Here is a 72,089-nt window from a genome sequence, read left to right as displayed (position 1 = left end):
TCTTTGAGTTATTTGGTAGATTTACCACATCGGTGTCGTCCAAGCACTCGACACATACAGTATAGCCTTTTGTCTTCTCTCCGGACAATGAACCTCGACCTGGTAGGTCGGTGATTGTAGCGATAAGTACTCCCTTGATCTTGACATGTTCCTTTTTGTACTCGTCCCAAACATCCGGCACACCCTTTTCAAACATCTCCACTAGTTCATCGATCACTGGTTCCAGAAACACATCGATGTCATTCTCAGGTTGTCTTGGCCCTTGGATCAGTAGTGGCATCTGGATGTATGACCGCTTTATATAGACCCAAGGTAGAAGGTTGTATATATAGAGCATCACTGGCCAGGTGCTATGATTGCTTCTAACCTGGTCGAAAGGATTCATTCCATCTATGCTCAAAGCAAACCAAAGGTGCCTTACCTCTTCACCGATGTCCTTATAGAACATAGTATTGACAGTCCTCTAGTCATGCCCATTGGTGCGGTGCCTTATCATTGTATCTTTCTTACACTCTTCGCCATGGCCAGCGCCACAGCTTGGCTGACCTTGCACATACAAATAGCCTATGCACCCGGGGAGCTACAGGGAAATACCAAACGACCTTTATGGGACCTCCTCTAGTCTTGGTACCCTCATCTGACTGGTCCTTCCTTGTATCGTGGAGCTTCACACTCAGGTCACTTGTCCAAGTCTTTGTATTTTTCTCCATGGTACAATATGCAATCATTGGAACACGCGTGGATTTTTTCAACCTCAAGGCCAATGGGGCAGATTATTTGCTTGGCCAAGTATGTCTTTTCTGGCAACTCATTTTTTTTCTAGGAGCATTTTCCTTATTATACCTAACAACTGATCGAAGCCTTTATCGCTTAATCTGTTTGTCGATTTGAACTCTTATAGCATGATGTCGGCTTCTAGTTTGCTCATTGGACAATTCCTATACAATGGTGTTTTGTCATCTTGTCTCATTTTCTTTAGCTTTCTCAGCTGTTTTTCACTAAGACATCTAGTCTCTACATTACGTAGCAGCTAAGAAATAACATCGTTATCCTCAGTGTCGTCAGCTAGCGTGTTCCTAAACATATTATAACTATGGCCATAGGTTCCATGTTGACACCGGGTTCCTCGTCAGCATCATGGATGGCTACGTCAGGCATATCCACATCATCATCGTTTCCCTGCAGAACATTCACACCAACCTCGCCATGTATAGTCCATATCGTATAGTTTGGCATGAACCCCCTGGTAATAAAGTGTGATCATATAGACTCAATTTGACGAAAGTTCCTATGATTCTTGTAATCTTTGCATGGGCAGAAGACAGGGTTCTCATTCCCAGCATGGGCTTTAGCATCGGTGATAAACTGGCTGACGCCATGTATGTACCGTTTGTCCGTTTAGGACAGATGCATCCACTCTCGATCCACCTCTGCACAAAAAAACAATGAGACAGTAATTACAAAGAATTAATAAGAAATCGAGCTTCATGAACAACAATTATAGCTCGAAAGTAACATTTTTGGAAAACATTATTGTACACTAATTATTTAAAAATTAAAATTGGTAGCCCCGGTCCCTGTAAATTGAAAATCATAGTAAAAAACAATTATTGCACAATATTGAAGAACAACTATTCTACTCTACTTCTAAGAACTAATTATAGCATCACATACTAACAATGATGATCTTGACCACCATGGAATAAATAGCTTGGAATTTAAATGTGTTCATAGACACCAACCTTTTGGATGATGGATTCACCACAATTTGAGTCTTGCACAAATGTCCAATTGAAAAAGTGCTCTATAGAATGAAGAAAGAACTAGAATGAGAATCAAGCAATGTAGCCATCAAAACGAAGCTAATTAAGCAACAAAATCAAAGGAGTGAATGTTTGTTACTAACCTTAATGCAAAAAGATCAAGCCATTCTTCAAAATCCGAGCACTAGCTTCATGGTGAAGAGCAGCCACAACAATAGAGGGAAGGGTCCAAACGCACGCCTCTGTTCTCGGGATGGACGGGAGGAGGAAGGAGAGGACGACTACAACCTTTTTGTGTTATAGGCTTATCACCGTCGGTTCTTGGCTAGAACCGACAGTGATAGTGCTCAATCACTGTCGGCTCTTGGCTTAAATCGGCAATGATGAGTGCCCGCCAAAATACTGCCGGTTCAAGCAAAAAACCAGCTATGATGTGGTCCTTCATTGTCGGTTTTAGCCCAGCACCAATCATTTTTTTATTTTTCAAGCTCATAACCGGCAGTGAAGGTACATCACTGCTGGTTCTCACAAATCCGACAGTGATGAGGCCGGTAGTGATGTGCAAATCTGGCGTAGTGTGCAAATGTTTTTTAGAGCACGTGCACATAAAATTTATCATATTTTCATAAATTTTTGAGCAGTTCAAATCTCAACTTTTGTGACAATAATGTGCATTAACTATGAATAAGTTTAGAGTTATTTTCAAAACATCAAAGTACTCTATGATGATGTCACGTTCTCAACTTTTGTGCTATTTATCGGATATGCACCCTACAATAAAACCATGCCTGTCTATTCTCCAGGTCATCTTTTTGTCTCTTTTACATTTTATTAGGGAAAGCGTTCACTCGTTGGTTTTGAAAGACACCCCATCAATATAAATATACTACCTCCATCTTGATTTTATGTTTAGTTCAAGTCAAACCATCTTAAATTTGACTGAATTTGTATAAAAAGATGTTAACATTTATGACTCTGATATACTATGAAAAATATATTTTTAAATAGATTTATATAAATTTAAAATTATTTGACTTAACTAGCAGTATATATGTATGGTAATCCTTATCACGTGCAGATTCCACGTTTCCTCAGTGCTCCAGTCTACTGTACATATAGGGGCATCGTAGCATCTTGAAGAGTTCATCATATTTTTCTCTCCAAAACTTTATGTTTTCCAACTCCCAAAAGGGTATTGGGAGAAAAAAAGAAGATCATGTCGAATAGTACTCCATATTTCACTTCAAAAAATCGAAATCTTGCTCCCACACACATTTTCCTGCATGGTTTTTTTTCCGTCGCGAGTTGGCGAACCCCGTCGCATCTAGGTCGCCGCCGCTTCCCTTCGTCGTGCGAGGACTCCGCAGAGGAGCTCGTCGTCCGGGAGAACGACCTGCCGACTGCCGCGGCTTCCCGTGAAGTGTTTCCGTGAAGGAGCAAGTCACGACAACTTCCCGTGAAGTGTTTGAACGTGGATGCCATCTCCGACGGCAGCGATCTTCACCGCGTCCCCTCCTCCGGTGTTGCCTCCTCACTAGGGATGAAAATGGATCGGATACGGACGGATATCATCGATATTACATTTGTTTTCATATTTCTGTCCGGATTCGGATTCGAATACAGATAGTGTCAATTATGTCGGATATGATACGATTGGATATCAACATCATAAATATGCGATTTGAGTATTCGGATACGGATACGGTATCGGATGTTGGATATCCGGACTCGGATACGGACATATCTCAACCCCTCTAAACGGATTCGGTTTCGAATACGGTCGAAAAATATCCGTACCGTTTTCATCCCTGCTCCTCACGGTCCCTCCTCTAGTCGAGCTCGCACACGTGAGTGCCACCAGCGGTGACCAAGGTCCGGGCCTGCACGGCTGCCTCGCCCAGTGGCAGCGTCTGCGCCTACACTTGCCCGGTGCGGAGGGCTCGCTCATCGCCAATGTTCGTGGCTGCCGAGGCCGAGCTCGCACGGGCTGGGTGGCCGCTGCCGCAAGCGGCATCGTCGAGGGAGGAGACAATGGACGAGGACATCCCGGTGCCGGTGGACGGCAGGCTGTCGCTATGTCCAGGGTCCGGGTGGATGGCCAAGCCACCCATACACGTGCTTACGATGGCCGGCGAGGTGTCCGACAGGGGCGGGCGCACAGGCATCGCGGTGGCATCACGGTTAAGGCGGGGAGGAGGCCGGATCCCTGCAACTTGGATGCGCGTTTTTTTACATACTGAGCAGGCCGGTTTGCCAACTGTCAAAAATAGAGAAGAGATATGGGACACTCTTGAAGATGAGTTTTTCTTGTTTTTTTTCCAAAAAAATATAGATGGAGAAGGGATATGGGCAACTCTTGAGCATCTCTAAGAGTACCCAATATATTTTTCTCCAAAACATGATTTTTTCCAACTCTTAAAATGATATTGGGAGAAATAAATAAGATCATTTCCAATAGTTTTCTATAATTTGAAACGACCCCGATTTCCGCGAAGGGAAATCCACAGCGTCAAAGTGTAATAAGACCGTTGTAGATCATATTACCCAACTTCCAGTCGAATATCACATCCATACAATGATAATATCAGAGTACAAATAGTGCGGAATTACATAAATTATTACATCGCCGCATTAGCGGAATCATAAGTAGCATTCATTCAGAACAGCTTGAAGATAAGATCGTCAAACTTGAGCGTAGGAACGAACCCCTCAACCGTCAAACTCCTCGGAGCTATACTCCTCAGCAAAACCTGTGTGCCAAAATTTATCAGTATGATTTGTACTGGCCACTCCCACCCTATGAGCATTGCTTTATGGAAATTGGATGCATGTTGGATATAATCAAAAGGAACCTATGAGGCTGGGGTTTCCTATGCAGTAGCATATCAAGTATATAATAATAGTTGGTCAAGTTTTTAACACCATCCCCACACACAATCCACCCCATTCCCTTCCCAGAGCCAGGTTTCGATCCTAGGACTGATATACCACCATCACCACCATCACCATATCCATACCATCGCTCAGTCGACAGGCCAACTCCCTCTCGGCACTGTCTCAAGGCCCGTAGCCCCTGGCTACGTCCGAACACTCACTTCCAGGGGAGAAGAGGACTCATCTCTCTATCTAGTTTAAGCGAAACACAGGAAAGGTCCATAGCCGACAAGTCGGCACATGTATCGATCGATCAACCATACACTCTGCAGAGGTTTTACATAACCACAAGATCCTCCTTCCTCGCTGACCGTCGTCAACTGGGCTGATTCCGGCCACTTGCTAGCCTAGGATAACGCCACTCTACCATTCAGCCCTGGTACACCCTAAGTCTAGTCTGGAGTGGCGGAAACTGTGAGTCATGAGCCGGGTCCACAAGGTCTCCATGAAGTCTCGGAAGGGTGTGGGGGAAATCCTCCACGCCCCGTACCTCCTTACACTTTCTGCTATCAACCTAGCAGTAGTGGCAATATCCTACCAAGTAGTTCGGCCGTCCTGCACCATATAGGGCGAGTGGTACGTAAGGCTTCCCGGTGAATCTAAGTACTAGTAAGTCCTTAGGGTTGACCAAGCCAGAATGTCTCCATCAGGGTTTCCATTTATCGTGCCACCACAGCACCTCCATCCCGGGCTCCTCCCATCACAGGTTCACACCCAGCACCATCCCATAAACCATTTACCCACCACATGTATCTATTTCCAGGGGTGCCCAGGTAGCACCCCATGGCAAGACTTTCCCTAGGCTCGTCATATACTCTAACTTGGTCGACACAACCCTCACCCTCCACACACCCAAGTCACACACACAGCACTCTCCCCATAGTCCAGATAACACCAGTTTCCACCACGCATGTAGTATAAGCGTAGTAGAAGTATAAGTAATGAAATATATATAGCAGTAAGCATGTGTCTAGCCTAATAGCAGGGTATGTAGGGCTAAGGTTGCGTCAAGGTAAGGCCTTCAAGTAAGCATACTACCATGCAATTCCTATCATAATATGAATGTAGCAGTAAAGTAAGGCAATAGCAGTTCTATATTAGCCATGCGTAATAGGTGCTACGAGGTTGGGTGGGATGTGGCACCTTCAGTGTAGTTGTCTCTATACTGCTCACGGTACTCACGATCCTTGTCCGTCCGGTTCTCCTCCGAGTCTGCAAACGATCGCATTATAGTCGCGTTAGCGACGTCTATAGAATAGCACAAAGAAGCAATGAAAATTCAAAAGATCCAAATGCACTCAAACATGGGTTCATTGCATAGACCTTGATTTTAGATGAATTTTGGTCCTAGTTTCGTATTTTTCTGAGGTCATATGAATTAGTTATGAATTTCTGAAGTTTAAATCATTTCTGAAAATGGAAAAAGGCTGAATTAATCCTGGGCTGACACGTGTCACGCTATGACTGGTCCACGTGGCATGCCGATGTCAGCATGATGTCAGCGTCTCGGTTCTGAGCTGACAGGTGGGGTCCAGCTGACGTCAGCAACGTCATCAGTTCTGACAGGTGGGATTAGGGGCTCTTGGGTCACTGACATGTGGGTCCGGTCAAAGTCAACATCAGTCAACGGTGAGTCAACGGTCAACAGTCAGGGTCAATGACGTGTGGGGCCAGGGCTGCTGATGTCAGCAGCTGATGTCATCATGATGTTAGCATGACGTCACACCGGGTGTGTTGGCTTCTAACGTGTGGGTCCCGCGTGATGTCAGCATGACATCAGCATCTGACATGTGGGTCCAGAGTGTCCGTGGTACTGACATGTGGGGCCAGGTCAACGGTCAATGTTGATCGGTCAATGGTCAACATGGGCCGAGTCTCAAATGGGCTTTGGTGGGCTCGGGTTAGGGCCGGTCTGGGCTGGGCTGACCCGGACACGTGGCATGCTGTGACGTAGCCACGTCACAACCTTGGGCCCCCATTGGGCTATGGTCTTCGGCTGTGGGCATGAGCGTGGCTCACGGTGGACCAAGACGCGTCAGTCCATGGACCGCAGATAGGTCTACGGTGGACCGAGTCCGCCATCTTTTCCCCTCGGCTCGGCTCACATGCACCGAGTGCAGGGCTGCGCTGCTCAACTCGCCCCTTCTCCTCTGTTTCTTCCATGGCGGCTTACACGCCGGCGGCGAGCTCGCTGGTGAGCCTCCGTGGCGGCGCTGGTGTCTAATTGGGTAGGGGAAAAGCTTCCCCAGGCCACGGCGATCATGATGCTGGGGTCTAAGTGGTGGCCGGGGCCTTCCAGGGCGTTGGCCACGGTGGCTAGCGGTGCTCACCGGTGGCGAAGGTCAGCGCATGCAGGCTCTTCGGTGGCTCGGCTGGGCAGATAAGGGCTTCTGCGAATCCGTGGGTGCACGGCAAAGGCGTCTAGGGCTCAAGGCAGGGGCTTAGGGTTCCCATGTGGCCGGTAGGGGCTTCCCCGGCGGCCACGGCGATCATGAAGACGACGGCGAGGCACGCGGGTGCACTACGGGGCTCCGATGGGGTGGTCACGGCATGGTCGCGCATGTGCAGCGTGGGTGCATGTGTTCCCAGAGGTCCGGAGACGGCCCTGGCCTACGCGCTCCCGGTGTGGAGCGCCATGGCCGACAAGGTGACGTCCGGCGGCGGGCAGGGAGAGACCGGGAGGGGGCTCACCGTGGGTGTCGAAGGCGATAGGGTTACGATGTAGTGGTGGTTCGAGGCCAGTGTAGCTCCAGAAGCCATGCAGTGCCGACCCGTGACCGTGATGATGACGATGGCATCGCCCTCGGCTCCGGCGACTCCGGCAGCACGTGGGGACTCTGATTCTCCTCTCACGATCTCCTTCTTGGCCCTCTACACTCGGTGCGGTGCGGCTGCTGGGCCACCAAGCGGAGGCGGTGGCTGAGGGAGAGGCTAAGGCGCTGGGCGTGGCTTTATAGCCGAGCACCATGCCTCCAATGGCGTCTGGTATCGTGCGGTGGAGAGGCGTTGGGCGCATCCGACGGTGGCGCGGGGTTGTGTGACCGCGGCGCATGGGGGAGTAAGGCCATGCCCTGGGCGTGACCCCCTGGCCCGCCCCTGCCACCGCTGTCTGCCCTTGGTCGTGCGGGAGGTTGAGCATGGTGTGGAGAAGATGAACATGGGAAAGCTGACGGGTGGGGCTCGGCAGGCAGCGACAGCAGGCAAAGCGAAGGGCGCGTGGGCGTGCGCGGCATGTGGGCTGGCTGCTAGGCCTACGCGAGTTCATGGGCCGGCCTACTGCTGCGCGCTGCTGGGGCTGGCCGGTTGCTGGCTGGGCCGTGAAGCCGAGCAGGCCTGGGCCAAAGCGAGGCTTCCTCCCTTTTCTTCCTTTCCTATTTTTCTTTTCTTCTCCTTTGTTTGAATTCAAATTTGGTTTTGGAATTTGAATTCAAAATTGGTGCACCAAATTCATTGGAGTTTTAGATATGAGGCCCACAACATTCTTATATAAATATTAGGAATTTATTTAGCTATTTTGTATAACAAAAATTAGGTGTGGTTTTGTTATACAAAAATAGAATTAGTTTTTCTCTTTAAACCTTTATTCTTTGGTTTGAGTATTAATTATTTTATGGTTTATTACTTTATTGGAGTAGTTAAGCATATCATAACTCAAATGGAAATCCAAATCACATTTTGAATTAACAATGTATGCAATACTTTATTTTTAGAATTTAAATAAACACAATTAACTATTGACATGCCATGCTTATGTGTGGACTTGGGTTGGGGTTAGACCTAATACATCTCTTAGGTTGGGTTACTATACATGCCACTCATCATCACATGGGAGTTTTAAGAAAAATTTTGTAGTTGGTATTTTTGGTGTGTGGATTTTTGGGTTGTTACAGTCCTACCCCCTTAATAGAATCTCGTCCCTGAGATTAAAGCGTAACGTACTCTTCAAAAAGATAAGGATAGTGTAGCCAGAGGTCAGACTCTTTCTCCCATATTGCTTCACTCTCTGTGTGATTGCTCCATTGGATCTTGCACATAGGAATAGTCTTGCTTCGAGTCTCTTTGGTATCTCTACCTAGAATTCTGATAGGATGTTCTTTATACTCGAGTGTATCTTGAATGTCAAGTGTATCAGTTGGAACTACTTCCTCAGGCACTCTCAAACACTTGCGTAGTTGTGAGACATGAAACACGGGATGTACACCTGCCAATTCCTCGGGTAGCTCAAGTTTGTAGGCGAGCTTTCCAATCCTCTTGTAAATCTTGTATGGGCCAACAAATCTAGGGGCAAGCTTTCCTTTCACATGGAATCTGACAGTTCCACGTAGCGGGTATACCTTGAGATAGACGAAATCTCCCACATTGAACTCTAGTTCTCTTCTCCTTTTGTCAGCATAACTCTTGTATCGACTTTGAGCAATTCTCAAATTCTCTCTTACTTGAGCAACTCCTTCAGCATCTTGAATCTTAGCGGAGTCGAAGAACGACCTTTCTCCTAGTTGAGACCACATCAAAGGTGTTCTACAAGATCTGCCATACAGAGCTTCAAACGGCGACATCTTGATGCTGGCTTGGTAGCTGTTGTTGTAAGAGAACTCTGCATAGGGTAAGCATTTCTCCCAATCAGAGCCATAATTCAGTACACTAGCGCGAAGCATGTCTTATAAGATCTGATTTACTCATTCAGTCTATCCATCTGTCTATGGGTGATAAGCGGTACTGAAATCAAGTTTGGTTCCGATGGACTTGTGCAAAGCTTCCTAGAATCGGGACACAAACTGAGGACCACGATCAGATACAATACTAGAGGGAGCTCCATGTAGTCTGAGGATATGCTCAACATATAGATTTGCTAATTTTTCGACATTGGTCTTGGTCTTTACGGGTACAAAGTGAGCAACTTTGGTCAAACGATCAACAATCACCCAGATGGAATCGTTGCCTTTCTGCGAACGGGGCAATCCAACTATGAAATCCATGGATATTCTCTCCCATTTCCACTTAGGAATGTCAAGAGGCTTTAGCAAACCTATAGGCCTTTGATGTTCAGCCTTGACTCTATTGCAGGTGTCACAACATGCCACATGTCCTGCAATGTCTGTCTTCATGCCTTTCCACCAAAAGTGTTTCTTCAAGTCACTACTATAGGAATCAATTTGCGCAGCGTGGCCAAAATGGGCTCCATGGCGGGCACCTCTTTTGCCCACCATGGTTAACCGGTGGCCGGCCAGTGAGGCCAGCCACCGAGGCGCCCACTGCGGGAAAATGGTTTACCGCGGCGGGCCACCTTATTTGCCCGCCATAGGAAATTGTTATTTACCGCGGCGGGCAGTATGAATCACCCGCCGCGGTTAATACGATGTACCGTAGCGGGCTCTTTAAACTGCCCGCCGTGGTAAAGAGTTCATTTCCTGCGGCGGGCGCTTTATATTGCCCGCCACGGTAAAGCCTGTACAAATAATCACCACCGCCCCTTCATCTTCTCCACGGGTCTTCCTCTCTCTCAAACTCATGGGGGAGGTTTTGCCCTAAAATTTGAAGAAACTTTTGATTTGAGTTGAAGGGCTTGGATTTGAGGGAGGAGGACATCATAAGAGGTTCATAAAGGCTCCCCTCCTCTCCTTCCATCCTCTCTCTCTATTTCCATCACCTAGAGTTCTCTCTAGATCTATATCTAGATCTAGATCAATTTTAATGGAAAAAATGATGTCATGTATTTCTTTAACCTTAGATTCATCATAGATGCATGCTTCATCTTTCAGATCGTTATTTCCTCTCTTTTTCATGATTTTGGACGTAAAAATCATCAATTTCTCCTCATTCTTCTTTATTTGTTGATTGTGATGGATAATGTTCGCAGGTATGATGGATAGGTCAGAATGGATGTACCGGATCGATAGAGTGAATGATCCATGGTACCTCTTTGAATTAAGGAAGTTTATTGCTACTGGTAAAGCTCACCGTGAGAGACTGAAGCGGATGACAACCATATGTCCATGTTCTTATTGCAAGAACCTGAAAGCCCACCGAGACAGCGAGGTGCAAACTCATTTGATCATGTATGGTTTCATCGAGGGCTACACAGTCTGGACATTTCACGGCAAAAGAGTTGGTGCGAGTGGCGGTGCATCTGGAGTGAGCTCTTCGACGCCGACGACGATAGCACCATCGATGAATAAAGATCCTTTAGGAGCACCCGGCTCCTCATCATCTTCAGCAGCAGCTACGCCAGCCAACAGTGACAACAGTTGTCGTGATTACATCATGGTGGATGATCTAATGCAAGACATGGCCGATGAAGCCGGCGATGGTGGGGATGGTCAGGATATTGTGAGCCAACCCGAGGATGTGCAGCTTGTTGAAGATCTAGTCAAACATTTCGATGAAGACGACGTTGTGTTGGGTTGCCCAAAGTGGTTGGAGAATTTCAGAGAGTTGAAGCAGGCGGCAGTTGATCCTCTCTATAAGGACGGCGGCGATTGTCTGAAGGAGTGCACGGCGCTCCGTTTTAACCTCTATATGTTGATGTTGAAGGCTCATCATGGTTGGTCTGACACTAGCTTGAATGAGTTGTTAAGCTACCTTGCCACCACGTACCCAACGACTAACAAGGTGCCTGCCAATACTTATCGGGCCAAGAAGCTAATCCGGCCAATGGCGATGAAGCTTAGAAAGTTTGATGCATGCCCTAACCACTTCATCCTGTATCGGGGCAATGAGTATGAGAATTTGACGAGTTGTCCGCACTGCGGCTTTAGTCGGTACAAGAAAAATGCTGGTTGTCGCGTGGATGCAGAAGACGAGGGAGGCTTGCGGGGTGGTCGAAAGAAGAACAAGAAGGGGGCAAAGAAGAGCAGTGTGGCCAAACAGATCTTGGCTCAGCAGGACGATGAAGAAGAGGGTTACACGCATAGGAAAAGTCCAGCACTGTCGGTGTGGTACCTGCCCATGACCGATCGCCTGTGTGCAATATTCGGGAACTCGGACGATGCCAAGCTCATGTCCTGGCATGCATCAACTAACCGCCTGAACGATGATGGCAAGCTACGGCACCCATCCGATGGCAAGCAGTGGAAGGATTTCGATGAGGCCTACCCGGAGTTTGGCAAGGAGCCCAGGCATGTTAGGTTCGCGCTAAATACCGATGGGATGAACCTGTTCGGTGAGCTTAGCAGCTCGCACAACACTTGGCATGTCGTGCTCACCATGTACAACCTACCTCCCCATCTATGTCAGAAGCGTAGGTACCTTATGCTGACCATGCTTATCTCCGGACCAAAGCAGCCTGGCAACGATATAGATGTGTTCCTAGAGCCGTTCATGGAGGAAATGAAGATACTATTTGATGTTGGGGTCTAGATGGTGGATGCATCCTGCAAGGAGAAGTTCACACTAAAAGCAATCATCTTTGTCACCATCACCGATTACCCCGGTCTCTTCTCACTGTCGGGGCAGATCAAAGGGAAGACCGGCTACGTAATTTGCATCAACGGGACCTGTTACACTTACCTTAAGGGATCCAATAAGATGGTGTACACGAGGCACAGACGGTTCCTCGCAAAAAATCACAGGTATAGAAGAAGTATTATGAACAAATACTTTGACAATCAGGACGAGCCGCATCATGATCAACTGACGCAGACTAGTTGGGGGACAAAGGTGTATGAGATGGTCAAGGACATGGATCAGGTGGAGTTTGGAAAGAAGAAGAAGCCGCCTGAAGAGGGGAGCAAGCAAACAAGGAAGTGAAAGCGGGACTAGATGGAGGAAGTCCCCGCCGCCAGTTCCTTTCAAGAAGTCAATTTTCTTCAAGTACCTGTCGTATTGGAAAACACTGAATACACCCCATGCCATCGACTGCATGCACCTGGAGAAAAATGTCTTTGAAAGCACGATCAGTGTCCTACTGGACGTCAAGGGTAAGACAAAGGATGGTATCAAGTCATGGACGGATCTTGTCAATCTGGGCATCAGGCCGAACCTTCACTCGGGACCGCCTTAGAACGGTAAAGTCGATATCTTGGGTGCGGCCTGCAACCTAACGCAAGATGAGAGGACGACTTTTCTTAAGTTGCTTAGGGGTATCAAGGTGTCGACTGGTTTCTCTTCCAACATCAAGAGCCTGGTCTCCATGAAAGACCTCATAATGACCGGCTACAACTCACACGACTGCCACATCATGCTGACGGTGTTCCTACCAATTGCGATTAGGGCTATCTATCCAGAGTACGTGAAGGTGGTCATCACATGGATGTCATACTTCTTTAATCGCATCACCCAGAAGGTCATTGATAAGGCTGAGCTGCCTGCCCTGAAGGAGTTCATCGTGGAGACCCTTTGCCAGCTCAAGATGTGCTTTCCACCATCTTACTTTGATATTATGCCGCACCTAATGATGCATATGGTCGATCAGATCCATCAACTAGGCCCCATGTACCTACACCAGATGTGGACGTACGAGCGGTTCATGTCCACCCTCAACAGATACGTCCATAACCACGCTTACCTAGAGGGCTCTATGATCGAGGCATACACAACGGAGGAGGCCGTGAACTGATGTATGAGGTACATAAGAGATGGGAGGGTGATTGGGCTACCTGTCCATCACCACGAAGGCAAAACCTCAGGGATGGGGTGCATAGGCCAAAAAGTGCACACTGATGTGGCAAACCGAATGGTGCAAGAAGCTCATTACAGCATCCTTCATCAGTTAGTGAGCATGGAGAAATATATTGAAAAGAACCTGGAAGAGATCTGCACCGCTAATGATGGACAACGCATGGAGGCATGGGTCCAGAACCATCACAAGAGCAATTTCATAGAGTGGCTCAAAGAGCAACACATACCCCTTGAAGGATGCCCTGATGAAGATACGGAGACTGTTAAGAGGCTTGTGTTAGGCCCATCCAGCTAAATCACCACATGGCAAGGGTATGACGTCCAGGGCTACAGGTTCCACATGAAAGACAAGGACAAGAAGAGCTTGTCACAGAACTGCGGTGTTCGATACGAGGGCAAAGAAGAGTACACGGGCCAAAGGAGGCAATACTATGGGCAAGTCGAAGAAATATGGGAACTTGACTACAGCCAGAACCTACGCTTAACCGTCTTCCGTTGCCAGTGGGTCAAACCGAATGCGGTTGCAGTGGACAGTTATGGGCTAACCACCGTGGACCTCAAAAGTATCGGCTACAAAGATGACCCGTGGGTACTAGCAACCAATGTCGCACAAGTGGCCTACTATATATATGCAGATGACCCAAAAAGGCATGTGGTTGTGTCCGGAAAGCAGCGGATTGTGGGAGCTAATGGGGTGCAGAGTCCCGAACAATACAACAACTATGCAGAACTCGAGCTTTTTACCGATCATCCAAAGAAGATCAAGGCCGTCGAGGACTGATTCAACAAGTCCAGGATGATGCCATGGGCCCGCCCCGACGGTGAGAAGAGGACGGTGAAAGCACCTGCACCAAAATGATATATGTATCCCAGAGACATATATGTAATAATATAGCTCGATCTATTGAAGACAAGTTTTGTAACTTATTATTAATATCATGGAACCATACTACTCTACTAGTACTACTGAATCTACTACTACTACTATACAATACTACTCTACTAGTACTACTCAACCTACTACTACTATAGAATACTACTACTATCTATTGTACTAATACTACTCTCTACTACTCACATGTACTCTACTACTACACAGCACTACTCTACTACTACTACACAGTACTACTCTACTACTACACAACACTACTCTCTACTTACACACTACTACTCTCTACTAATAATAAATATCAGTGCCCATAAATTTTAGATTAACAAGTTTTAGATTGATAATAAATATCAGTGAGCAAATGCAAAAATATTAACCGTGGCGGGCACGTAACAGCGCCCGCCGCGGTTAATCGATTAACCGTGGCGGACAGTTTAAGTGCCCGCTACAGTAAACATTTACCACGGCGGGCGGATTATATTGCCCGCCGCGGTTAATCCGTGGCTATATATGTGCCGCTGCTCGCACAAATTTTCTTATTCCTTCGTGCCCTCGAATTCGACCCGAAGGGCTGCCGAAATATAGCGCCGCTGCCGAGCTCCTCCGTGGTGACCCCCGCCCCCATCCTCCTCCCCCGTGCCCGTGCCCCGCCCCCGTCCTCCTCTCCCTTGCCCACGCCCCGTCCCCATGCTCCTCCAGCGCCCCGTCCCCGGAACCCTAGCTCTAGTGCGTCGCCGGCTCCGACCCGTCCGCCGCCACCAAATTCCTCGATGGCCTTCTCCACCCTTCTCTAGTTTAGGCAGCACTACACAACGCGCAAGGAAATAACGCCACCAGCGGTATGTAACCTAACCTCTGCATGTCCTGCGCCTAAAACCATGCCCTTCTCCTACTCTCCTAGTAGCAGCTTTCTATGGTCTTCACGCCGTGTTTGTTTATTAGTGTCGATTTTATCGTGCTATGTCCTGGGGGAAATTCGTGGAGCAAGCTATTGGTATTCTTGTGCTGGTTGGTTTCTGGGGCATATCGTCGAGCATCTGGTGTGCGGTTCTGGGGAGGAACCTATGAGTATTTGTCCGGCCTTTTTGGGTAAACTAGGTTCAGTACTCCACTTCGCCTTTGACTAAAGTAGCTAGCGCTGAACTTTGGTTTCCTGAACTCCTTGTGCTGCAAGTTTACAGGAAGCAAAGGTTTTTTTTCTCGCCATTTTGAATTGGAGAAGGTTGCTGCCTGGCGTGCATGATATACATTGATTTGTAACCCACGTCTGCTTATAGAATTACGAATTGGTGGATTACCATAAAGATGCCTTTCATCTGTATATCCGGTATCGCCGACCAGGACCAAATTTAAATCTCGTATCTGCAGTTTTTCAAATAGACATTCTGTGAATGCATATCCCTTTGCCCCGAGGCCCTAGCATACTGCTCATAGTATATTTGTACTCATTGGGTAGCATGTTCATCGATATATGGTGCAGTTAGGTGCTTACATGTTCCTTTTCCCTAGTCTAGAACAGAATGGGCGGTTCTTGTTCATATTTTCTTTATCAAACAGTCATTTGAGTGAACATATGTACACTAGCCCCATGAATGATAGAATACTATATTTTCTGGTATTTGTATGGCACATTTTGTCCTGGATCAGAAAGGTGATTGGATATCAGACTGTCAATTGGTTATATGTTGTGAGATTTTTTTTCAATTTTAGTGTTCAGCAGATGGACGCTGAACAATAAATCAATGCATAAGTTCATGTATGTTAATCCTACTGGACTGCTCAGGCTATAAACTAATTCACACCTATCGATATTTTGTTAGGGTTAGATTAGCATATCCTTAATTTGCAAATGAAAGGAATGTTGTGGTCTTATTTAAACCATTCGATTGAGCTAGTCTTTTTTCCCAGTACTCAGGTGCCTGATTTCTTTCCCTTCTTTCTCTAATTTCCCTCTCAACTCCTAATCTTATCCCTGATCTAGGGTGTGGAGACATTGAGAAAAATCATTGAGGAGTAGGGCATGAGCTGTTAGGCTTTCATGCCATATATACTAATTTTTTCCTTGCTGGATTGTCTCAACCCCTGAAATGTACAATTCTAAATTTTGAGCTATACAGCTCTTACTCTACTAAACCTCAGTAGGCAGCGGCGATGATGATCGAGTGCCCCCGCTAAACTAGGATGGCTTGTATACCAGATACAAGCAACCAGTTTAAAAGCGATGTGAAGACAATGGGGCAAATCTGAGCCAACTACTACTACTTTACTACTCTAGTACTACTCTACTCTACTCTACTCTCACCTCCTCTAGTCTTCTACTCTATCTTGATGGCCGAAGGCCACCCTTTGGGGCCGAATTTTGAAACTATCTTGATGGCTTTTGTTTGGTATTTGCAATGATGATCCTTTTCACACTTCTAAGCTGAGGCAGTGGCATATGCAATGATGTGAACCCTTTTATGCTAAGGCAGCGGCGATGATGATCGAGTGCCCCCGCTAAACTAGGATGGCTTATATACCAGATACAAGCAACCAGTTTAAAAGCGATGTGATGACAATGGGGCAAATCTGAGCCAACTACTACTACTTTACTACTCTAGTACTACTCTACTTTATTACTCTAGTACTACTCTACTTTACTACTCTATAACTGTGTCTATATAACTGAAATATGTATTCATTGTAGCTTTCCAATGTCGGAGGAACCGATAAGCGAATGGCGCGACCCTACCCCTAGTGCATCATCATCATCTAGCCTCGAGAGCCAAGTGTCCGTGACCCCGAGGCCAACAAAGAAACATCGTACAGAGGACAAAGATGATCCGACCTACCAACCAAGGGACGACGAAGTTGAAAGTGCGCGGTCTCCAAACCCTGAACAGATGCCGATGGTGCCTCGAGAATTGAATTTCGAGGAGGAACAAGTCAGTGACAAAGAACCCCCCGCTCCATCTCCAACCACTTCAGGCAAGTCTAGTGGTCAGAGGACAAAGCTGAGAAGGGGGGAACACGGGAGGCACCGGAGGGAAATCCACGGCGAAGTCCATGTGATCCATGAGGTGGGACTAGAGGGAAACCCGTTGTCGCCACCCACGGTCCTTGCCAAGTTCAGCAACCAGGTGGCATGTATAGTCAAGGACAAGGTGGAGATCACTTGGGAGGAGTGGAACAATGTCCCAGTCAACTACAAGACACATATCTAGGGTGAGATGACGAGGAGCTTCCATTATCCTGAGGACGTCGATCTGAACAAGTGCAGGGAGTGGATCATGCATGTGGCAGGAAGAGCCTTTAGAAACTTCAAGTCCATGCTGACTAGGTACTACCTGAAGCTAGGCAAGTCACCCTATGTCAAATACACTATGGTGAAGGAACATCACTGGGAAGAGTTCTGCAAACAAAGAACAACAGAAGAAGCAAAGGCAAAGAGCGCCAAGTTCAGCGCACTCGCGAAGAAGAACCTGCACCCCCACCACTTGGGCATGATTGGGTTTGCTGGTAAGAGGCCCCAGTGGCGGGAGGAAGAAAGGGCTAGAGCTGCTGCAGGGCTTCCCGATCCGTACGACGGTGTAGACTTGAGGGCTAAGGACTTCATCTATGCCCGCAAGCTAAAGAAGCTTAAGGAGGGCGCGAGCAAGTTCAATGAGCCCAAGTTCGAGGAGGTGGAGAGGGCTCTCATCGAGGCTGCTAAATCCAAGGACAACTTCGAGGTTCGTAGGGGCCAAGACTTGCTAACCCTGGCGCTGGGAACCCCGAGCACCGTGGCCATGTCCGTGGCATGTCGTCGAAGATGAGCTAGAACTCAGTGGAGTCATGGCAATCCAATGCTGCCACATACCGGTCAAGGTAGAGGTACAAGGAGGGCATATTTCAGAAGGGCTATGATCAAGGCGTGGCCGAAATGATCAGTCGGTCCATAAAAGAAGCCTTCATGAGCAATGACCCAAATATGGTGTCGATGAGGTCATAGATGCTTCGCTAGGCTGGCATGGCCATGCCTCAAGTTCCACAAGGGCAGACACAAGGGCAGCCACTGCCGATGATCGAAGATCGCCCAAGGCACCCCGTCGACGACATCTGGCAACCCATGCACGTCCACCTCAACATCCCGTTCGGCAGGGCAAAAAAGTTGACCGTGGGTGAGGTTTACATGCACCCGAAAGAAGATATCAAAGATTTCAACCAAGACTAGATCCCTGCTAACTATGCTGCCATGATACTTACATGGTATGCGACCCAATACGAAGAATTTGAAATGGAATATCCAACTGCACAAGGGGTAACGATCCTTGGAGCTGCCATTGGTTCCAAAGTCCTGTGGAACAAGGACGACATAGAGATCATTCTCTCGACGCTGACTTCTACGCCAATGGTGACACCAGCATCACAACCATCCGTTGCCGGATCTTGTCCCCCCGATGATCTGGATCACGGCGACGGCGATGACGAAGGCAATGGCGGGGATGACAAGGGAAGGAAGTCACCCCTGAGGCACAAGCCCTCACCCTCGTTCTCCTCCTCCAACAACAAGTCCACCTCCACCTCCCGACAGTCCGTCTAAGGGCACAAGCAAAGGACTGGGAGGCACGGAGGAACCGAGGGCAAAGACACCGCCTGCTGCCATTATGAGCACAAGCCACTGTCCTGCACAGCCGGTGAAGACTAAAGGCGACCAAGGGCATCTCACATACTCACTTGAGTTCGAAAGGTATGGTAGCGGTGATCATAATTTGCTAATAACTTTTCTTTGCCATAATATGGTACTAACATTTCTATCCTAGGCCGAGATCACCTTTCCATCTATTTCCTAAATCGGATGACTGCCCCGGCCATTACAAGCATGGGAAGTTCATGATAACCAAGGCCTAGCTCATCGACGAGGAAAGGTGGGAGACAAGGAGGTTTCATCTCTGGTACATGGAAGCGGCAAAAGCTGGCCTGCATGGTTTTCTAGTCAAGGTTGTGGCGGAGTACTTCCACTTGCCCGGCAACGATGTAGAACTCCCCGTGGACTTCCACGACATGTATAGACTACTACAGGAACAAGACCTTGACATTGCCCAAGTCACCTTGTTCTCTATGTAAGTGATGAATTGCGAGTTTCACATATCACCTGCCTTTGAATCGGTCAAGACTACTTATATATGCCACGATGGCTTGTCCTTGCAGGTTAATGGCCTATATATCCAAGGAACTAAAACTTGATGTTATCTATCTATCTCCAATGCATATTGCTCAAAGAGTCATCATTGGTTACCACCTAGATGACAATCATCCAACCATGAAAGACTTGACCAAGTGACAGAGAGAGGCGCACAGGAAGAAACTGATGGACAATGAGAAGTTGAACATTTCAAGGTACATACTAGGAGCAATGAAGAAGATCAGGAGAAATGGGTGTATTGTAGCTGCCTACCACTTTGGGTAAGTCAAAGACATGCCTGTAGAGATAAGTGGGTAGCTAGCTAGTATTATTATTTCTCGTCGTAACCTGTATTTTGTTTCAATGGCACAGCCAAGGCCTCAAGGGTCACTAGGTTGAATTTATCATCTACCCTTAGGATGGCAGGGCCTGCATATTTGATTCATTGAGAATGCCAAACTTAAAAGGGTACAAGGCCTTTGAAGATTGCCTTAGAGTGTAAGTGACTGAACTGTCTTCTTATATGCGTTCTAATGCCCTGCCTAATACTAGTACATTTCGTATAGCACTTATAAGGAGTACGTGAAGGATCCTGAATGCTATGATCGAAGAACAGGGAATTTTAAGGCTAAGCATAAGAACCACATCAAAATCAGACGCAACTTTTCGGTAAGTATTTGAAAGGTTTAATTGTGCTTTCTGTTCATAAGCGTTCTAATGCCTATATTCTAATGCTTGTGTATCGATCATGCAGTGTGCCAAACAACCGGTAGGATCACAAACCTGTGGCTTCTACGTCTGTGAGTACCTGAGGGAGTGCAAGCAGTACAGCAGCAGTTGGAGGGTGCTCAAGAATGGATTGAACTGGTGGAGAGACGTGCAGAGCACCCAACACTCCTTCAAGCAGACAAAGGCAGACATATGTAAGTTTGTCTTAGACAAATGCGTGCTTGAAGGGAGCACGTTCTTCAATGAGAACAGCCAGCTAGCGATTTTACCGGAGTACGAGAGGCTGAGGAAATGGCCCACGATGATGCGTCCGCAGGATTACTCATTAGGGCATGTATAACGACTTTAATATGTAAATGTAATGAACTAATGATGACAAGAATGACTAAGTGAATGTATATATATGTATATTATCTCATGTGTAATGCCTGCATACTTTTTAAGTTTAATTTGTGAAATCTGGATGTGATTTGAATTTGAATTTGAATTTGAATTTATATGCCTACTGTATTTTTTTTAATTTAGGAAATAATTTACCGAGGCGGGCAAATAATAATGCCCGCCACGGCTAACGAACATAACCGCGGTGGGCCACGAAAGGTGTTCGCCGCAGTAAAATAATTTACCGCGGCGGGCGGTGCAACGTGACCGCCGTGGTAAAAGTATATTTACCGCGGCGGGCACGTTACACCGCTCGCCACGGTAAATTGGTTAACCGCGGCGGGCAAAGCCGCCCGCCGCGGTTAAGCCACGATTTACCATGGCCTCTAGGCCACGGCGGACGGCTTTGCCCGCCGCGGAAAATCAAAAACGCCCGCCTCCAGTAAAGTTTATGTAGTAGTGAGTCTTGATACATTTTTGAACCTCCAGGGTGAATTTAGTACTTGGAATCGTGAGCTTCTGACAGAATTTCCTCTCGTAGTACCGAGTCAGATGGAACACAGATTCTATTCTTGAACTAGACGGTTCCTTGTTCATCTTCCTGGTGGTTGGTCTTGTAGCCTAGTTTCATCAGACCACAGAGATATTCGATCTCTTCACAATTTTTTCTGAGCTTGACGGATGCGATCTATGAGATCATACTATATGCGGAGCTCATTCAACAAGCCATGCGGTAGTATCTCAAGTTGGAAATCATCAATCTCCTCCTTGAGTTCAGGTGGTATGGATTCTATGATCAAAGTGTGACAGTAACTCTTGTGACTGAGAGTATCTACGACTACATTAGCTTTTCCCGAATGATAGTGAATTTCTAGGTCATAGTCCTTGATCAATTCTAGCCATCGGCGTTGCCTCATATTTAGATCTTCTTGAGTGAAAAAGTACTTCAAGCTCTTGTGATCCGTATAGATATCGCACTTGTTGCCTATCAAGTAGTGTCTCCATATCTTCAAGGCATGCACAACTGCTGCTAACTCAAGATCATGGGTTGGGTAATGGTTCTCGTGTTCTTTCAACTATCGAGACGCATATGCTATCACTCTTCCATCTTGCATCAGTACACAACCAAGTCCTTGACGGGATGCATCACAATAGACTATGAAATCTTTGCTGATATCAGGCAATGCTAGCACAGGAGTTGTGGTAAGCTTCTGTTTCAATTCCTGGAAGCTTTGTTCGCACTCGGGCATCCATTCAAACTCCTTAGTCTTCTTCAGAAGGTTGGTCATTGGACAGGCTATCTTGGAGAAGTTCTTAATGAATTGGCGATAATATCTAGCCAATCCCAAGAAGCTTCTGACTTCTATCACATTACGGGGCTAATCCCACTCTTTCACAGCTTCAATCTTGGCTGGGTCAACTGCGATACCCTCAGTTGATAGTACATGGCCTAAGAAGGCAACTTCCTATAGCCAAAATTCGCACTTGCTGAACTTTGCGTAGAGCTGATGTTGGGCTAGTTTCTCAAGCACAGTTCTCACATGATGTTTGTGTTCCTCCGCGGTGGATGAATAGACAAGGATGTCATCAATGAATACTACCACGAACTTATCTAGTTCATTCATGAAAACCTTATTCATCATGTTCATGAAGTATGTGGGAGCATTCGTGAGCCCAAAGGACACCACAGTGAACTCAAACTGACCATACCTAGTCACAAAAGCTGTCTTCGGGATGTCACTCTCTTGAATCTTTATCTGATGATAGCCGGATCTAAGATCAATCTTGGAGAAATACTTAGCACCTCAAAGCTGATCAAGCAGATCATTGATTCTTGGTAGAGGGTACTTGTTCTTGATGGTGACTACGTTCAAGTTCCGGTAATCAATGCACATTCTCATCGAGCCATCCTTCTTCTTAACAAATAGAACAGGGGATCCCCAGGGTGAAGCACTGGGTCTGATATATCCCTTCAAGATGAGCTCATCAAGCTGTTTCTTGAGCTCAGCCAGTTCATCAACTGACATGCGATAGGGTCTCTTGGCAATGGGTCCTATTCCTAGCAAAAGATCAATGATGAACTCTACATCACGGTCTGGTGGCATACCCGGTAATTCTTTAGGGAATACATCGGGATAGTCTCTGACCATAGGCACATCATGAACTGTCTTCTCCTCTTTTTGTGATTCTGAACTTGCTTTAAGGGCACATAGGATAGAGGTGGACTTTCCAGACTGGGGTTCACATCTAACAACTTGGCCTGATGGGTGGGTCACTTGGACATATCTAGGTGAACATGATATGATACCTCGGTGAATGGTTAACCAATCCATACCTAAGATGACATCTAGGTTTGTGGAAGGTAACAGGGTTAGGTTGGCTTTAAAGATAAGACCTTCAATGGTAAGACTCACTCCCTTATAGATGTGGGTGCATTTTAGGTCTCCTAAAGGTGAACTGGTGATGATAGGCTTTCCATGTGGGGTTACAGACAGGTCATGCTCTCGTGCAAACTTGGATGATATGTAAGAACAAGTTGCTCCAGAGTCAAATAGAACTGATGCAGTATTGCCATTAACTAAAAACATACCATACACAACATCAGGGGCATCCTGTGCTTCCTCGATGTCCAGATGGTTGAGACGTCCACGAGTAGCAGATCCCTTGAACTGAGACTTCCGAGTAGCTGAGTTCTGTGGGCATTCAGCGGCTTTGTGACCTGGTTGGCCACAAGCAAAGCAGGTGAAAGGCGTACCGCCTGTAGGGGTTGGTGTGGGTGCCTTCCAGTTTCTAGTGCTTGGTGCGGAGCGGTTCTATGCTTGGCATTCATTCGCTGAGCGAGGACGGTTGAAACGGTCCTGAGTGTAATGATCCTGAGCAGGGCAGGAGTATTTGGCGGTGTAGCCTCCACTACCCCTACTCGATCTAGGGTTATCAACCCTGTTGTGGCGAGAGTGTTCCCTGGATGGTGCATCTCTGTGGAACCTCTTGCGATCATGACCACAGAGAGACTCCTCAGGCTTACGCTTCCTCTCCCTGTACTCTTCTCTAGCTTCAGCATGGTCCTTCTCAATCTAGATGCAGCGATCCACTAGAGCATGCAATGTGTTACTCTTAATACCGCCAAACTTTAGCTTGATGTGCGGGTTAAGTCCCTTGCGGTAATAGTACAGCTTCTCCTTCTCAGAGTTCACAACATAGGAAGGTGCATAGCGTAGAAGGTTGGTGAAACAAGTAGTGTACTCAGTCACCCTGTCTTTTCCCATCTTGATGTTGCAGAACTCCTCAGATTTGGCCTCCATGACACCCTTGGGAATGTGATACTCAGTGAATGCTTTGGTGAACTCATCCCACAAGATGTTGGCAGGGTCCTCTTGGGAATCACTGAAACTATCCCACCAGGCACGTGCTGCACCTATGAGCTAGTGTGTGGCTGCTCCAACACACTCATCGTCGGTGAAAGTAGTGAGGTCAAGCTTCTTCTCCATCTCCTTGAGCCAGTCATCAGTTACAAGCGGGTCAGGGTCGGTGCCATCATAGGTAGGTGGCCTTAGCTTCAGAAATCCCTCTAGCTTCCTTTGGAAGTCATTCTGTTGACCTCCCTGGTGATGGTTTGCTCCTTCAACAAGAGCTGCAAGAAGCTAGGTCTGTTGTGCCATCACTTCTGCCAGGTTCGGTGGTGGTGGTGGTGGAATGTTCTCCTCAGGTGGTGGGGTATTCTCCAGGTGGAAGGGTATCCCTCCACGTCCACGGCCACGACCACGGCCATGGTTGTTGCCACCACGTCCCCCATTTGGTTCAACTGGTTCAGGGGTGGGCGCACGTCCATGATTCATTAGGCGATTAGATCGGCGGTTCAGAATCTACAACACGAATCATAGAGAATTTAGTGTTTGTGCCATAAGTGCTTATAATTCAATATGATTACATGATTTTGACGATTTAAAGAAAAACATTTATACTATCCAATACTCATTACAAAGAAGCAATAAGATTCATAAGATGCAATAAGATCCGAAACATTCATTACATGGGTTTTATTACATAGCATCATCTCCAGTAGCTACACTTGAAGACGTGTGAGAATCGTACTACGCATAACGTCTCATAATACATCTCATAAGGGGTACACCATGGGGTACAACTTACGGAAGCCACTGCCATGACTCATGACCACACAGGGTCATCTACTCTAACTCATACACTGCAGCTGGGATACGACTGTTCTCGATCTCGATCTCCTCGTCAGACTTGTGAAGTTGGGACACGTACTTCAAGGCCTCGGTGAGCTCCTCAGTAGGCTTGGCTCTAGGTAGGGTAGGGCAGGTGTCTAGGTTGAGGCAAGTCAGGGCTAACTCAAACTCCTTTATCCTAGGCTTCGTCTTGCTGCGAATCTCCTTGGGTAGCTGATCCCACATACCATTCATCTCCCTAAGGCGCTTCCTGTCAGACTTCTACCAAGCCTGCCATATCCTCTCACACTTGTCCTATAGGTACTCGGTCTGCCTGAGTGCCTCGATCAGGTGACCCTGGTTGTGAATGGCCTTCTTCCTGAACTCCTCCAGCTCTTGAGTCATGGTCTTGTTCCGAGATTGAATCTTCAGCATATCAATCCCCTTGGACCTCTCTCTGTCCCCACTATGGTTGAACTCGGCCTTCTTGTCGTCCAACTCTCTATGACCTCGGTTCTATGGACTTCTTCACGATGGTTGAGCTCGTCCTATAGCTTGGCGACTGTCTCTAGTAGACTAGCTCGCTCCTGAGCTCCCTGTGAGTCTTGCTCCTAGTGCTCCCATAGAAGGGCCTAGTCCTGATGTCTCCTCTGCTCTAGCTGGGTCACATACCTGTCCTGCTCTAGTAGGTGGATAGCTGAGATGCAAAGACATCTGTCCTCCTCGGCAAGGATAACTCTGCCAGCTGCGAAACTCTGCTCACTAGGGGTAAGGCTGAGGTCAAGGGCCTAGGGAAGTAGATGGAACTCTGTCATCTTTAGGTGCTCGTAGTGGTCCCTTATCACTCTACGAAGTGCCTTGTGTGAGATAGCTTGCAGTCCTCTCCTCGACTGTGTCCTCTATAGTCAACTCGGTGAAAGCTAGGACAGAACGTAAGGTAGTGCTAGCTGGGAACTCGACTGAGGCGACAATCGGTCCTTCAATTCCTCCTTCCTGAGCTGGCTTCCCGATGCAAGTGACCCTAACAAGCTCGTCAGGGACACCTAACGTGATGAGAACTCGGCAGAGGGTTTGTGCAAAACCCCCGAGCTCACGTAGGTCAAAGGTAAGCTTGGTGTGGTCCAGAGGTAGCAGTCCTAGAGGCGGTCAGTCGACATTCGTTGCCATCTGCATGTTTTAAAGAATAGGTGTTAGCAGGTCAATAATAGATAAGCCTTGCATAAAAGTAAATGCAGGGTCGGTATAATAACTGAAAGAAGGGACATTCTTGTCCTATTCTATCATCCATTTCTAAGGGTTTCGTCCTATGGTCAAGTATGACTCTGATACAAACTGAAACGACCCCAATTTTCGTGAAGGGAAATCCACAGCGTCAAAGTGTAATAAGACCGTTGTAGATCATATTACCCAACTTACAGTCGAATATCACATCCATACAATGATAATATCAGAGTACAAATAGTGCAGAATTACATAAATTATTACATCGCCGCATTGGCGGAATCATAAGTAGCATTCATTCAGAATAGCTTGAAGATAAGATCGCCAAACTTGAGCATAGGAACGAACCCCTCAACCGTCAAACTCCTCGGAGCTATACTCCTCAGCAGAACCTGTGTGCCAAAATTTATCAGTACAATTTGTACTGGCCACTCCCACCCTATGAGCATTGCTTTGTGGAAATTGGATGCATGTTGGATATAATCAAAAGGAACCTATGAGGCTGGGGTTTCCTATACAGTAGCATATCAAGTATATAATAATAGTTGGTCAAGTTTTTAACACCATCCCCACACACAATCCACCCCATTCCCTTCCCAGAGCTAGGTTTCAATCCTGGGACTAATATACCACCATCACCACACCATCACCATATACCACCATCACCACACCATCACCATATCCATACCATTGCTCAGTCGATAGTCCAACTCCCTCTCGGCACTGTCTCAAGGCCCGTAGCCCCTGCCTACGTCCGAACACTCATTCCAGGGGAGAAGAGAAGGACTCATCTCTCTATCTAGTTTAAGCGAAACCCAGGAAAGGTCCATAGCCGACAAGTCGGCACATGTATCGATCGATCAACCATACACTCTGCAGAGGTTTTACATAACCATAAGATCCGCCTTCCTCGCTGACCGTCGTCAACTGGGCTGATTCCGGCCACTTGCTAGCCTAGGATAATGCCACTCTACCATTCAGCCCTGGTACACCCCAAGTCTAGTCTGGGGTGGCTGAAACTGTGAGTCATGAGCCAGGTCCACAAGGTCTCCATGAAGTCTTGGAAGGGTGTGGGGTAAATCCTCCACGCCCCGTACCTCCTTACACTTTCCGCTATCAACCTAGCAGTAGTGGCAATATCCTACCAAGTAGTTCGGCCGTCCCGCACCATATAGGGCGAGTGGTACGTAAGGCTTCCTGGTGAATCTGAGTACTAGTAAGTCCTTAGGGTTGACCAAGCCAGAATGTCTCCATCAGGGTTTCCATTTACCATGCCACCACAGCACCTCCATTCCGGGCTCCTCCCGTCACAGGTTCACACCTAGGACCATCCCATATACCATTTACCCACCACAGGTATCCATTTCCAGGGGTGCCCAGGTAGCACCCCATGGCAAGACTTGCCCCAGGCTCGTCGTATACTCTAACTTGGTCGACACAACCCTCACCGTCCACACACCCAAGTCACACACGCAGCACTCTCTCTATAGTACAGATAACACCTGTTTCCACCACGCATGTAGTATAAGCGTAGTAGAAGTATAAGTAATAAAATATATATAGCAGTAAGCGTGTGTCTAGCCTAATAGCAGGGTATGCAGGGGTCAGGTTGCATCAAGGTAAGGCCTTCAAGTAAGCATACTACCATGCAATTCCTATCATAATATGAATGTAGCAGTAAAGTAAGGCAATAGCGGTTCTATATTAGCCATGCGTAATAGGTGCTACGAGGTTGGGTGGGATGTGGCACCTTTAGTGTAGTCGTCTCCGTACTCCTCACGGTACTCACGATCCTCGTTCATCCGGTTCTCCTCTGAGTCAGCAAACGATCGCATTATAGTCACGTTAGCGACATCTATAGAATAGCACAAAGAAGCAATGAAAATTCAAAAGAGCCAAATACACTCAAACATGGGTTCATTGCATAGAGCTTGATTTTAGATGAATTTTGGTCCTGGTTTCGTATTTTTCTGAGGTCATATGAATTAGTTATGAATTTCCAAAGATTAAATCATTTCTGAAAATGGAAAAAGGCTTAATTAATCCAGGGCTGACACGTGTCACGCTGTGACTGGTCCGTGTGGCATGCTGACGTCAGTGTCTCGGTTCTGAGCTGACAGGTGGGGTCCAGCTGACATCAGCAACGTCATTAGTTCTGACAGGTGGGTCCAGGGGCTCTTGGGTCACTAACATGTGGGTCCGGTCAAAGTCAACGTCAGTCAACGGTGAAGTCAACGGTCAATGGTCTACGGTCAACGGTCAGGGTCACTGACGTGTGGGGCTAGGGCTGCTGATGTCAGCAGCTGATGTCATCGTGACGTCAGCATGACGTCACCCCCGCTGTGTTGGCTTCTGACGTGTGGGTCCCGTGTGATGTCAGCATGATGTCAGCATCTGACATGTGGGTCTAGAGTGTCCGTGATACTGACATGTGGGGCCAGGTTAACGGTCAATGTTGACCGGTCAACGGTCAACATGGGCCGGGTCTCAAATGGGCTTTGGTGGGCTCGGATTGGGCCGGTCTGGGCTGGGCTGACTCGGACATGTGGCATGCTGTGACGCAGCCACGTCACAACCTTGGGCCCCCACTGGCCTGTGGTCTTCGGTTGTGGGCATGAGCGTGGCTCACGGTGGACCAAGACGCGTCGGTCCATGGACCGCAGACAGGTCTACGGTGGACCGAGTCCACCGTCTTTTCCCCTCGGCTCAGCTCACATGCACCGAGTGTAGGGCTGCGCTGCTCAACTCGCCCCTTCACTGTTTCTTCCACGGCGGCTTTCACGCCGGCGGCGAGCTCGCTGGTGAGCCTCCGTGGCGGCGCAGGTGTCCAATTAGGGAGGGGAAAAGCTTCCCCAGGCCACGGCGATCATGATGCTGGGGTCTAAGTGGTGGCTGGGGCCTTTCAAGGCGTTGGCCACGGCGGCTGGCGGCTCGGCGGTGCTCGCCGGTGGCGAGGTCGCGCATGCCGGCTCTCCGGTGGCTCAGCTGGACAGATAAGGGCTTCTGCGAATCCGTGGGTTCACGACGAAGGCGTCCACGGCTCAAGGTGGGGCTTCGGGTTCCCATGTGGCCGGTAGGAGCTCCCCGGCGGCCATGACGATCATGAAGACAACGGCGAGGCACGCGGGTGTGCTACGGGGCTCTGGTGGGGTGGTCACGGCGTGGTCGCGGGTGTGCGCGTGGGTGCGTGTGTTCCTAGAGGCTAGAGACGGCCCTGGCCTACGCGCTCCCGGTGTGGAGCGCCATGGCCGACAAGGTGAGGTCCGGCGGCGGGCAGGGAGAGACCGGGAGGGGGCTCACCGTGGGTGTCGAAGGCGATAGGGTGGCGATGCAGTGGTGGTTCGAGGCCGTGTAGCTCCGGAAGTCGTGCAGTGCCGACCCACGACCGTGAAAATGACGACGGCATCGCCCTCGGCTCCGGCGACTTCAGCAGCACGCGGGGGCTCCGATTCTCCTCTCACGATCTCCTTCTCGGCCCTCTACTCTCGGTGCGGTGCGATTGCTGGGCCACCAAGCAGTGGCAGTGGCTGAGGGAGAGGCTAAGGCGCCGTGTATGGCTTTATAGCCGAGCACCATGCCTCCAATGGCGTCTGGTATCGTGCGGTGGAGAGGCGTTGGGCGCATCCGACGGTGGTGCGGGATTGCGTGACCACGGCGCATGGGGGAGCAAGGCCATGCCCCGGGCGTGACCCCCTGGCCCACCCCTGCCACCGCTGTCGGCCCTTGGTCGTGCGGGCAGTTGAGCGTGGCGTGGAGAAGATGAACAGGGGAAAGCTGACGGTTGGGGCTCGGTAGGCAGCGACAGCAGGCGAAGCGGAGGGCGCGCGGGCGTGCGCGGCGTGCGGGCTGGCTGCTGGGCCTGCGCGAGTTCGTGGGCCGGCCTGCTGCTGCACGCTAGCAGGGCTGGTCGGTTGCTGGCTGGGCCGTGAAGCCGAGCAGGCCTGGGCCACGGCGAGGCTTCCTCCCTTTTCTTCCTTTTCTGTTTTTCTTTTCTTCTCCTTTGTTTGAATTCAAATTTGGTTTTAGAATTTGAATTCAAAATTGGTGCACCAAATTCATTGGAGTTTTAGATATGAGGCCCACAACATTCTTATATAAATATTAGGAATTTATTTAGCTATTTTGTATAACAAAAATTAGGTGTGGTTTTGTTATACAAAAATAGAATTAGTTTTTCTCTTTAAACCTTTATTCTTTGGTTTGAGTATTAATTATTTTATGGTTTATTACTTTATTGGAGTTGTTAAGCATATCATAACTCAAATAGAAATCCAAATCACATTTTGAATTAACAATGTATGCAATACTTTATTTGTTAGAATTTAAATAAACACAATTAACTAATGACATGTCATGCTTATGTGTGGACTTGGGTTGGGGTTAGACCTAATGCATCTCTTAGGTTGGGTTACTATATATGATACTCATCATCACATGGGAGTTTTAAGAAAAATTTTGCAGTTGGTATTTTTGGTGTGTGGATTTTTGGGTTCCTACATGATTAGGTTCCAAGATCATAAAACTTTGGTCCCACAGACTCTCCGTGGCCTGGGCGGGGCTCTTCGAGCGCTACCGCCATGGTACGCCGCCGCCGGCGGGCTCGGCTGCTTCGTCCGTTCGTCGTGGCTGACACAGAACATCAACGTGGGCACGTTCGACTACCTGTACTGGCTGCTCGCGGTGCTCAGCACCATCAACCTGCTCGTCTTCGTTCGAGACGCAGACCACAGTTGCTATTCGCGGCGGCCTGCGCGACTACGACGCGGCCGAGCACCAGCACGAGTAGGCACGGGCGCCCGGGAAGAGCAGGCACGGGCGACTTTGGATTCAATCGCTGTCCGAGAAGATGCGGCCCGGCGAGTCCCCAGAGGCCGCCGTGGCGCGCGCCATCCGGGAGGAGCTTGGCGCTCGGGCCCGCGTCCGTATCCTCGGCGGGGACGGCGCGCGTGTGGACGAGCAGGAGTCCGCGTCCAACCCAGGCCTCGCCGCCCGGTACGTGGTCCACGCGTTTGACGCCGAGGTGGTCAACGGCCTGCCCGAAGACGGGAGTTCGAGACCGAGGAGACCGGCGAGGACGACGGGGACGCTGGCGCCATCACCGTGAAGCGCCACTACTAGGATTGGATCGACGACGATGGTGACAGTGAGCGCAAGGAGGTTGGGCTGCTCTGCTCCGTCGCCGAGAATTGCTGGATGAACTGCACAGCGGTCGAGCTGGAGATGTTGCGCGGGAACGAGTCGCGGGAAGGAGAAGGCACGTGGGAAGGAGAAGGCGGCGCAGGAAAACTTCGGATGCGCGCTCGCAGGCCGCGCCTATATTTGCGCGTAAGTGACGGTGATTTTTCAAATGCCAAAAGATGAGGAAAGGATACGGGGCACTGTTGGAGATGAATTTTTCTTATATTTCCAAAAAAAATATGGATGGGAAAGGGATATAAGGCACTCTTGAAGATGCTCATCCTTTCTACAATTGAGGGAGTGTATTAGCTAGCCACATTACCCAACATGTCAACAATATATGGTTTAAGGTAGATATATGTGCATCCAAATACGGTCTTAAGGGAATACTAGCTAGCCACATCACTCATCAACATGCCATGTCCCAAATCGATATGGATATATAGCTACATCACCCAACAACATATATGTAATTATATATCCTAAACGATGAAGATGTACGTCCAAATCAAAATAAATATGTAGCTACAACACCCAACAACCTGTCATTACTCTGACAAAGAAAATATTGTACATTACACCAGCAATACGGATCGAAGTCTCCGTCCTGAGATGCAATTTACTCACCCTAATAATGGTGAAAAAAATGTTGTCTTGATCACACACTCTACTCACTAACTAATATTCTCTTTGTTCTAAATTATTTACGTACAGTTCATGTTGACTTTGTTTTTAAGTTAGCCAAACTTTTCTAGCTTAAACCATTTTTTTAGAAAATATATTAATATCTACAAATGAGTTATCATAAAATATTTTATGGAGAATTTTATATAACTAATTTGATGTTATAGATGTTGGTCTATTTTTTATAATTTTTTATCAAAGTTAAAGAAATTAGACTTAGAACAAAACTAAAGTAACTATAATTTGGATTGGAATGAGCAGTATACAATATACACCTTGCAAAATATTACAAGACTAACTAGCAATCAGACAATTTTTAATGTATTTTTTCACAAAACATCAATCAAAATACTTAAAATGATATTGATAGGAAAAGGCCAAATGTGTCGATTACTTCATGCAACTCTAGTAACGACGATACTACGTACTCTTTTGTGACCTGAGGGGTACATGTTTATAATAGCAATAGCTAACGTTTTGTGTTGTCTGCTCGATCAGCTGACACGGTTCCAGGGTGACGGAGGCTTCGCCGTGGGCGTGAGCTGCAGCCTGATGCTGTCCGGTCCCTTGTCCCTGGCGAGGTTCCTCGCGTCGTGGGCGCGCACGCCCGCCCGGATGAAGGCTCAGAACGACGTCGCCACCCACCCGCTGATGCAGTACGCGAGCTACTTCCAGCGCCCGGGCGCCAGGGCCGTGCGCGCGCTCACCAAGTCCATCCCCCTCCACTACTAAAAAAACATTTCTAGGGATGGCTGGTAACTCTTTGTAGGGCGGTTTACCCAGCCGCCCCTACACAAGGGTTTCTACAAATCATGCATTTGTAGAGGCGTTTCCTAGGCCGCCCCTACAAATCGATTTGTAGGGGCGGCTCGTATTACCAGCAGGGGCGGTCGTAATACCAGCCGCCCCTACAAACAGGTATTTATAGGGGCGGTTCAATCTAGAACCGCCCCTACAGTACGTTTTTCCATAAAAAAATTCAAATTTACAATTCAAAATCACGGTGCCGAACGTCCCACGAACGACGTTCCGAACCGCGTTCGCGTTGCCGAACGCCCCGCGACCAACGTTCCAAACTGCGTTCGCGTTGCCGAACGCCCCGCGACCAGCGTTCGCGTTGCCGAACGCCCCGCGACCGCGACTACAAGCACAAGAGTATTCTATAAATTACAATTACAAGTCTAATTCATAAGAATATATACAATCCATCATTAAATATACAAATTCCATACATATTGTTATCAACGTCCTAAAGCTAGCCTTTCAGTCTCACGAAGGTATTGGTACTGAGGATTTGTATCCTAACTCAGACTCTCGGTCATGGTAGGCGCCTCTGACGTGTACAATCTGGTCCAATATGAAGTTGCAAAGGTCGCCGACGAGCTCTAAGAGTTGGTCATCCTTGTATGGGTCTCTTTTCATTCCTTTCTCTTCTCTCCACTATAAGAGAACAAGTTTCGGTTTAGTATTTCATACCATATACGAAGTTTTTATACTATGGGTGAAGAGGTTCAAACTTACCCTTAAGGGGTGTCTCCTGTGGGCACCGGTGTTACTCATCATAGAATATATATAGTATCCACAATGTACACTCCCAGGCCTCTGCTTGGGGCACTGTGTATTTTGTGTATGAAAATATTAAGTAATGCTTTTGACAGCCATGTAACGGAGTACTGAAGAAGTAAGTTACACTTATCGCACATAGTGTTTTTATAGCCAGTTTTTCCTTCCTTGCTGGATCATGCCTTCCATGATGATTAGTGACATAGAACCTAAATGCACTGTTTGAATTATTTTAGCAAATACAATTTGTTAGTATTCCTAAAGTGAACGTTACATGTATGTATACAAACATATAAGCTAATGAGGATTGTTGATATGTATACGTCTTGAGAATCGATATGAAGTCTTTGTATGTCGCCGGGTCCTTATCTAATGAATCAAAGACCTATGCAATGCTCCTCCCGACATCGACGACTATACAAATCCAGTGGTTGCTGCATGGATTTAATCATAGAACTAGATAAGCTCTTTTGCATCGAATAAAATATATCGAACAAAGCTTTAAGTATAGAGTTGAACTTACTCGAAGTTGTATGGTAGCCATATAGTAGAGTGTTGTTGTAGATTTTTGAAAGCCAGGGCAATGTATGCCGCAACCTTAAGTGACTCTTCTCTTAGTTTCACCGTACGGATGCGCTCTTTCTCCCGAAGAGTCTTTGCAGCAGCTAGCTCTTTGGCATCTAGTGTCCATCGTTTAGGGTAATTAAAATTTGTTTGGCCTATAGCTTGAGGGTCTACATACCCGGCTTTCACACTTGGCATTTGTTTGACAATGTGCACTTGTATTCTACAAATCACGGCATGGGTTAGTTACAACAAAATTCAAAGATTACATTCATATCATATCGGGAGGACAAGGACTTACAGGCACCACGTGCGAATTAGATTCATCTCCATTTCTCCCAGGTGAAAGCATGTGTGCATGTCATTGAAGTCAAAGACAATTTTCCCGGCTGGGCTTTCAAATGTCCTGGTGGGGAAGCATGCTTGTATGATATCTATGCTCGTTGGGAGAACACACAAGTACCAATCATGGAACCTTCTCATTCCAAGTGGTAGGCGATGGATGTCGCGGTTTGGTAGGAATGGCTTGCCTCTTTCATATGTTTTCGGGCAATCCTTTGACCATTTGATGTCATCAATATTTGGATACTGCTTTGCAATTTGGTGGAGTTTGCTAGTTACGGCCTCCTCAGAACCCCGTGATGGGACTTTTTTAACTTGGTTCTCAGGCTTGAACTGGTCATGGGAATACCACTTGGACACCGACGAGACGTCTTTAATCAGAACATAAATTGGCCTTATGTTGATTGGAATCTTCTTTCGAAGTTCCAATTCAGGCATGTCCTCGTCTCCTTGTGCATCACCTTTAGGAGGCACTCGTTGTTCATGTATCAGCTATGCATGTTGAGAAGATTGTGGCGTCTCATCATGCACTTGCTCGGTATGAGCTAGAGAAGGTTGTGGCATCTCATCAGGCACATGCTCACTAGGAGGCGGGGAAGAATGTGGCATCTCAGAAATGTGGGGGTCGCGAGACGGTGAAAATATCTCCCCGACCTCAACAACTCGCTCCAAATTTGGGAGAGGGGGAGGCAGTGAAGAAGCAGTCAATATCATGTCCTGTTTGTGCCAGAGGATGAACTGCCCCATAATGTCTCCGAGTAACATGAGCCCCTCAGGAGTTGCGTAGTCTATCCTCCACTGCTTGAACTCGGGCTTCACTGTATGCACCTCGACCCTAGTGTAGTCTAGCGGTATCTTATTATTGTGGTGTAAGCCACCGGGAGGATGTGCCACACCCGTTGCCACCTCCATCACAGTGTTCTACCGGCCACTGAGAAACACCAAGGTGCAACTAGTTGGTTCCCTTATGTGATCGACTGGGGTTGTGGCTGCAGTGGGACCTTGGCTGCTAGGAACTTTTGGAGGGCTACCAACTAATGCCAGTTCTCCCGACGGCGTCACTAATATCTGTGGCTCCATAGACAGTCCTTGCTCCTCCAGCGCCTTCGCAACTAGAGCCTTCACTTGGAGCTCAAGACTAGTCTCCCGGTCTCAGCCATGTTTCTTGTACATGTGCCTGTCCTCTTCGAATCCTTGCTTCCACGTCGTCCTTTTCCCTAGCCCCCTGATGCGGCCTGTGTGCTCCTTGTTTCCCAAGCCAAGGCTGAGCTTGTCCCTCTCTCTGGAAGGATTGAATGAGCCCTTCTCCTTGTCTTCAGCATATTTTAGTATCCTTGGTACCGCCTCTTGGGTCTCCGGCTTATCAAACTTAAGATTAATGCCGGATGATTCTATACTCCTCGCATATATCTAGTTCCTTGAGCGTAACTTCAAATTCATCTCATCGATATTCCCAGCAGCTGCGGCCTCTTCGTCCATCTTCCTAAACTGCTCTTCCTTGGCATAGTAGCCACCGAGGCCTAGATGATGGTGGTGTTTGTTTCTCTTTGCCAGCTTAGTGTTACGGGCACTGAGCTCCAATGCCTCCGGTGAAGTCTTCTAAGCCACGAGCTCCTCCCATTAACTAGGAGTTATTTTACCGAACTCGTTGAAGGGAGTTAACCCCTTTTGGATATACTTCGTGTTGAGCTCCGACCTTCAACGTCGAAATGACTCTCCCATCATCCTGATAGCATTTTTTTTACTAATTCGTGCTTACCCTCCAGAAATCTAAAATTGACCTTCAGCTGCCTATCCCATAGTGCATTCTTTGTGTTCTCTGCTATCTCTTTCCAGTTAGGAATTGCTGGGTTCAATTTATCTCTTACTAGGGCCCCAATCGCATTATGGAATTTTCCTCTTAATTCCTTCAGCTCAAGGATCTCCCCTGCTGGCCCGACCTCCGTTATCATATAGCATGCCTTATCTGGATATAGATTTCCTTTTATATCCCCTCGTTTCCTCTTAGGCTTGGTAGTCATGGTTGTGTCTTGAGTTTATCGAGCAAAGGCATCATGATCCATCTCTGTGGCTGTTGCCTCTGCTCTCCTTTCCTCTACTCCGTCTTGTCCAGCGAGATGTCGCGAACATCGACGTCGTCTTTTTTGAGTTTCAGGAGGGACCTATATATACGACAGGTCAAAGTGTTAGCAGAGATAACACAGCCAAAGATTTAGCAAAATTTACAAGCTAAGGCTTTTTCCCTACCTCCTCGTTCGGGTCAAAATCCTTGTCCAAATCTTCCTCCGTTGGCCTCCTTCTGGCTTCATATGGGAAAGGATCTTCGGGACTTTCATATCCCTCTTCTAAGTCGTCGTCATCATCATCATCCTCTTCTTCTTCGCCTTCAGCAGCCTCTCCTTCAGGGCCTTCCTCCTCGCCACACTGCTCCTGAGTAAGCATCACTTCTAGATCCTTTTCTACCTCATTATCGAACTGTTCCTGAGTAAGCTGGTTCTCTAGTGCTTGCTCCTCAAGGGTTGGCTGCTCATCAGGCTCGGGGCATCAGGCTGCACTGTCTGATGTCCGCGATATTATTTCGCGCTTTGTTCTAATAGATGCAAGAAAGTGTGCTTTAGGTATGCGTGAAGGTATAAGAAATAAAAAAGGTCTATAAACCAAAGTAGTCCTATAAAACAACAATATATCAAAAAAACGAGTAGTAGTAGCAGTAGTAGATGTCTAAGAAACATGTCAATCATCATCTGATCTTGAACTTGGAGCATCAAGGCATCATAACAGAGAAGAGAGGAGAAGGTAATGTAGAGGCGGCTGCTAATGATGCCAAGTTCCTTACAAGTTCTTGAACATCAGCTCATATTCCATATAATGTATGGACTTGGACAATTTCATCATCGGCAAAACAAAGGAGAGGAGAGAAGAGGGGAGATTTGGCAAAAAAAAAGCAACAGCTGCTTAGCAAACATAGAGAGGAAAAGGTGTAAGAAACAGCGGTTGCTTCCCAAATATAGAGGATAGGAAAAATAACCAAAAAACAGTTGACTGCTGCCACATGGTTGGAAGACCCCTGTAGATCAAAATATGGTAACTTAGTAGAGGAGTAGAGTAGAGGAGGAGTAGAGAAGTATAGCAGCCAGTAGTTAAGAGTAGCAGCCAGCAGCTAGGGAAGATAGTAAAGTAGCAGCCAACTAGTAGGAGTAGGAGTAGCTAGCAGTAGCAAGTAGAGTAGTAGTAGTTTAGTAGAGTAGAGTAGTAGTAGTAGTTCAGAATAGTAGTAGTAGTAGTAGTATATACAAATAGTTGTATCCAAAATAATCAGCTATAAGCACCAGTTCATTAAGAATTACAAGATAAAAACAGTGTCATCCTGGGAAAACATAGGTATTTGGGAAAAATGAAGTGGAGTAAGTTCATTAAGAATTACAAGATATGTTTCAGCACACTAGTTTCAGTTTTGAGTTAAGACCACAGCATAGTACCTTCTGAAAGTAATATCAGCACAAGGTAGATACTATATGTTGGAGTACCTTTATTTTTGGGCTGCTAGATAAGTCACTGCCAGTAGAGATAGACATACAGGTTTGCGGCTATAGTTAGATGTAGTGATGTCATAATGTCTCTAAGTTCTATCTATATAAAAATGGCTAGATGTAATTATGTCATAATGTCTCCAAGTTGTATCTATATAAAAATGGCAGTGCAAAAAGAAGTCTTTAAATAAGTAGGACTCCTAATATGTTTGTATATGGTTGCATACCTAGTATATTTAATTCATACAAACTTACACATACTGACATACCTATATATGGAGACTTCACAAGCCAAACCATATCACTAGTGATAGAACTGCATGGTCTATAGCTAGATTAATGCTATAAATGTCTTTATAAAGGGCTAGATCGGCATCAATGCAAAAAAGAAATGAGTCCTATTTTATCTATAATTCATTACTGATACTATAGACAGACATACATGGTCTGCTATAGCCAGACTGATATCAAGGTATCTTCAAGTGCTACAAAAAAGAAAGTGTAAAGAAAGGAGTTTTATATATTAGTAGGACTTCTTAGAAAAAGATTCACAAACCAATCTACCACATCATGTGCTATATTTTCCATCTGTGTCAACATGACTAAAGGGGAACTGGTAACTGGTGGAGCAGCCATCCTTTAATTCCTCGATGTTAAAGGGGATTCCCCAATAACCAGTTTTAGGGATTTGAGGAAAGGAGAGTTGTTGGAGATGTTCAACATGACTAAAACAGCATACATGCAATGGCTTAGATCATCCACATGTCCTAAAAGACCTCAACAATCAATTAACTTCATCTATGCCAATGCTCATATACATATTAAGAGTTTAATTCTACTGATGAGCTGCTATCTCACACCCAACAATCCATGTGTGGTTAGATACAGTTATTTATTCTAAAGGACACAGTCCACCCTCTTTGCCAGAAGAAGTTTTTTCACTTATGATGAAATTCAGGCATGTCAACATAACAGAAAATTAGCTAGGAGCACAAATAATTTAGGTAAGCCAAGCACGGTGGGAATATGGAGTGGTTGTTGGGAGATCTTGCTCCTCATGAGTGTCGTCCACTACTGTTAACCATCGATTCAAATTAAACACCCTACAATCCTTGCTCTAAAAGAACTCCAATGGTTTGGGCCTTTGGGGCCGGCCATCTCACTTTTATGATGACCATCTACTCAATACTACGGATCAAGTCATTTTCAACAAATTTAGAAGGAAAACAACAACACTCTGACTTCAAAGACATGTCTACTAAAATACTCCCTCCGTCCCACAATAAAAATACATGTAGTACTGGGGCTCCCAGATTAGTGAAGTTGACAAATTACACTGCTGCCTCTGTAAAGATGTCTGACAGTTCAGAGGATTGTTCACATATTCAGAGAGGACAGTAGGCTGAAGTCATGGGCAGCTTTTGAATAGTGCCTCCATTGATTTTTTTTGTTTTCTTTTTTTCTTTTGACGGGATTTTCTTTTCTCGGTCCACCCTGAACTGGTGTAAAGTTGCTGCTATGCTGTCACTCTGGGGCCTCAGTAGATACAGTAGCCTAGTATATGGCCTATATGTGCCCATTAATTTAGAAAAAAAAATTGAATCACAAATACGCTTTTATTTTGGGACGGAGGGAGTACTTAACAACATTTATAAAATCTCCCAAAAATCCCCATAAAAGCTACGGTAATTGTTTCCTAGTTCAAACAAAAGAGTCATCGGAAAAAAATACCTTGGCAGACCAACTTTGCACATCTCTACCTCCAAGATTCATGTTAGATCTCTAATTTACAGGTTAAATTAAAGCGGTCTAGATATTGATATCTAGTCCAAACTATAAATAAATAAATCATCTATATGTATCTCTAGCTAGAGACCTAAGATTTTTAGGTGCTACAAATAACTGAATTTCTTAGAGCTAGAGCTCGTTCAAACGGCATTCAGTGAACTGTTTAACAAATCTTGTATCTGCTCATCGATCAAGTTTCTTGTTGCTCACACGATTGCCTTTGTTTCGAGTTGCAACTATGATCTTCAATACATCTGTTGACTTAATATTTTATAGTTGTTTATTATAATTAATTTTTTTATAAGTCTTGTGTTAGGCTTTACCGTTATAGAAAATGACATATAGAAAGCATCTTTTTTTTCTAAATGAGAAAACATGATTTTAAATATTGTAAGACAAGAGTAATTAAAGTGCACTAGCAGCTCTTTAACCTTGTCCGACGATGTCATCTATCCGGATTCTAGACTGCTAAACTTTTACAGTGATATATGCCTAAATGTATTAACTGTGAAAGGTCCTATCTCTTCTAATCAATGGGAACAGAGTGAAGATGTCAAAATCTTCCAGAGAACACAGTCGAACCATCTATATAATCCATATGTCCACAATTATTTGTTGACCAACTTTCACATGCCTTTCTAATCATCGACATGCAGTTTTATAGAGTTAAATTTCAAGACAGATTTACACCTATCATTTTATAGAGTTAAATTTCAAGACAAATGACACGCAGCTAATAAGAAGTTTGGGTCAATGCCACCGAATGCATATACTGGTTAAATTTTAGCTTTCCAACATAAATGAAAATTACCCAACAAAACAAAGACTAAACCCATCAAACTTTGCTATAGGAGATGATTAAGGACATTGAAGGGGGCCATCAGTGTACAAAATATACAGAAAATGGATCTACAGCACATCATCACCGATGCCAGGTTAAACCAGCGATGGATTCAAGCCACAATGACCCTACAAAATCGCTGTGCCGGTGGCATAGATTGCTGTTCCCAAAATACACTAATAATAACATTGTTAATGCATAAATGCTAGAATGACCACCAGAAATGAGAAGCTAAGAATCACTACCGTTGGGAAATGGAACCTAGCTACCAGACTTCGTAGAGCAACCAGAGATCGTACTTCATAGAGCAAGCAGAGTTCGTAGAGCAAGCAGAGATCTGACACATACCGGTCCAGATGGACGATGTGCACAGGCGTGCGGGGGCGAGACGCCGGGGGTCGGCGCACGGGGGCGGGCGCCAAGGGCCAGGCGCGGGACGTCGGGGGTCGGCGCACGGGGGCGGGCGCCAAGGGCCGGGCGCGGGACGTCGGGGGTCGGCACGCGGGGGCGAGATGCCAGGGGCGTGCGGGGGCGGGCGTCGAGGGCCGGGCGTGGGACGCCGGCGGTCGGCGCGCGGGGGCGGGCGCCAGGGGCCGGGTGCGGGACGCCGAGCGCCGGGGGCTGGTGTGGGCGGGCAGCGGGACCGGCGGCGGAAACCCTAGGCGTCGGAGGAAGAAGACAGCGCCCAGACGATGACTCCCATTCCCCTACAAATATTTTCTATTTTTTTAAATTATAAATTCTATATTTTTTGTATCATAAAAACACAAAGTAATATAAAAAATTTGTGTATATGCACAAATATAGTATTTTGCATTATTCTATATATGAAGAAATATATATATAAACAATTGTAGTGAAAACAATATAGAAAACAAAAAACAAAAATTAAAAATTTGAATTTTAAAACTTCGACTACAATTTTATGACATTAAATGAAATAAAATAAAAATGTTGTAAACATAAAAGTTGTATAACTCATCAACATGTACAACTTTTATTTTGGTCATCTTGTCATGTGACTTTGTTTGAACGATTCAAATTTTGAAATTCAAACAATTTCAACTTGAAACAATATTTTGAAAGAGTAAATGATTTCAGATGAAAAACTCATGAATACCAAAGTTGTAGAAATCATCAATATGTACAACTTTTATTTCGATCATATTTTCATTTGACCAAATTTGAATAGTTGAAATTTTGAATTTCAATAATTGGCAATTTCAAACAAGATTTTGAAACCTTAAATGATTTCAACAATAAAAGTCGTGAACATAAAAGTTCTTGAACTCATTACTATCTACAACTTTTATTTTGGTCACTTCTTCATGTGACAAAGTATTAGTAAACATTGTTCATAAATTCACATATGACTCTTAGTTTCCTGAACTATACGAGAAACATGTTGATTTGTGAACAATGTTTAATATCACTTTGTCAGATGAAGAAATGATTAAAATAAAAGTTGTAGATCTTGATGAGTTATACAACTTTGGTATTCATCACTTTTTCAGCTGAAATCATTTAATGGTTGCAAATCTCGTTCGAACTTGTCATTTTTTTAAATTTGAAAATTTGAAGTTCTCAAACTTTGTCAATTGAAAAGAATGACCAAATCAACACACTAACTTCATAGGGCAAGATTTTGGAAAATTTTAGGAAAAAAATCATCACATTTGGAGTTAGTATGAGGGAGAAAAACTAGTTACAAATTTTACCCAGAGATTAAAAAGTAAAAGCACAACTGTTTATGATGATCAATGATGAACAAGTGTGATTTCTCATTTTAACCTGTGGCAGAAACTTGTAACTAGTTTTTCTCCCTCATACTAACTCCAAATGTGATGGTTTTTTTTCCTAAAATTTTCTAAAATCATGCTCTATCATTTAAGTTTCAAACCTAATTTTCAAATACTAAATGATTTCAGTTGTAAAGGTGATGAATATAAAGTTGTATAACTCATCAAGATCTCCTACTTTTATTTTGGTCATTTCTTCATTTCATAAAGTGTTAAGTGATTTCATAAAGTTTTAGTAGTAATAGAGTGGATGTTCAAATAGAGTTATCTAGATGTTGCAAAGGGTAGTCTCACACACATGCATAAATGTAGTCTCACACACATGCAAAAATATGTAGTCTTACACACATACATAAATATATAGTCTCACACGCATCCATAAATGAAGTCTTACAAACACACACTTACATAAACACTCCACGTTCAACAACTAACTTGCCCGCTATAATGACTTTCTCCTTGACACATTTTCGTTCCCATGGCAATATATCTTTGGGGAGGTTCTTTTCCACAACACTGATCTTCTTAGGAAAGTCTGTGAATAGCGGCATTTCATCGTAGTTATTGTAAGCTTCAACATCATCCACACCATCAACTCCAATAATGTGATGTTTCCTGGAGGCAACCATGTGCTTTGTCTTCTTCTTCGGGAGGAGATTACTTTGTGGGTCAGACATATAGAAAACTTGTGCGACACGTGAAGCAAGCACCCAAGGGTCATCTTGGTAGCCTAGATTCTCGAGGTCCAGGACTACCAATCCGATCTCGTTCAGTTGGTGTTGTTTGATCCAGCGGCATCGAAACAAGGCCACCGTTATATCCCTTCCATAGTCAAGTTCCCATATCTCTTCAATGATGCCAAAGTATTGGATCTTTCGCCCCAATCCATCGAGAGCCTCTATTCGAACACCGCTGTTTTGGTTCACATATTTACTATCCTTTGCGTGGATATAGTACTTATACCCATTGATGTCATAAGCATTCCAAGATGACACCTGTCTCAATGGCCCCTCTACCAACCTACAGATGGTAATAGAGTCTGTGGTTTCTCTAGGCGGTATGTTTTGGTCCTTCAACCATGTAGTTAGTCGTTGCTTGTGTTGTTTCATGACCCAATCATCCGAACGGCCATTTCTCTCCGCCATAATGATAGCCAAGTGTTCATCAATGTACAGTTGCATCAGTTGTGTACTCTGTAAGACACTAGTAATGCGCCCGACTCACCTCTTTGTAATCATGGTCGATGAGCACTTTTCTACCATTGGTGCCCTTCCTAGCCAGCCTACCCTTGTGATGAGAATCAAGTTTACCAATCACTTTTTGTACTTTTAGGTACTCTTGATAGCACTCAATGACTTCTTCAGTACTGTAACCCTCTATCATGGAGCCCTCTAGGTATGCTCGATTATGCACGTATCAACTTAGAACCGACATGAACCGCTCGTAGGACCACATTTCATGCAAGTAGCAAGGGCCTAGCGCCTATATCTGATGAACCATGTGAATCATGAGATGTGGCATTATATCAAAAAAAGCAGGAGGTAAACACATCTCTAGTTGGTTTTGTGTCTCCACCATAAATTCATGTAGGTCACTCAGCTCTTGCTTGCCAATTGTCTTCTGTGAGATCTTCGAAAAAAGTAGCACATACGGGTGATGCCATTTTCAAGAACTCTGGCTTTATAACCCTGATTGTAATAGGTAGAAACATTGTCATCATCACATGGCAATCGTGAGCCTTGTAGTGTGTTATTGACAAGTCCTTCATCGACACTAGCTTCTTAACATTTGCTGAAAACCCAGTCGGGACTTTAATCCCCCTTAGGAAAGTGCATATAGCTCTCTTCTCGTCTGGTGTTAGGTTGAAGCACGCCACGGGGAGAGTATATTTTCCATTAGCCTCAGGTACCGAGTGAAGCTGTGGCATCACGTTTAGCTGCACCATGTCTTTCCGTGCTTTCAGACCATCCTTTGACTTGCTTATGTCCATCAAGGTAGCAATGAGACTCTCAAAGGCATTCTTCTGCATGTGCATAGCATCAATGGCATGGGGGACCTCCAAGTCTGGCCAATAAGGCAGATACTGAAAGAAGATCGATTATTTCTTGAAAGGTACGCCTTCGACAGGAGGTGTGCTTCTATCTTTGTTTGTCCATCTGGATTCTTCTTTCCATAGACGACGCGTATGTTTTTCACCATTCTGTACATGTGTTCTCCGTTATGACGTCTCTCCGGAGGCGGTTCAATCTCCAGGGACGTTGTCATAAAATCTAAAGAACAATTTGTTGCGGTACTTGTGACTTGTCTTTAAGAAGCGTCGGTTCCTTAGGTAAACTATCTTCTTGGATGCATCCAGGTACACCCATGTAGTACCATCTAAGCAAACCAAGCATCCCATCTTTCCTTTGATCTGTCCAGATAAAGCAAACAGCGCGGGGTAATCATTGGTAGTAACAAATATTATTGCTCTACATATGAAGTCCCCCTTTCGGAATGCATCATACATCTGCTCCCCATGCCTCCATAGCCTCTCCATTTCTTGCATCAAAGGCTCAAGGAACACGTCTATATCAATGCCTGGTTGTTTAGGGCCAGAAATAAAAATAGTGAGGAAAAGGTACTTTCTCTTCTGACACAACCATGTTGGGATATTGTACATGGTCAAGATCACTGGCCATGTGCTGTGGTCGCTCATCCTCTCATTAAAGGGATTCATTCCATCGGTGCTCAAGCCAAACCGTATATTCCTTGGGTCATCGCTGAATTTTTTGTGCTTCTCATCAAACCTTTGCCACTGACTACAATCAGCCGGGTGTGCAATCTTATCATCATCCACCTTGCGCTCATCATCCCACCATGTCATGAGTGTAGCTTCTTTAGGGTTTAGGAAGATACGTCTCAAGTAGTCGGTCGCTGGCAGGTACCACATTACCAAGGCAGGAATTCTTCTCTACTTTGCATCGTTGCCTAATGGAGTGTTCTCTAGGGGCTGAGATTCGTGTACTATATTTTTTGTACCCTTCTTATTTCTCTTTTTCCTCATGGAGGCTTTGTCCCCACTGTAAAGGTCATTGTTCTTGTATCGGCTGGCCCCACACTGGGGACATTTATCCAGTGACTTGAATGTTTCGCCATGAAAAAGTATACAGTGGTTGGGGCATGCATGGATTTTTTCAACCCCCATTGTCAATGGACTTATGACCTTCTTCGCTTGGTATGTGTTGGCGGGAACTGAGTTTGGTTGTGGCAGCACCCATGACAGGAGATGCAATAGATCATTGAAACTACAGTATGACCAGTCGTACTTAGCCTTTAGGATGAGTAGCTCAAGCACAAAACGTAGCAATGTCCAATGTGTCGGACAACCCTTTTCAACACCATACATAGTCTCCTTCGATGCTTTTGTCACCCTTTCCAAATTTTCTAGACCTTTTGGGCTATTTAGTAAAATCTCTGGTCCAAGGGCTCGAATCATGTTCTCCAAATCATCTTCATCCCCGACACGTGCTCTACCATCATTATTGGCACCACCTTCGTCGTTACCATGCCAACCACCATCATCAACACCTTGTTCATTGCTAAACTCGAAGTCCATTCGTGCATCAAGCTCTGCTGAATATTGGGACAGGGATTCTATGGTTTCATCATCGTATTCCTCATCCTCGTCGTTAATAATAATTATTTCACCATGATGAATCCACACTGTGTAGTCCTCAACAAATCCTCGCATAATCAAATATGATCTGATGATAGTCACATCTGTCCATGCCATATGGTTCTTGCAATCTTTACAGGGGCAAATAATTGTATCCTTATTCTCTTTCAATGTCATTACATGCTTCTTTGAGGCTTCAATAAATTTATCCACCTCTTCACGGAAACCTGCCTTAAACCTTAACGAACCATACATCCAAGAGTTCCTGTACTCCATCTTTGACAACCACAACAAAACAAACATTAAAGGAAAATGAAACAAATTAATAATTACTTGAGAATAATTGTATATACTTCATATATATGAATATAAATCTAATATAATTACATGAAGCATACAAACACTCCATGGTAAAGAAAAATTAATTAATGGCCTATTTATCCATAAAAAATTAAAATACATATTTATTGATTACAATAAACAATTTCAAAGACAATAATTAGCAACAATTATACTTTACTCAATATCTTTCATACAAACCATAGTCCAATTTCATCAAACATAAATTTACAAAAATGAAATTAATAAAAAAACCAAACCATAGATCTAGATCCACATGCACATGAAACATCCATAAAACTAACTAATTGTCCACTAAAATTAAGAAACATGGACCAAATAAGGGTATGATCTTGTTCCCCTCTCTAATTTACCCTAGTAGAATTAAAACTTGGGTCTAATTTGCTTCATAAGTAGCTCAAGCACCATAGAAGAGAGAGAAAAACAAAACTCTAGTTACTTACTAACCAACCATTAAAACTTAAAAAAAAGTGTGGAATAGCATTTTATTACCTTCTACAATCTCTCCATCAAAGGATTTGAGAGCAAAACCTTCCCTCCTTAATAAAGCAATTTTTATGAGGTGCCCAAGGCCTCCCCACCTTTCTTTCACAGGTTGGAGTGAGTGACCCGAGGAGAAAGAAGGTGCAACAACTGTTTTATATGTGGGTCATTTGTAGGGGCGGCTGGTGATTGAGACGTCCGTACAAATCAGAGCTATATATACGGAGGCATTTGTAGGGGCGGCTCAATCACCAGCCGCCCCTAGCATTTCTAGGGGTGGCTGGTGATTGAGCCACCCCTACAAATAAGACCTCCATTTGTAGGGGCGGCTCGTAACACCAGCTGCCCCTGCTGTTCCATTTGTAGGGGCGGCTGGTATCTGGGCACCCGAGCACACCACTATAGGGGCGGCTCCATCACCAGCCGCCCCTGCAAAAAATTCGAACCGTTGCTAAAAATCGTTTTTTACGTAGTGCTCGACACTTTCGCCTCCAGCGACGACGGTCACGCCGTCGAGACCATCCTCTTCCGAGCCAGACCCACCACCGCCGGCGCGGGCGCACCAGCCGACCACCACGCGTTCGCCGTCGCCTGTGTCGCCCAGGGGAAGGAACGGCTCAGCGCGGCGGGCAAGGTGCCCCTGCAGTTCCCGATCGTCGTCTTCAACGACAGCGACGGCAAGGGAGGGGTGAACGTCGAGACGTGCGCAGCTGCGTACGGGCAGCCGCGGGGCGGCGGTCGCGCGGGATATAAGGTTGAGGTTGCCCAGTGGCTGGAGCTTGGTCTGGAGGAGCTGGTGCTCAGGGACAGCAAGCCCCTGCACGTGTCGTACAGCATCCTGAACGGTGGCAGCGATGAGCTTGCGGTCGTGATTCCTGACGGCGGCGCTGCCGGTGAGTTCCTGGTCGCCGCGACGGTTCCCAAGTGAAGAACATTTGACAGGCTCTGGCAGCTGGGGCGAGAAGATTCCCGTGCGCCGTCCGATATCTATGATACTGGTTTCAACGGTTTTTAATTTTATCAAAACATAAGAGTTGTCATTTTAATCTGTACTGTTCTCAGAACGACTATGTATTTATGTGTAAAATTAAGATACTGAAGACAATACTGTAAAATAAACAGAAACAGAGTTGTGGCTTTTGAACAAGATTGCTCTTCAAATAAATGCAACTTTTACCCACAAAAGAACAAAAACATTTTCAACATTTGTGAACCTTCAAGCGCTCTGAAAGCCTAGAAAATCAAATTTATCTAATCTTCAGCCAAATTTCTGTCATCTCCAGCACACCAAGGTGAAAGATAGTGTTGAAGGCGAAGAACGCAGTAGAGTGGGCAGTCCCTCAGGCACATATTTTTACTCATTCGTCTTCCTAGTCGTGAGTTAGCATATCTTTGAAAAATCACACATATTTCTAAAATATCATGAAGAGGACATCATATAGTTCTCTGATCAGATTCTCGTGGGTTGGCCCTTCATGTTTCTCGTGGGTTGGCAATGGTTTGCATAAGACCCATTGACTAGCTCAAATTCTACTAAACCTGGACAGAACCTACCAGCAAAAAAGTTCTCACCTTAACAGCAGGACCGTGCAAGTGGTAGTGGATGTTCTCTGTTGCATGTCTCTGAACCTAGTAGTGTCAATGTAGCAAGTGATGCCGATAGTGTTCCTGAAGTGAATGAGATCTGTGATCCTAGATATCCTCTTGGAGGCATGTTATTAATAAGATCGAGAGCAATGGTCCTGATGGAGGAAATGCAGTATTAGAGTGCAAATTTTGCGGCAAACAAATATCTGGTAGCTATACTAAAATCAAAGCACATTTGTTGAAGATACCACACCAAGGTGTTAGCATTTGCAAACAGGTGACAATACCAATTCTTCAGCAACTTCGCGAGGAAGTGGCTTATGTTGAGGCAGCCATCTCCAACAGCAAACCGAAGAGCGTTCCCCTGCCAATACAGATAGGGAGTATAGGATTACCCCCTTCTAGAGGTACAAATGCCCAGTCAAAGAGAAGAAAGAGGCAATCAGGGATTGACGAAAGCTTTTTCCCTGAACGTCGCCAAATTGTTGATGCTCTCGTTGGAAGAATGTTCTATACAGGAGATATGGAACTTGATTCATTCAAAGAATCTTAGTATCGGTTTGATTTAAAACATTTTACTGATTGCTATAGTTTTTTCCTTGTCTTTGTAATCTGCAGGTGTTCCTTTCAATTTAGCAAGAAACCCAAATTTTCGATCTTTAATAATATATCTTGTAAACACTGATTTGGGTGGATATGTACCTCCTGGGTACAACAAGTTGAGGACTACTCTTCTCCAACAGGGGAGAGTCAATGTTGAGAGGCTGTTGGAACCATTCAAGACTACATGGCCTACAAATGGGATAACTATTACATTCATTCCATAGGGGGCAATAGTCATTCGGCTTGAGTGGAGCAGAGCGGAGTGGTTGGTGTGTACTGTGGAGTAGAGCACTACGCGAACGTACCTTCGGCCTTACCATTTCTTTTCTCCTTTCATTCACTTTGCTTTTATTTTCCTTTCTAAAACTTTTATAGAACACCTCTCAAAAAAAACTTTTATAGAACAAGATCGATATAAAACTTATTTGATAAACGTCCAGATTTTTTCCGATGCTATAAATTTGTGTTATGCTAAGTTTCTTAGAAAACTCAGTGTCGAGTTGCCATAAATAGAGTTTTTAACACAATGTAAACCAAGTTGTTCCTTAAACTTATAGTTCAAATACGGTATTATTGTGCTAAGGACGTCCGTCTGTCCTGACACTGGTTGATGGGCCACTATACAAGCTAAATGGCCCAAATCTCTACTCGCGTATCCGCTCGCCTCCAACCATATTATCTACTTGTGAGCCCGTCGTCTGTTCCTCTCCATTCATCGCACCACCGTCACGTCCGCACCGCCGCATGTGTGCTCCAGCGCGACAATGCAACCGCGGTGCTCTCCACCACACGTGCTCCAACGCGACCACACCGCCGCTCCACCATGCCCTGACCATCCATCATCCTCTCTCAACCATGCTCCAGTGTCGCCGCTCGCCATCCTTCCTCTCCACCGGGCCACCTGCCCACCACAGCGTTCTCCACCGCGCCAGCCTCCTTCTCCACCGGAGTGGCCTTCTCAACCGGAGCTGCCCGCAAGGCATCAAGCTCTGCATTTACGAGCCTCCAATCGTCCAAGAAGCAAGTAGATGTTGCGCTGAAAACACATGTTGCAAGTGTATGTTTCAAGTGTTTTAGATGTTTCAGAGGTATGCTGTAAGTGTTTCGTATGGATGTTGCAAAAGTAGAATAAGATGTTACACATGTTGCAATGGTTGGTATGTTGCAAACTTCTATTCCCAATGTTTCAACTATTTTTCATACGTATGTTGCAAGTGTGTTTATCTGGATGTTGCCGCGTGGGAAGCGCCGAGAGCACCTCTCAAATACATATCACACAAGTGTGTTTATCTTGATGTTGCATCTATTTCACACATATGTTACAAGTGTTTTATCTAGATGTTGCATATGTTTGCAATGGTTTTCAAGTGTTTTCAAGTGTTTTTGCAATTGTTACAGACTCATGTTTCTAGTGATTCATCTATCTTCAGACGTATGTTGCATGTGTTGCTTCTGAATGTTTTAAAAAGTAGATCGGGTGTTGCACATGTTGCAATGTGACCTGCATGTTGTAGCTGCTAGAGGAGGCGTGAGGGGCCGGGCAGGGCACAGACACCATGTGGGGTCGGGCAGGGCGCAAACACCATGTGGGGTCGGGCAGGGCGCAAACACCGTGTGGGGTCAAGTGAGCACAGATGTTGCGTCGAGTCAGTCGGGGTGCAGGCGCGAGAACAGGGCATCCGTCCGAACGTCCGGATGGTAGCAATGCTATTTCGAATAAGTCCCCAAAAGCATTAAACACAACAAAAATCTTTCATAATAGTTTTATTAAAACTAAAGTTTAACCGATATGTTTTTCTAATAAGTTGAACTGCAGAAAAACTTATATGTATAGATAATCCTAAAGAATATTTAAAAGTGCAAGTTTGTTCACGTCCACTCTTACTAATTACAAACTTCATAGAAGTTTCTATATTAATCATCACAAACGAGCAAGAAAAACAAACAAATCTTAAAAAATCATATACTTAGAAAAATCAAGTAATCGATTTGGTATTCATAATCACAATAATAGCCACTGCATCTATTTTTTCTAAATGCTAGCCATCTCTGCCATTATAGAAATAGCATAATTAACCACTACATTTACATCTAAATTACCTACCTTTGCCATTGTTACATGTAACCTAAAATATAACCTCTTAAATTTACTTTAAAATTATTAATCCTATCATTTTCATACATAATCTAAGTAAGTCCTAATTTGGATCAAATTATACACTTGTACAATATTTATTAAATTGGACAAAACAACACCATCACATTAAGGCCTTGTTTGGATGCACATGTATCCACCTCAATCCATGTGTGTTGAAGTGAAACTTAAACTAATTTCCAACTCAATACACCTCAACAAATATGGATTGGTATGTCTAGCGCCCAGACGTTCGGATGGAGCTAGCATCCGAACGCCTACACCTGTGCGCATGCTTCATGTGGGGACCCATGCCGCTCTATGTCTCGTGCTCGCACCGTGTCTCGTGCCCTGCACCATGGCTCGTGCCACTTCGTATCCACCCACTTGCGCTTTGTGTCCCACGTCGTTCCATGTCCCGCATCTGCACCATGGCACCCCTCCGTACCTACGCACATGTAGGCAAGCAAAGCAACTGCAGTAGTTGGCTACTACAGATGGGTCTCACTTCAACATGTGTAACACCATATCTACTTTTGCAACAATAGATGAAACACTTGAAACATATGTTTGAATCAATTGAAACACTCGCAACATACGTATGAAACACGAGGGAAACAAGTGTGTTGTCATTGCAGAACATATACAACATCTAGATGAAACACTTGCAACATATATGTGAAACAAATGCAAAATTCGGATGAAACACATCCAAACATATGCGTGAAATATAACAACCAGATAAAACATGTCCAACATACGTCTGAAGCATCTGAAAGAATTACACTTGCAACGTACGTTTATAGCCACTACAACATATGCAACATCCACATAAAACACTTGCAACTTGCAACATCAAAACACTTGTTGCAACTTAGGACTAAAAACAGATGAAACATTTAAAACATACTCTTGCAATATGTGCAACATCCCGATCTACTTTTACAACATCCATATGAAGCACTTGCAACATATCCCTAAAACATATGAAATAATTGAAACATATGCTTGCAACATGCCCTTTCAGTGCAGCGCAACATTTACTTGTTGCTTGGGAGATTGGAGGCTCGTTAGCGTGTGAAGTTCACCGGAGGCAGTGACCTGGCAGCGCTTGGAAGCGACGGCATAGCAGCGGTGGCTGCATGACGTGGAAGGGAGACATCGGCCACATGATGCGGAAGGGAGGCATCGGCCTCGCGACGCAGCTATGAGGCAGTGATTGCATGACTAGGAGAGGGCAGGAGCACGCCGCGCCTGGCAGGTCCAGCAACCGAGCACCGAGCGTGTCGTGCTGGTAGGCCTAGCGGCTAAGTGCTGTGCCTCAAAAGCGGCTTGCTGGCCTAGTGTCGTTGTGCACGAGCGGCTGTTGTCGGGGCCCACCTGCCTCCATGCCGCCACAAGCTCGCCTCTGTGCGGACCGCGTGCTGTGGAGCTCTCCTGCCTCCACACCATCGCCCACGTGGCTCGCTGGCCTCGCATCGTCCTGCATGAGCGACTGCCACGGGGGCTTGCCTGCCTCCGTGTCGACACGAGCTCACCTCTATGTAGACTGCATGCCGATGGGGTTTTCTTGCCTCTGCGCCACCACGCTACAGCTCACCGACATGACGCAGACCATCGGTGCTCGCTGCTCTGTGTTAGATGCGCACAAGGGACCAGATTGGGGAGAGAGAAAAGAGGGGCAAGGAAGTGAACGGATTGTATAGGAAGAATAAGTGGATGAGCAAAGCACTGCGCTCGGAGGCAGCAGACGAGCAGATAGGAGCGAGGGGAACGAGTGGATGAGCAGTTTTGAGAAAAGAAGGAGCGGGTGGTTATTGGGCCGATGACGCGGCCCACCAACGAAGCGTCCGCACTTTCCAGCATTATCGAATGTGAATTGATGTGGATAGATGTGCATCCAATCAGGGCCTAAATCCGTAGTGCAAGCTAAGCCACCTCATTGGTCCACATCGGCTCCAAAACCCTCCTGTTTGTCATGGTGCTCGATTAAAGCGATGTTTCATGTTTGGAAGCCTAAAGCCTGAATCGTTTCTTATATATAGCGAACTAGAGAGTGGCCATGCGTCGTTCCAGCATGTCGATCCCCATGAGAAGCAATGGCAGTCAGGTATCAAGCCAAAAGAAAGTACGTACGTGGAAGCGCCATCTTGAACAGCGACGGAAGAGAACAAACGCCTTTTTCATTTATGGTGTGTATATTCAGTTTCCTCCTTGCATTAAAATATACAGCATTGACAGGATTTTATATAGGTGGCTTCGCTTCTGCAGCATAAACGTTGTTTCATATTTACTTGCCCTAATCAACATGTCTGTCTCGACTAATAGTAGGGGAACAGACTTCCATAAAAGTTGTTCTATTTTTTTCACCATAACACCCCTGATGAAAATAAACTCTCATGTACCTTCCTCAAGATTATTATATTCATTGTCGGTGCGAAAAGTGACCAACAAGTAAATATTTGTAGTTTTGCCGTGCGTTGTGATCGGATGTGGCCTAGCACGCGATAACACGGGATTTATACTGGTTCAGGCAATGTGCCCTACGTCCAGTTACAGTCGATCAGTGACTTTATTGCTGAGCCTAGGTGCTCGAAGTTTGCTATGGGGTTACAAACAAGTAGGAATGAGGATGGGGTGTTAAAGGCCCGGTCGGGCTCTGAACCGAATGGCCGAGAGTGACAGGTGCTCTAGAGTGCGCGAAGTATTGGAGCGTATGCTCTGTGGGAGTTCTAGGGTTATTGAGCTATTCGAGTCCTCAGGTCGTCGAGTCCTCGAGTCGTCTAGCCTTTTTTCTTTCGAGAGAGGGAGCTTTTAGGAGAGAGCCAATCTCCTTTTATAGTTGAAGGGGATGGCCTTATAGGTTAGAGAAAGAGAGAGAGTGTGTGTATACGTGTGCGACCTAGTCTTGTTGCCCACGCTGTCGGGTACAAGATGGTTATCGGCGTCCATAATATTTGTTTATGTTCAGACGTATCTAGCAGGCTCTACCGTATTTGCCTGGTACGGTAAATGTCGGAGCCTACAATACTGTTTGTGCTCTGACGCATCTGGAAGGTTGTATAGTGCCCATCTGGCATGGCCTGGTGGCACCGTCCTGCAGGTGCACAGGGCATGGTAGGGTACGGTCCTCGGGCCCTCACTGAGCGGGCGTCCCCGGTCAGTCGTTCCCAGTTAGTCCCAACCGTGTCGGTCAGAAAAGTGCAGCCAGTAGAGGTCTGGCGTATCCTCGGTCAGGAGAAGGAGGTCGAAGCCAGACTATGGTCCCACCTTGGTCAGGCCTTATAGTCGAGGACCAGATTATTGTCATGGCATGTCATTATGTATCTGGGCTGGCCCAGGCACACATTGTCGTTGCGTCGCCTGCTGGGCTGGGTTTTGTAGGGAAGCGGGTCCATTAGGAACCCCAGGTTTACGAACCTGATAGGAGACCCTGAGCCCCTTTGGGACTTCGATGAAGTCGTGAAGGGGCTGTTTACATTCGTTTCATGAGCACACCCGGTGGGTGTAAGGTTGTGGGTTGCCGTCGAGCGAGACAGAGCGTGAACCCAAGGGTCAGGCACGGCCGAGGAGTCAGCTAAAATGGAGCCTGAGCCCAAGGGTCAGGCGCGGCCGAGGGGTCAAGCGAGACAGAGCACTGAACCCAAGGGTCAGGCATGGCCGAGGGGTCAGGCGATACGGAGTGTGAACCCAAGGGTCAGGCGTGCACGAGGGGTCGGGCGAGACGATGCATGAACGCAAGGGTTGGATGAGACAGAGGTGAGCGTAGCCTCCAAGCCTGCAGCCGGCTGGAGAGTCGGTCGGAGGCTGAGCACCTTGGTACTCTTTTCTAGGGCTGCGGACTCTTATATTCCTTTCGGTTGGGGTGTTCGCCCATATCCATTCCGATAGCAACCTGTGCGGTTGGTAGGGTTCCTAAGTAGGGACCTGGTAGCTCGAGCCCCTGAGCCCCGTTAGGCTCGATAGGGGTCAGCCGTGTTTTATGCGTCACCCCATCCATGGTTTTCGCAACCGGAGGGGTTGAGCTAACGACACTTGCCTTGATGGCTCGAGTGTCGCGCTCGACGAGCTCGCTAATGGGCATGTCCGAGTGGAATTTAGGTCTGTCGTTCATGATGGGGTCGTGTGGTAGAACCGCCTAATCTAATGCCTCCCTAGAGTGCTTGTCTTCCATCAGACACTAAGCACTTGAAGGAGAACACTAAATTACTCGGTTCCATCGGGCACACCCCAAGGAAGAACTAGAAAATCCATATTTTTCCATCAGGATCACAAATGAGAGAATAAAGCTTACAACATTCTTAACCATTTCTTACAGTCGGTCCAGAAAGAGCCAGAACCCACGATAAGAGAACAACTAGTCTTCCAAGCGCCCATACACAAGTATGTGCTTCGGATAATAAATCTACGACTTGCCTAGCGTCTTATGCAACGGTCAGTCCTTAACCGACATAGACAGGGAAAATAGTGTAACCAAGCCATGCCCCGCGTCCACGGCAACACAACCTCTTACACCCACCAATACCCAAACTATATCCCTACTCGGTCACCATTTTCCTTTCCACCATTTATATTTTTTTGCAAGTGATAATAATCTAATAATATATTTCCTATCTCTCGCGAGTGACAGGCAATCACTCGACTTCTACCGAAATCCTATAGCATAGCATTGTACACGATCCTATAATACTACTAAGACTCATAGGATAAAGATATATATGCAAGTGGGTTTCATTCAACTCCTTAAACTTAATGCACAAATATAATTTAAACTGCAGAAAAATAGGGGTTATGCACCGGGGCTTGTCTAGGTAAGATTTATATTAAAAAGTTAGTATCTACATCTTTAGAACATCCACCATCGACTGAATAGAAAGCCCATTGCATCATCTCCTGGAGAGAATACCATTACACCATCTTTGTATTCCCAATCATCCTTCAATTGATCCGTTGATCCATCATCGTACCTATATGATATGCATTGATGCAAATGCATAGATGTAAATAATCGACGACAACTGAAATGCTTAGAGATCCGATTATGTCTCACAAGCTAACGAGATAGTTCTAACGTGCTAGTCTATGTATCCATGTTGTCGAATCAGGCGTTACTTCTCAACCGAAGTTTTAGTTATACAAACCCAAGTTGTTTCTTTATTTCATTATATCGATTTAATCATTATTCAAAATAGGGCATCATTGTCCATCTAGCAAACCAATCATTCTAGAACCACAAAAATTATAGTGAGTACCTAATATTGCTAGGAGCCTACTGTAGAAATTTTAGATCCAACACTATTACCAATTTGTCACAACAATTCCTACAAGTTATCTTTTTATAATATTAAGTACCCTAAATTAATTATATAGCTTCCAAGAATATTATCAAACTATATGAACAAAATATACTAACAGATAGATCATGATTTCAGGGAACTAACAAAATTGGTTTCACTATTTTTGGACACCTACACAATTTAATATTGATATTACAAGTTTTATTCCCGAACCAAATTAGATAATTGTTTTAGAAATTAAAGGCCAGCGGCCATCAACTGGCCCAGCGGCGAGGCAGCCCGGCGGGCGGCATGCAACCGGCCCAGTGGACGCAAGGCAGGCCTGGCAGCGCGCGCGGCCCATAGGGACGCACGCGGCCTACCGACCAGGCGGCCTAGGCGGAGACAGGCGCGCGCAAGGCCCAGGGGAGCCGGCGGCCCACGTAGATGCACAGCGCGTGGCCCAAGCGCGGTGGCATAGGACCGGCCCAAGCATGCGGGCACGAATGGCCTAATGCGGCGGGCGCAAGCACGACGGCGGTAGGCCGGCCCAGCGCGATCGAGCCCATAGACATGATGCGCATTTTGCAGAAAGAACCCCATACTTTTCTCTATTCTCTCTGAGATCCACAAACACTATTCATTTGAGTCACGTATTTTGCAGTAAGCAAAACTTTGGCTTGGAATCATACCCTTCACTTCATCTGCTACATACAGAGGACTAGAGGAGACCATCCACTGGCCAAGGAAGCGGCTCGCCGGTGGCGGTGCAGTCGTGAGGCGGTGCGTGGGAGCATCATTGGCTCCAGCCGCACCCGAGGGCGGCGACAGTATGGTCGGGCGGGGCCAGAGGGGCAAGTCTCCATGAAAGCCGTGGCAGGGAAGGCAACAGCGTGGACGACGGTGGATGAGCAGCGCGGACACCGGGAGCAGAGGGCAGACGCCAGGGTGGAGGAGGAGGGACAGTGCTGCGATCGTGAGGAAGAAACATTGGCCTAGTGCGGCCGTGGGGCAGCACAACATGAGTCAACGCAGCTCAAGCATGGATGAGCAGCGCACTCATGTGGGGCAAGCAGAGGAGGGGCGGTGAAAGGCGCAGCCATGGCGAGTGCATGCACAAGACAGTAGCATGGGGCCATTGGGGGCTCGGTTGCACTTGCGCACGCGATGGTCGAGCAGTGGGGAAGGAAGCTATGTCGCTGTAGCATGGACACACCGAGGAGCAGAAGGCCCAGCGCAGGGCCGGGGGCACGCGCACGAGAACGGCCGGCACTGACATGGGCAGCACTAGCGTGGACGTGTCGTTGCTCGTGCCAGGATGGGGCACGGCCTGACGGCCATGCACGCTCAAAACAGGAGCGGCAGCCAAGGTGCATCGGGCCCAGCGCGGGACCGGGGCGGTGGCATGGCCATGATGGGAGCATACGTAGGGGCAACAGGAGGGCAACACCGTGGCCGAGAGCGTGAGCATGGCGGCCAGGCGAGGGCAGTGATGCGGTGCAGCTGGCACTGAGACAGCTTCGTGGTGCTGCTCTAGGCTTTAGATGCAGCGAGAAGGGGCACCACGTGGAGAGGAAAAAGGAGGGGTGGAAGAGACAAGTCTGGCACGGATTGACCTGCGACAGGACTGAGCAGTAGTGGCACACGTGCAGTCATAGGCGTGTTGGTTGCTCAGCTCGACATAGAGGCAGACAGCAGCGGCAGGCAAGGATGAGACCGCGGCATCAGAGACAAGCAAGGCAGAGGGCAGAGAGCACGCCAAGGGGCACAGGGTGAAGCGATGGAACCGACTAGTGAGGAAGAGAAAACAAGCAAAGTAGTACACGGCAACAGCAGCCCGACCAACTCATCCATCAACACGCGTGTTGTACCGGCGAGGTAGGTGAGGCGAGTGGCCAGTGACACTCTCATTATTATTTCAGCGCTCAAATATTCATTTAACAAGCCAACTATTATATTTTCAAACACGGCTAAAGCACTAAAGTTTGTTACTCGATATTTTAAATGCAACCAAAATCATGCTCTGAATTTTACTCAAGTACTATATACCAGTCATATCATATTTTTGTTTATAACAATTGTTTTTCATGCTTAATCTAGTAGAATAAACCATTCACTATCTGTTGGCTAGAATTGTCGTTCAACATTTCCTAAATATTTTTACGCTCCGAATAATTGACTTGGGCATTATTGGCATCCATAAAACTAAGTCACACGGGATTCGCTTATCGCATCAAGTACATTTTAATCAAAATTTTTTAGAAACTCATTTTGAAAATTTTACTTAGGCCTAAATCGCGGTGTTAAACGAGCTCGTAACACCAGGGGTGTTACAACCAACCCCCCTAAAAAAGAATCTCATCCCAAGATTCAAAGCAAGAACCAGAAGAGGGGAAACACGAATGCATTACATAGATCAGGGATTACACGAAGATTACATGACTTCGAATACTAAACCATACGGGGATCGAGGGATACATGGTCAAGAGCAACCTAGTACAACCGAGACTTAATCCATAAGTCAAGATAGACAAGGACAATGGAGAAACAACAAGATAATGATTATCCAAAACATGGCGTAGCACCAACAGATCTAAAAACATTTGACTGAGAAGTCAAACATCGTGAACCCTAAGATTGACCACCCCAAAGGGAACTTAAACTTCTTTGACAAACCAGATCCTTTCTTCTTCTCAATTTAAACCATCACCTCAAACTGATAAACCTAGTTCCTCGAATGACAACTAGATTTCTTAGCTCTACTCTGAATGCGAGGGAAATGGGGATGGAGAAGAAGAGCAAGGACCAAGGGTATTTTATAGCGGAGAATGGAGATGGGGCACAACACATCAGAAATGGATGCGGTGAGGATGGAATACACAGATGGTTCATGCTGTGAAGATAAGATCGGACATGGTGCACTTCCTACACGAGTGATAGAGGGGGAAATAAAGGAGAGGAGAGAGGGGGTCCGCTCGACAAGGAAAGCGTGCAGGCGGTCGTGTCTCCAAAAGAAGAAAGAAAGGAGAGGGAAAAGGGGGGGGTCCAATATGGGGGATGAGGCATGAGAGTGGAGAGCCAACCAGTTACTGGGAAAAGGAAAAACGCACAGTGCACAAAGACGGCGAGTGCGGCACGATGCCGTGGCCATGCGAGGATAGGGAGCTAAGGGCCCGATACAGACAGCATTCATAAGGCACGTAGCGAAATGACCCATCATATGTAGCGCGGTCAACTAAACATAGGGTTTAGGAAATGACATCCACTCAGACTTTTACAATCATTCCTGACTACCCAAGGCTAACTTTCCTTACCACTCTTCTTTTTCTTTCCTTACTCGACCACATCCGTCTTTCCTGTAGACTAAGACCATGTCATACTTTCTTCCCCCAAAACCACCTCCTTTTTGTTTAACTTGAGAGAACACTATGTCATCAACTTGTTGTGGATTTATCGTTTGAACACCTGAATATTTTCAAGGAAAATATTTTGAATCAAAGGCAGTACGGCGGTGTAACTTGGTAAAGGTACTTGGTCTATAACCTTGATTCCAGCGCGTGCTGAGCAGCATCACCATGTGGCAGCTATTCCACAGGGAGCCCTTGGTGTCATCGTGGCACCATAAGCTTTTAACTAGGCAACTATTACCAACTTACATGCTATGAAGGTGGTGCGGTCATAGACCACAGAGTAAGGGGAGTATTGCAAGGGAAGATTTAAACAACAAGGGTTCCCTTCACAACAAGGGACAAGGAATTCAAATCCAATGATGGATTTGTTTAAAAAGATTCAAGTGTTCTGTTGGGACATCCACAATTAGTCGATACAATGTCCTACGTCATCCAACCACAACTGGTTTGCTGATGTCTAAATGGCAACTTCTCTTGTAATCTACTTAACATCGCCCTTGAAATTTTAAGCACGTCTAACGAAACTTCTGGTAGATGAACACAATAAACCCAGCCAAATAAATAAAATGTGTATCCCAACGGTCTTATACGGGTACAACGTATAGGCATTCAGGCTCCCATTCATGACATAGCATTCACCTACGGTCGGACGACCTCAACAACTATGGATGAAAACAATGGCAAGAGTACAATACCGGAGGACAGCAACGAAAGACACTACTACTACTGGTACAACATCCCAAGGCAACTAATCTACTCTAGACCACGCATCTTCATTCCTAGGCTCGACGGATTCTTCTACTGTCCAGGCTATGGATCTACATCTTCTCATGGCAATGGCTGAGTGAGAGGAACCAAGGGTTCTACATCTGACACTTCCGATGGTGGAGGTGTTGGCGGTGCTGCAACACCAATTCTTCTTCTTTTCTGGCGGGTGGATAGGGATCCCTTCTAAAATCGGGGCATCTTGCCTTTCAGTAGTCAGTGTCCTCCACTTGGCCCTGGTGACAAGATAGGCCTCACACAGCTGATAAACATGTCGGTCTTCAGCCTCCTTCAGGGCTTCTGACATGACAGTCTCTTGGCTCTCAGCAGCTGCAGCACTAGCATGTGCTTTAGCGAGCTACACCTCGAGCATCTGGGTAAAGATCTCGGCTTCCTCGGCTTGACGGAGGTAGATCCTCAGTTCTAAGGCTTTCTGGTCATACTGCTCATCCAGAGCAACCAGGTATGTGGTCAAGTGCACCATGGTTGGACTATCTTCTTACGCATCCCGCCCTTGCAAGGCCTCCATGTGAGCCCTCCATGCCCGTCGATTCTTGTCCAAAGGTGGAAAGAACCTCATGGGGGTATGGGCAATGGACTCCTTATAGATCTAGTAGAGGTACTGCAAGGCTTTGCGTGCCACAACCTAGTAGGTGTCGATGAAGCTAAACCCGATTACGGTCACACTCTAGGCTTCAGTGAGGTCGGGGAACTCCTCACTCTTCCTGATGTAGATGATAACCTCACACTACTTGATGCCATGCTCCTCATACTCACGGCCCTCATACTCAGGACGATCTTTGACTCCAAGCTTTTGTAGGGTGGCATGCAGGATTATGGGAAAACCCTCAACATTTAGGCAGTAAGTACTAACCCAGGCTCCTGCCATCTTTAGCGGTGGTCGTGAGGAAGGCTGAGCGAAAAGCTGGCTCAAAGGAAAAGCTAATCGAGCAGAAGTGCACCAAGTGATGGGACCAATGGCTAAGCCAGACTCTACTTATAAAGGCAGAGCATTCAGTGGTCCTGACACGGTTCACCAGGGTTCCTACGTGGGATCACTACGAACGAATCAACCAAATCCTTCGCGTGTTCGAGGCGAGCGACGTGCAATACCATTACTGACTAGTACGACTGCAGGATATGGGTCCGACAAGAGCGTAGAAAAGGGGTACGGGGAGACATGGGTCATGATAGGCATGAACCATGGCGAACACGAAGCATGAAGCCATAGTGCAGACCTAACTCTAGATAGGAACGAGGCTATCGTGCACAATACGACACGCGTGACACCTTTGGATGGCGTATTTACCAGCAATATGACACTATAATACACAAATAGGATATGCATGTATGCACGTCCTATGTGTCCTTCCACTGTTGCCACATATAGGGCATCCGTTCTCAGATTTTTGGCACATTGTTCTCTCCCTGCAGCTAGTCAATACTATCGGACTATGCTCGAGGTCAGTGTACCTGTAGAAAACTTGATTAAGTCTACCTAAGTCAGCAGAGTGCCATCTATCCTGGATACATAACCATAGTAATAGGGCTACTTATATAACTTCACATACAAACGTCCTAACTTTTTGAAAAGAATTTGTTGTCAAATTTTATTTTAGAAAAGGCTTTCGAAGCTTTATTTCCTTATTTATGCTCTAATACCACCTGTGGCAGAACCGCCTAATCTAATGCCTCCTAGGAGTGCAAGTCTCCCATTAGACACTAAGCACGCGAAGGAGAACACTAAATTACTTGGTTCCGTCGGGCACACCCCAAGGGAGAACCAAAAAATCCACATTTTTCCATCAGGATCACAAATGAGAGAATAAAGCTTACAACATTCTTAACCATTTCTTACATCACTTTTAATACAACATTAGAGTATAATATTTATTATTATAACAGCGGAATGTAATCATATTATCAGAGTTATGAATAATTTAATTTAATGGCGGAATATAAACATGTTATTAGAATTATAGTGGAAATAAATTTCTATACATGACATGATGAAGCATTGATAAATAATTAGGACAACATCTTATAAAACTTTCATTTATAAAAATATTTAGTAAGAGTTATAAATAAAAACTACGATCGCAGCGTAAAGGAAATCCTCTCTAAGCCCACCAGGAGGAATCCACACACAAAGGTCAGCTCTAGCCTCCACCCGTCACCTGCAACAAGGGGAATAAAACCCTAAGTACTCAATTGTACTCAGTAAGACTTACCCGATAGGATGAAAAAAAAGACTCCAAGGATATCCAAGGCTATCTGGCTTATGGGTTATTATATTTGTAGGAAGCATTACTAAGTGTGCATCCTTATATTTGATTTTTATTAATAGTCGCATTAGTTAATTAACTAACCATTCTATGTAAGCACATGTGCTACTTTCATGCAGGTGGTAAGCAATTAGAATTTCCTTCTTCCATCTTTCATCTTTCAGTTAGTACTATGGTGATAGAGTTAAGACAAGTCGTACCGACTCGACGGCGATTTGCGAACCAATGTCCCTAGCTGGGTACCCCAAAATCACATGCCCCGCTTGTATCCTGGGCACAAGCAGGACCAACCCATCACCCTTCTATCCTAGGGTCCTAGGTCCCCGTCCAAACTAGGACTCCAAGCCCCCGCCCCTGAGTCCCAGACTCAGTGCGGTGCAAGGACCTCCTCCACCAAAACAAAACCCTGACAATCAGTCCAAAAAGAGTCGGAACCCACAAAAAGAGAGCAACAAGTCTTCCAAGCGCCCATACACAAGTATGTGCTCGGAATAATAAATCTGTGACTTGCCTAGCGTCTTATGCAACGGTCGGTCCTTAACCGACACAGTCAGGGAAAACAGTGTAACCAAGCCATGCCCCACGTCGACGGCGACACAACCTCTTACACCCACCAATACCCAAACCATATCGCTGCCCGGTCACCATTTTCCTTTCCACCATTTATATTTTTTTCCAAGTGATAATAATCCAATAATATATTTCCTATCTCTCGCGAGTGATAGGCAATCACTCGACTTCTACCGGAGTCCTATAGCATAGCATTCTACATGATCCTGTAATATTAGTAAGAATCATAGGATAAAGATATATATGCAAGTGAGTTTTATTCAACTCCTTAAACATAATGCACAAATATAATTTAAACTCAGAAAAGTAGGGGTTATGCACCGGGGCTTGCCCGGGTAAGATTTATATTAAAAAGTTAGTATCTACCTCTTCAGATCATCCACCATCAACTGAATAGAAAGCCCATTGCATCATCTCCTACAGAGAATACCATTACACCATCTTCGGATTCCCAATCATCCTTCAATTGATCCGTTGATCCATCATCGTACCTATATGATATAATCGACGATAACCGAAATGCTTAGAAATCCGATTACGTCTCACAAGCTAACGAGATAGTTCTAATGCGCTAGTCTACGTATCCATGTTATCGAATCAGGCGTTATTTCCCAACCGAAGTTTTAGTTATACAAACCCAAGTTGTTTCTTTATTTCATTCTATCGATTTAATCATTATTCGAAATAGGGCATCATTATCCATCTAGCAAACCAATTATTCTGGAACCACAAAAATTACAGTGAGTACCTAATATTGCTAGGAGCCCACTGTAGAAATTTTAGATCAAACAATATTACTAATTTATCACAACAATTCCTACAAGTTGTCTTTTTACAATATTAAGTACCTTAAATTAATTATATAGCTTCCAAGAATATTATGAAACTATGTGAACAAAATATACTAACAGGTAGATCATGATTTCAAGAGACTAACAAAATTAGTTTCACCATTTTGGGACACCTACACAATTGTATATTGATATTACAAGTTTTATTCCTGAACTAAATTAGCTAATTGTTTTAGCAATTAAAGGCTAGCGGCCATCAACTGGCCCAGCGGCGAGGCAGCCCAACGGGTGGCATGAAACCAGCCTAGCGGATGCACAGCAGGCCTCACAGTGTAGTGTGGCCCATGGGGGCGCGCATGGCCTACTGACCAAACGGCCCAGGCGGAGACAGGCGTGCGCGGCCCAGTGGGAGCCGACAGCCCACGTAGACACGCAGCGCGCGGCCTAGGCGCGGCGGCACAGGACTGACCCAAGCACGCGAGCACGAACGGCCCAATGTGGTGGGCGCAAGCACGACGGCCGTAGGCTGGCCCAGTGTGGCTGAGCCCACAGAAGCAATGCACATTTTGCAGAAAGAACCCTACACATTTCCCTATTCGCTCTGAGATCCACAAGCACTATTCATTTGATTCATGTATTTTGCAATAAGCTCCATGCACAAAACTACGGCTTGGATTCATACCCTTCACTTCATCTGCTACATACAGAGGAGCAGAGGAGACCATTCGCCAGCCAAGGAAGCGGCTCGTCGGTGGCGGTGCGGTCACAGGGCGGTGCGTAGGAGCATCAGCGTTTCCGGCCGCACCCAAGGGCGGCGACAGTACGTCTGGGCAGGGCTGGAGGGGCACTTGCCACGAGAGCCACGGTAGGGACAACTATAGCATGGACAACGGCAGATGAGCGGCGTGACACGACGCTGGCAGGGTAGCTCAACAGCACCGGTTGACCTAGCACGCTTGCGCATGCGATGATGGCGGTGTGGACACCGAGGGTAGAGCGCAGACGCTGGGGTGGAGGAGGAGGGGCAGCGCTATGGTCGTGAGGAAGAAACAGTAGCCTAGTGCGGCTGTGGAGGCAGCACGGTGCGAGTCAACACGGCTCGGGCGCAGATGAGCAACGCACTCATGCGGGTCAAGCAGAGGAGGGGCCGTGGAAGGCATAGCCATGGTGGGTGCATGCGCAAGACAGCAGTGCGGGGCCATTGGGGGCTCGGTTGCGCCTGCACACAGTGGTGGCCGAGCAGCGGGGAAGGAAGGGAGGGCGCTACAACACAGACGCGCTGAGGAGCAGCAGGCCCAACATAGGGCCAGGGGGCACGCGCACGGGAATGGTCGGCATCGGCGCGTACGGCACTGGCGTGGATGTGGCCCTGCTCATGCTAGGATGGGGCATGGCCCGATGGCCATGCGTGCCTACGGTGGGAGCGGCAGCCAAGGTGCAGTGGGCCCAGCGTGGGACCAGGGCGGTGGTGTTGCCATGCCAGGAGCAACCGCAGGGGCTGTAGGAGGGCAACGCCAGTGGCTGAGAGCGCGCGGTAGCCAGGCGAGGGCAGTGTTGTGGTGTGGCTAGGACTAAGACAGTGTCATGGTGCTGCTCTAGACTTCAGACGCAGCGAGATGGGGCGCCATGCGGAGAGGAAAAGGAGGGGAGGGAGAGACAGGTCTAGCACGGATTGACCTATGATGGGACTAAGCAGCAGTGGCACATGTGCAGGCATAGGCGCGTCGGTTGCTCAGCTCGACACAGAGGCAGACAGCAGCGGTAGGCAAGGATGAGACCGTGGTGGTAGAGACAAGCAAGGCAGAGGGCAGAGAGCAAGCCAAGGGGCATAGGGTGAAGCAATAGAACTGGCAGTGAGGAAGAGAAAACAAGCAAAGCATTACATGGCAACAACAGCCCAGCCAACTCATCCATCAACACATGCGTCGTACCGGCGAGGTAGGTGAGGCGAGTGGCCAGCGACACTCTCGTTATTATTTCAGCGCTCAAATATTCATTTAACAAGCCGACTATTATGTTTTCAAACATGGCTAAAGCACTAAAGTTTGTTACTTGATATTTTAAATGCAACCAAAATCATGCTTTGAATTTTACTCAACTACTACATACCAGTCATATCGTATTTTTGTTTATAAAAAATATTTTTCATGCTTAATCTGGTAGAATAAACCGTTCGCTATCTATTGGCCAGAATTGTCATTCAACATTTCCTAAATATTTTTACACACTGAATAATTGACTTGGGCATTATTGGTGTCCATAAAACTAAGTCACACAAGATTCGCTTATCGCATCAAGTACATTTTAATCAGAAATTCCAAGAAACTTGTTTTAAAAATTTTACTTAGGCCTAAATCGTGGTGTTAAATGAGCTCGTAACACCAGGGGTGTTACAGGTCAGCATAGCTGTCATGTGGCTTTCGACTACTGCTTAACCCACGTCTAGGTAGATGCCTGAGTCATTCTAGAGACTGACTTAGGTGGCCTACTGGCCTCCCCTCGATGGAGATTCTGTAGGCTTGGCTCGAGGTTAGGATCGAACGAGAAGGTGGAGATGACCCTGTCCGCTTCTGAGCAGATCGGGCAAGGGCCGCTGGGGCTCATCTATGTTTTTTCCCTAACTATGTTTGACACGAGGTGGCCTCGAGCCCTTTGTAGGATGGCCTTCGAACCCCGATCGGTCGTCGCTCATATCAAATGAGACGACTACCGCTTCGTGACGCGATGCGAATCGTTGTGATGCAACAATTGCATATGCAATGCTTGGATGTATGGGATGAATGTATGAATGAGTATATGACTGAATGTATGAATGCATGCATGAGAATGGATAAATGAATGCTCATGCATTGAGAAAGTAGAATAGAGGTTGGTAAAGTTACCTTAATGGCTCGAGTGACGGGTTTGGGGAGCTCCTATCGGATATGTCCGAGTGGGATCCGTGTCTGTCGTTCATGATGGGGTCGGCATAGCCCACATGGGGCATCCCACTGCTCCTTACCTGTCTCTTGGCAGATGCCTGAGCCGTCCAATCGACTTGGGTGACCCGTTGGCCTCTCCTTGATGGAGATTCCATCAGTGGGCCCCTCCAAACCCCACCAGGGAAGGCGGACGGTTGTTTGCATGCGGTTCCACCTTGTTTCCCTTGCCCGGGTTGCGGTAGTGGTGGGCTAGATTCATTCATAAATCCAAGACACAATGTCGAACTTGAGGCCTTCTAATGTGGATGAGGAGGTACTGACTTCACTGGTGACCCATCACCCTGATCTGGACTTCACGACCATCTGCAAAGGATACGCTGGTGGGTGGAGCGCAAATGAAATCTTTGTGCTAGGGGAGAGTTTGGTGTCGTATGCACAAACGATCGCTGAGCAGGTCACCACCTAGTGGGTGATGGAGGCTTGCTATTCAACTGTGGCTACAGACATGCACCGGGAAGATGTCATCTAGCCCACGAAGGGAGCGGAGGCCAGGTCAGAGGCGAGCATCGTCTTGACTGTAGCCGTGCTGCCTTTGTCCTCGACTACCGCACCGTCAACCGATGCCACCGGGGTGCACAATAGAGTTAGAGTAGAAATAGTCAATTTATGTAAAACATGAATTCATGGGGGAGCCCCCAAGTGAATAGTTACATTCATGAATATTTTAAGTTCGTTTTGTGATAAAATCACTCATGAGGGGAGGCTTGTCCCGTCCGCCCTTATTTTTATCCTTGCATAATTTTTTTTGTCCTTTCTTTTTCGCACCTGCCCATTGACCCATAGGATGTAACCTTAAGAACCTAGGCATGGCCCATGAGGCTTAGCTGCTCATAACCATAGGTTGTGGCAGGGTATGATCGGTTAGGAGGTTAAAGCGCAAGTTACTTAGGATAATCAAAGGAACGAAATGCCCTTTTGTTTGGGCGACACCCTTTCATTTGGGTGAAAAGTATTACTACATGATAGTAAAGAAAGGAGGGTGGTATCGCACCCCTGTGGAGCCCCCAAGCGACCCAAGCCAAGGGTGCTCGGGCTGGGGCGCTATAGGAGCAAGCATTGAATGGAAATAAGTGGTAAGACCGAGCTTTAGGGAAAGAAATGATGTAATTGTTTGATGTTCCATGTGTTGGTGAGAACATTACCGTTGTCGTCCTTCAGCCAGTAGATGCCTAGTTGGATCACCTCGGCCACCATGTATGGTCCTTCCCATGGTGGAGAGAGCTTATGTTTGTCCTTAGTTGACTGGGTCCTCCTGAGTATAGGATCACCGACCTTGAGGGTTCTCCCCCTGATTTTTCTTTCATGGTACCCACGAAGAGTTTGCTGGTAACAAGTGGAGCGGATGACGGTCATCTCACGAGCCTCCTCGAGCAGGTCGATCACGTCCTGCTGAGCCTTCATAGCTCGGTCTTGGTCGAAGGCCTTTACTCTCATGGCACCATGATTGAGGTCGGATGGCAACACTGCTTAGGCTCCATATGCCAGCAAGAAAGGGGTGAACCCCGTGGATCGGTTTGGGGTCATTCTTAGGCCCAGAGGATCGCTAGGACCTCTACAACCCATTGCCCAGCATATTTTTTGAGTTGATCAAAGATGCGGGGCTTGAGTCCTTAGAGGACCATGCCATTAGCCCGCTCGACCTGACCGTTAGTACTCAGGTGACCGACTAAGGCCCAATCGATCCTGATGTAGTATCCACCATAGAAGTCCAGAAACTTCTTCCCGGTGAAGTTTGTTCTGTGGTCGGTGATGACACAGTTAACAACACCAAACCGATAGATGATGTCGAGGAAGAACTTGACCACCTCTTCCGAGCAAATATTGGTGATGGGCTTCACCTCTATCCACTTGGTGAACATGTCCACCACCACGAGTAGGTGAGTGAAGCCACCCGAGGCCTTTTTGAGGGGTCCAACTATGTCAAGGCCCTAGATCATGAATAGCGGTGCGGGGGATATACCTGATGTCATGGCCCATGAGCTCAAGAGCCCATTTGGAGATTCGTCCCATGGTGTTGTGGTTGCGGATGATGTCTCCCAGTGGGTACGAAGTGATGACGATGACCTCGTGATCGGTGAAGTAGTGTAGGAGCTTCTGGGTTGCCATCAAAATGGCGTATAGAAGCTTCTGGACCTAGGGGTAGCGAACCTTGGCATCAGTGATTATCTCACAAACAAAGTACACTAGTTGTTGGACCTTTAGGGGGTGTCTTGGCTCCTCCCTCTCGACAACGAGGGCAGCGCTTACAACATGGTTGCTTGCCATGATGTAGAGGAGGAGGGATTCTCCCCGTTTGGGAGCGATGAGGATTGGGGCCGACGTTAGTGATGCTTTGAGGCTTTCCAAAGCCTACTGTGCTTCTTCTATCCTAACAAATGTGTCTGTCTTCTTGAGAAGTTTGTAGAGAGGCATCCCTCATTCGCCTAGTAGGGAGATGAACCGGCTTAGGGTGGCCAAACAGCCAGTGAGCCTCTGTACGCCCGTGACATTGTGTATAGGGACCATGTTGGAGATGGCCGTGTTTTTTTCGGGGTTGGCTTCGATGCCGCACTCGGACATGATGTATCTAAGCAGCTTCCCCTTTGGAACCCCAAAAATACATTTTTTGGGATTCAATTTAATGCTAAACCTTCGGAGGTCCACGAATGTGGCGGCCAAGTTTGCAATTAGGTCACTAGCTTGAGCCGTTTTCACCACTATGTTATTAACATAGACGACAATTGTTGGTTTTGGCCACTCGACTTGGTCAGGTTGGTCGGGCGGGTCGATTTGGTCGGCGAAGCATCGCTGCATGCACCATAGATAGGTGGTGCCAGCGTTCTTCAGACCGAAAGGCATGGTTATGTAGAAATATGAACCATACGGGGTGATGAATGAAGTCAGGGGCTGGTCGAACTCTTTCATCATGATCTGGTGATAGCCTAAGTAGGCATCCAGGAAGGAGAGGATTTCGTACCCTGAGGTAGTGTCGATTATCTAGTCTATACATGGCAAAGTAAAATTATCCTTTGGACATGCCTTGTTGAGGCCAGTATAATCAACACACATTCTCCATTTCCCATTCTTCTTTTTCACAAGAATAGGATTAGCTAGCCAGTCGGAGTAGTATACCTCTTTGATGAATCTGGTTGCCAGAAGTTTGGTGATCTCCTCGCCTATGGCCCTACACCTCTCATCGTCAAAACAATGCAAGAGTTGCTTGGTGGGATTTGAGCCCAAGATGACGCATAGTGCATGCTTGGCGACCTCCCTTGGTATGCCCAGCATGTCAGAAGGTTTCCACATGAAGACATCATGATTGGCACATAGGAAGTCAGCAAGCTCACTTTCCTATTTGGCTGGGAGCTTGGTCCTGACCCAAACCGTCTTGGTTGGGTCATGGGGTCGATCTCTAGTGCCTTGGTTTCCTTGATCGGATGGAAGGCAATTATGGAGGTCGGCTCGTTGCAGTCGGGGACTATTGGAGTCACTGAATTCCGGAGCTTGGTGGAGTTGATGATGGTAGTGGCGAGCTCGTTATGCTCGTGGTTGCACGTATAGGCATGCAAAAAGGTGCTATGCACGGTGATGATGCTGTTTGGCCCCGGCATCTTTAGCTTAAGGTAGGTGTAGTTGGGGATCGCCATGAACTTGGAGTAGCATGGCCGCCCCAAGATGGCGTGGTAGGACCCTAGAAAGTCTAATACCTCGAAGGTTAGGACCTCCAAGCGGAAGGTAGCGTGGTCACCAAATATGATGGATAGGTCGATCTACCCGAGTGGACACACCTGCATCCCTGGGATCACACCATGGAAGGGAGAGCTCACTAGGCGGAGCTCCGAGCGGGGGATGCACATGGAGTCGAGGGTGTCGATGTAGAGAATGTTGAGGCTGCTACCTCTGTCCATCAGCACCTTGGTGAGGCACTTCTTGCGGATGATGGGGTCGATGATGAGTGGGTAGCGACCTAGTCGAGCGACGTGGGAAGGATGGTCTCTCTGATCAAAACTGATCAGGGAGTCCAACCAGCTAAGGAAAGAGGGGATGGTCTATTTGGCGGTGCATACCTCTCTATAGCGTACCTTGTGCTGGCGCTAGGAGTGGATGGCGTCGGATCCCCCAAAGATCATGAGGCATTCTTTGGGGTCAGGGAAGCCATCTTCATCCTTGCCTACTGAACCTCCTTTCTTGGCTGCCTCCTCCTTACCTTTCCCTTCCTTTGGCTTGCTGGCTTGCCACAAAAAGCGTTTGAGGAGCTCGTAGTCCTTGTAGAGGTGCTTGACGGGGTAGGCGTGGTTGGTGCTTGGACTCTCCATGAGCTTGTTCGAAGTGGTCAGGCTAGCCCTACTTGGGCTGCTTGCCCGCTCGGTCAGCTGCAGCGACCAAAGCTAGGTTGGTCGGTTGACGCCGATCCTTCTTGTTCTTCTTGCCCATTTGTGTGGAGGGGCCCTCACCTTGGTCCTTGCGCTTAGCCTTACCCTTGTCCCAACCACCACTGAAGACTGCACCAACTGCCTCCTCACTGGAGGCATGGTTCGTGGCGATGTCAAGCAGGTCATGCGTGGTACTGAGCTTCACATAGCCGAGTTGTAGGAACACGCTAATGACATCCACGTCAACGGCATCAGGAAGGGAGTTGCACTTCTTTGAGAACCGGTGGATGTAATCCTGCATGGACTCATTGGGCTTCTACTGGCATCTCTTGAGGTCCTAGGAATTCCCAAGACAGACATACATCCCCTAGAAATTTCTGACAAAGACCCTCTTGAGATCTGCCCAGTCACGGATGCTGTCGGGCGGAAGGAATTCGAGCCATGCTCGAACATGCTCCCGATGCAGATGGGGACGTACTAGATGATGAAGTAGTCATCATCTGCTCCTCCGGCTTAATAGGCAAGCTGGAAGTCTTCGAGCCATATACCGAGGTTCGTCTCCCTGGTGTATCTAGTGATGTTGGTGGGTGATCAGAAGCGCTATGGGAATGACGCTTTTTGTATGTGATGACCAAAGGCCCATGGCCCTAGGCCATCCAGGCTAGGGCTCTAGTCATTTGGTTGGCCACCATGCCTGGGG

General features: G+C 46.6%; 1 protein-coding gene across 1 annotated transcript; it reads left to right on the top strand.

The window, feature by feature from the left end:
- The first annotated feature begins 31,041 nt into the window (after positions 1-31,041).
- Positions 31,042-47,690, top strand: LOC136499852 (uncharacterized). Its single transcript, XM_066495361.1, has 3 exons — positions 31,042-31,173; positions 32,209-32,429; positions 47,110-47,690. Exons 1-3 carry the CDS (start codon positions 31,042-31,044, stop codon positions 47,561-47,563), a joined length of 807 nt encoding a protein of 268 aa, XP_066351458.1. The 3' UTR covers positions 47,564-47,690.
- Positions 47,691-72,089: the final 24,399 nt, after the last annotated feature.

Source organism: Miscanthus floridulus, chromosome 13, assembly GCF_019320115.1.
Source record: "Miscanthus floridulus cultivar M001 chromosome 13, ASM1932011v1, whole genome shotgun sequence".
In the NCBI taxonomy this organism is placed as follows: domain Eukaryota; kingdom Viridiplantae; phylum Streptophyta; class Magnoliopsida; order Poales; family Poaceae; genus Miscanthus; species Miscanthus floridulus.
Note: the sequence above shows the minus strand (reverse complement) of the source record. Positions and strands in the feature narration are given on the sequence as shown.

What these genes read in the sequence shown, in the direction of transcription:
- LOC136499852 (XM_066495361.1), top strand. Translation starts at nt 31,042, where the DNA reads ATGAACTGCACAGCGGTCGAGCTGGAGATGTTGCGCGGGAACGAGTCG. An exon ending in GGCCGCGCCTATATTTGCGC is followed by an intron (nt 31,174 to 32,208) that starts GTAAGTGACGGT and finishes CTGCTCGATCAG; the next exon opens with CTGACACGGTTCCAGGGTGA. An exon ending in GCGCTCACCAAGTCCATCCC is followed by an intron (nt 32,430 to 47,109) that starts CCTCCACTACTA and finishes TTTTTACGTAGT; the next exon opens with GCTCGACACTTTCGCCTCCA.